The sequence below is a fragment of the Rhinoderma darwinii genome, chromosome 2 (assembly GCF_050947455.1).
Source record: "Rhinoderma darwinii isolate aRhiDar2 chromosome 2, aRhiDar2.hap1, whole genome shotgun sequence".
Taxonomy (NCBI): Eukaryota; Metazoa; Chordata; class Amphibia; order Anura; family Rhinodermatidae; genus Rhinoderma; species Rhinoderma darwinii.
Window position 1 is genome coordinate 447,573,245 of NC_134688.1, and position 72,089 is coordinate 447,645,333.

The 72,089-nt window shown below is 45.0% G+C and overlaps 1 long non-coding RNA gene across 1 annotated transcript; it reads right to left on the reverse strand.

The window, feature by feature from the left end:
- Nucleotides 1-4,989: 4,989 nt before the first annotated feature.
- Nucleotides 4,990-32,635, reverse strand: LOC142741553 (uncharacterized). The gene is made up of 4 exons (XR_012881193.1): nucleotides 32,425-32,635; nucleotides 28,236-28,317; nucleotides 16,956-17,036; nucleotides 4,990-5,218 (listed from the first exon to the last, which is right to left on the reverse strand). It is a non-coding gene; the product is annotated as an uncharacterized LOC142741553 (long non-coding RNA).
- Between the last annotated feature and the right edge of the window lie 39,454 nt (nucleotides 32,636-72,089).

The window sequence follows — 72,089 nt, forward strand, 5'->3', positions numbered from 1 at the left end:
CATTTTTATTCACATACAGGTGATAAAACCCCAAATCCATCCCAATTATAATGGGGATCATCCCAGGTTGTCGAGTCCACAGGTGTTCCCAGGGGTGTAGCAAAAGTAGCAGTCATAACCAGCCCCGGGTACCTGAGTGGGACCAAAGGCCCATTTTCTACATAAAAAGAGGCCAGTTTTTATAAATGGCACATGGTAGATGGAGAACACTGATTTAGCTATAGCATTGGGGATCAAGAGACTTAAAGGGGTTGACCAGTTTCAGTAACTTATTGTTATTTTTTGTATAAATAAAATTTTCCAATATACTTTCTGTATTAATTCCTCACAGTTTTCAAGATCTCTGCTTGTTATTCAGTAGGAACATTCATTGTTTCTTTTCAGTGGATAAAATTCTGTCCTGGTCATGTGATGGACACACAGGTGCACGGCTCGTTACATGGTCATGTGATGGCCACACAAGTGTTGGCTCGCTACAGTATGTGTATCCAGAGCCAGTTTTAGACATAGTGTGGCCCTGGGCAAATTTAAAAGTGGGGCCCCAAATGCTGAATTATTGTATGAATAATGCAGTCAATACAGAAGGCGGTGTGCAGAGAACTGTGCAATCCCAAAAGCATATGTCCCCCCTCTCACACAAAAAATTATCTATATACATATACAGTTATTATGTCATACCACTATATCAGACTAAATATTACCTGCATACTGTTACTGACCAATAATAACACAATATAAGGTCCAAATAATACTGCCGCACCATAACCACATAGTGATTGAATAATACCCCCATACTGTTACTGAAAAATACCTCTACACCATAACCACATAGTGACTGATTAATACCCCCATACTATTACTGAATAATACCCCACACCATAACCACATAGTGACTGATTAATACCCCCATACTATTACTGAATAATACCACCACACCATAACCACATAGTGACTGATTAATACCCCCATACTATTACTGAATAATACCCCACACCATAACCACATAGTGACTGAATAATACCCCCATACAGTTACTGAATAATACCACCACACCATAACTACATAGTGACTGAATAATACCCCCATACAGTTACTGAATAATACCACCACACCATAATCACATAGTGACTGAATAATACCCCCATACAGTTACTGAATAATACCACCACACCATAATCACATAGTGACTGAATAATACCCCCATACTGTTACTGAATAATACCCCACACCATAACCACATAGTGACTGAATAATACCCCCATACTGTTACTGAATAATACCTCCACACCATAACCACATAGTGACTGAATAATACCCCCATACTGTTACTGAATAATACCACCACACCATAATCACATAGTGACTGAATAATACCCCCATACTGTTACTGAATAATACCCCACACCATAACCACATAGTGACTGAATAATACCCCCATACTAATACTTAATAATACCGCCACACCATAACCACATAGTGATTGAATAATACCCCCATACTATTACTGAATAATACCCCCACACCATAACCACATAGTGACTGAATAATACCCCCATACTGTTACTGAATAACAACACCACACCATAACCACATAGTGACTGAATAATACCCCCATACAGTTACTGAATAATACCACCACACCATAATCACATAGTGACTGAATAATACCACCATACTGTTACTGAATAATACCCCACACCATAACCACATAGTGACTGAATAATACCACCATACTGTTACTGAATAATACCCCACACCATAACCACATAGTGACTGAATAATACCAACATACTGTTACTGAATAATACCACCACACCATAACCACATAGTGACTGAATAATACCCCCATACTGTTACTGAATAATACCACCACACCATAACCACATAGTGACTGAATAATACCCCCATACTGCTACTGAATAATACCTCTACACCATAACCACATAGTGACTGAATAATACCCCCACACTCTTACTGAATAAAAAAAAACACTATACAAAAACCAATATTACCACCATATGGTGACCATATAGTGGTAGATGCAAGTTATACACAGGAGCTCTGCAGACCATATAAGTGATTACAGCACATTTATATCCAGTGACTCACAGGTGATGTTTTCTCTGATTAGAGTCGTTCACTTTCCCTTTTTTCTCCATCCGGTCCAGACCACTGTGACGACTTCTTCCATCCACGACTCGTCTCTGCAGAATTTGACACACAGACATGTTGGTTCCTTGCTTTTCCAGCACACTCCCCATCTATAACCCATTCTCTAATAATAATGTGATTCCCTCAGTTCTCGACACAACACAAGTGCCCCATCAGTAACTGAGCCCCCTTTGTGCCCCCACAGTATTAATGCCCACTGTAGATAGCGCCACATCATCCCCTGTAAATAGTACCACACACAGCCCCCCTTGTAAATAGCACCACACACAGCAACCCCTTATAAATAGTGTTACACAGCCCCCCGTTGTAGATAGTGACCAACAGCAACACCCCCTTGTATATAGTGCCACACAGCAACAATCCCTCCATGTATAAAGAACCACACAGCAACAACCTACCCTTGTATATAGTGTGTGTGTGTATATATATATATATATATATATCCTGATACAATTGAATATGGCAGTCTCTAGCATGCCGCTTGGACCATAAATCTTATGTGCCGAGCAGTGTGGGCCCCCTCATGCCACGTGTCCCGTAGCAGTCGCTAAGGCTGCTGTTGTGTGCATGGAGCCCCAAAAGGATGGGTCTTCTAATGTCCCCAGCACCTGTGTGTCCATCACATGACTATGGACAGAATTTTATCCACTGGAAGTAAACTATGAATGTTCCTACTGATTGACAGCAAGCAGAGATCTTGAAAAGGGTGATGAATTAATACATGAAATATATTGAGAAATTGTATAACTTTTCATTATACAAATAATAACATTAGTTTCCCGAAAGAGGACTATCCCTCTAAGTTACGCCCTTGGATGTTCTTGTGAAGGTTAATATACAGAAAAAACTGTATATAGCCATATATGGAAATAAATAAAATAAAAATATTATCACAGGAATAAGAAAAACACTTAAAAAAATTCTAAGGTAAAGAGAAGACTCTATTGATGTTACATGGTATGACAGAAAAACAGACAGCTCATATGAGCTGAATATAACAAGTATACTATGATCACTATAATAAAATTTATAACAAGTGGGTGGTTGTTCATCTAAAAATAGCAAAGCCCTATTCAAAAGTAATGTATTATTTGTTTAAGACTATGTAGTCCCTAAAGTAATAGGGATGTCAAAAAGTAGTTTAAAAAGCAATCTTACCCAGGTCTTAGACACCTGCATACCATGTGCAGAACCCCAACGCGTGTCTTGCGGTGGTGTGCTTCCTCAGGGGGTGCATGCACTATATACTCTGTTTTTTCTGTATAGTATAATTTATGGAGTTGTCCACTCATCAATGATGGGAGGGTGTTTTTTTCGGGACACAACCTAGACTGGTACTATAATACCTTAAGAATTTGTATGTCTATAGTTCCTGTAAAGGTTGTAGTAACGTATGAGATATCAGGGCCAGGAGACATCTGGTTGAGCCACCATGGTGCTTTAGATCTATTGCCCAAATCCTTCCATTTACAGAGGAGTTATATGATTAACAGATGAAATCAAACCCTCTGCATCTGTTCTACCTATTGTCATTGACAGGATACATACAATGTTTTTGACACCTTTGTTTTGTCAGTGAAAAGAAGAGATTACAGTGTTGTTGAAAATGGGGGAATCCAGCTTTCCTCTTCTCCTGCTCTTAAAGGGTATTTCCCCCTTTGTAACCATTTTTTTTTTCTCCAAGGCATCTAAAATTTAAAATAAAGCAACTTAGTAAATAATCTTCATTTAAAATCTCCTACAGGTCCTTTGCATGTGTCTCCATGGCAACAGACTACACCTAAACTTTGTGTAGTCAGATCCTGCAGTGATAATCCTTCCATATGTTACCTACATTTTATTAACATACATTTGGTAGGCTGTAGACTCAAAATAATGGCATATTATAAAGACTATTTATGGTTTCTTACATTTTTATTTTAGATACATTGGCGCAGTAAAAATTGGTTTTGAATGTGAACACATCCTTTAAATTGAGCAATTTGGGTTACACAGTTATTTTATGTAATTGTTTTACTACCTTTGTTTTTTTAGGTGGCATCTTTTACATTACAAATCCAATGATTCAAAGGCTATGTGATGCAAAGATTCCTCGTTGCAACACTAGCTTTTTCCTGACAAAAAAGGCCACGAAAAACCCCCCGTAAAAAGATGCAACACACATTGACATGGAATTGCGTTTTTTTATAGAGGTAAAAAAAAAAATCTATTAAGGTCTATGGGACAAAACGCAACTAAATGGTGCATAATAAACGCCAAAGCCAGGCTTGCTGCAGCTTTGGAAAACTGCCAATGACCCAAAAAACGCAAGTTAGAATACAAAATAAGTCATGTTGATAGGGCGTTTTATATTTCGTCATTGACTAGAAGCTAAGATCTGGCGGCAGCATTTTTTTGCCAAGCAAACTTGGCCAAAGACGCCATAAAAAACGCACCAAATTTACATTCCCTACACTATTCATTTACATTCACTGACAGCAATAATTGCAAGACGTGTACACTGGAGGAAAATATTGCTTTAACTTATACGAACACCAGGTGGCGCCATTCCATTCAATTTATACACTTCTATATACATTATATACATGTGATGTGTTCATATCATAAATTATGTGAAGTAGTCTATGGATACCTCCATAAAAATCATTATTTTCCCATTATTTTTCCATTTATTCTACCTTTTCTGATCTTTATAATAATAGCTGCAGTCATATGACTTTGCTTTCTAAGAAAAGTAATTTTTAGCAACTTTTCCTAAAATATAAGCAGCCAAACTGAATTAACCTTTCTATATCTGGAAGAGGACTCACCCTGAATGAATACCACGATAACAGAGAAATAAAATATCACTCATCAAAACAGAATCATCTGCCAGGAGACCTGAGGCTTCTTCTTCAGCTCCCTCTAAATTCATCTTTATCTTCTATGAACAGTGCCTGCTCCCAACAAAGGCCTCTCTGTGCCGGACAACACGTCCACATAGCAGTGCTGTCAGCGGCATGATTAACTACAAGCCTGGACCTGGTTGGATCCTTTTTGTTTTTGTCTAGGAAAACATACATGCGGTAATTGAGGAAAATGCTATAAAACATGACTAAAATAAAAACGACAAAAAACACTAAGAATCATCTATGAACCTTTAGATCCTTAAGTATAAAACTCTTCTTTATTTGCATGTTGCCTGCATGGGGTTTATAAGGGCAAAGCCACACGTGGCGGAATTGCTCTTGAATTCCGCTGCGGACACTCCGCAGCGTTAATCCGCAGCGGAGCCGTTTCTCCATTGACTTCCACTTCTATTTAGTAGGGTTCGTTTAGACGAAGCGGAAAATTCCGCTGCGGAGCATAGGCTGCGGTGCGGAATTTGGTGTCCGCAGCATGCTCTGTCTGTTGCGGAGCAGTGGTGGACTGGTTGCGGACTCATGGCGGAATTTCTCCATTGACTTCAATGGAGATTCTAATTTCCGCAATGAAGTCCGCAGCTGTCATGCACATGTTATGTGTGCTGCGGATGCGTCTTGCTTTTTTGACATGACATTTCTTCATTCTGGCTGGACCTATGTATTTCTAGGTCTACAGCCAGACTGAGGAAGTCAATGGGGCTCCCGGAATTACGGGAGCGTTGCTAGGAGACGTCAGTAAATAGTCACTGTCCAGGGTGCTGAAAGAGTTAAGCGATCGGCAGTAACTGTTTCTGCACCCGGGACAGTGACTACCGATCCCAATATACAGCAACCTGTAAAAAAAATAGAAGTTCATACTTACCGAGAACTCCCTCCTTCTGTCTCCAGTCCGGCTTCCCAGGATGACGTTTCAGTCTAAGTGACGGCTGCAGCCAATCACAGGCTGCATCGGTCACATGGACTGCCGCGTCATCCAGGGAGGTCGGGCTGGATGCCGAAAGAGGGACGCGTCACCAAGACAACAGCCGGTAAGTATGAAATTCTTTTACTTTCACTAGGGAAAGTGCTGGCCCTTCTCTCTATCCTGCACTGATAGAGAGAAGGGAAGCACTTTTACCGCAGTCCGCAGCAGCTAGTCCGCATCAATTTACTGCACATTTTGGGCAGATCCGCCGCAGAATCTGTAACGCAGATTCTGTGCGGCATTGATGCGGACAGCTGCGGAGGAAAGCCGTCACGTGTGGGCATGCCCTAACTGAAAGGTAAGTATGAAATTCTTTTACTTTCACTAGGGAAAGTGCTGTCCCTTCTCTCTATCCTGCACTGATAGAGAGAAGGGAAGCACTTTTACCGCAGTCCGCAGCAGCTAGTCTGCATCAATTTACTGCACATTTTGGGCAGATCCGCCGCAGAATCTGTAACGCAGATTCTGTGCGGCATTGATGCGGACAGCTGCGGAGGAAATCCGCCACGTGTGGGCATGCCCTAACTGAAAGGCACTCTCAGAAGTGTCACTTAAAGCCGGGCCCCAATAGAAAAATCTGTACATGGCCCCCAACTAGGACACATCATTTATAATACTGGTGAATTTATATGTGGCAGGGAGCCTTTAAGCGACTGCTACCCAGAATTGTCAACCTCCTCAATTATTATTTTTGACAACTTAAATGAAGGACTGGCCAAAATGTACAGACAATGCCCCATGTCATGCCCTCAAAATGCCTTTGAATCATTAACACCCAAAAATTTAAGGGATTGTACAGGAGCAAAAAAAAGTGGATGAGCATTTTTTGGTATTACATACTGTACATGAGTGCTTCATTTATACACATTTTTATTTAGGGAAAAATACGGGGGGGAAAAAGAATTCTGCTACATTTTGTTTTCACCCCAATTATGTGCTAAATGTATTGTACAGGTTGTTGTAGTCATCAAAATATCAAAAAATTATATTTTATTTTATGTCTTGGGACTTATATTTACTATAATTTATTTGTTATTTTTTTATCTGCATCTGGACTGTAAAGATATATACAAAGTCCAGCAGCACCAGCAGCGTGTGGGTGCAAGCTCGGAGGGACAGACCAAGTCCCAGATATACAGAAATCCAAAAATGAGCAGCAACTCCAATATAAAGGGTGAAAAAAGTGGGTACTTTATTGCCTGTGCAACGTTTCAGCTCCGTTCACTGGAGCCTTTCTCAAGCCTTAAGAAAGGCTTGAGAAAGGCTCCAGTGAACGGAGCTGAAACGTTGCACGGGCAATAAAGTACCCACTTTTTTCACCCTTTATATTGGAGTTGCTGCTCATTTTTGGATTTATATATATATATATAAATATATATACATATATATATATATATATATATATATATATATATATTGTAAAGGGAAGTGTTTTATATATTTCTATCTATATACATGTGAGTGTAGAAATATATAGATTTGTCCCTCCAGAAAGGTGTATACCCATCCCCCTATTAGATAATGGTATTCCATGTGGCCCAGGCCCCTCCCTTTCACGTGCATGAGCCTGTGAGGTCACACAGGAGTGCACGGGGAGGTTTAAAAGGACAATCTTTCCCAAAGCTCACTCTCTTGTTCCTGCTCCCCAACTCCACTAAGGGTCTCCTCTTCCCTCCTGGCATGCTCATGGCCCTTGCTGAGAGACCACACCAACTTGTACCACATGGACTGCTAAGTATCCACGTGTAGCAGCAGCTACACGTTATGTTCTCCCCCTAACCCTTTATCCTCCTGCTGTCCCTGGTAACCCTTGCTATTAACCCTTAGAGTATAGGGAAAGCTATATTAGGAGGGAGTGATACAGAAATAGTGAGCGTGTATTGGATTGTAACGTAACTGTATTCATGTGTATGTTTAGGTATGTGGGTGGAGGCATAACTTAGGATATCGTGTTTATACTGTACTACGTATAGTGTGAGTATACTCAATATATATTAACGTGTTATGTGTATTGGGGTATACTGATACTATACGGTGATCGGTTAATGTGTTCTGTTTAGTTTGGTGTATTTTATATGCAAGTGTGATTATTGTTAGTAATAAATATTACCCTTTATTTACTATACAATTGTATTTATTGTACGGTCCTATTCCCTTGAGTAGCCGCTAAAGCAATTAGATCAACGTTAGTATAAGGAAAAGGTAGGGGAACTAGGCATAACCCTAGTGACCCTGATTATAAAGGCGGTAGTAATAGTGGGCGACCAAGTAGGTGAAACCCAGCTATTATACCAGACCTTGTACACACGTGAGTGTGTAGTAAGGAAGTGTGCATATATATATATATATATATATATATTATATTTATATGTATATAGAGCCCTTTTACATATATATATATATATATATATATACACACACACTACCGTTCAAAAGTTTAGGGTCACTTAGAAATTTCCTTATTTTTGAAAGAAAAGCACAGTTTTTTTCAATGAAGATAACAATAAATTAATTAGAAATACACTCTATACATTGTTAATGTGCTAAATGACTATTCTAGCTGCAAACGTCTGGTTTTTAATGCAATATCTACATAGGTGTATAGAGGCCCATTTCCAGCAACCATCACTCCAGTGTTCTAATGGTACATTGTGTTTGCTAACTGTGTTAGAAGGCTAATGGATGATTAGAAAGCACTTGAAAACCCTTGTGAAATTATGTTAGCACCGCTGTAAACAGTTTTGCTGTTTAGAGGAGCTATAAAACTGACCTTCCTTTGAGCTAGTTGAGAATCTGGCGCATTACATTTGTGGGTTCGATTAAACTCTCAAAATGGCTAGAAAAAGAGAGCTTTCATGTGAAACTCGACAGTCTATTCTTGTTCTTAGAAATGAAGGCGAGAAATTGCCAAGAAACTGAAGATTTCCTACAACGGTGTGTACTACTCCCTTCAGGGGACAGCACAAACAGGCTCTAACCAGAGTAGAAAGAGAAGTGGGAGGCTCCGCTGCACAACTGAGCAACAAGACAAGTACATTAGAGTCTCTAGTTTGAGAAATAGACGCCTCACAGGTCCTCAACTGGCAGCTTCATTAAATAGTACCCGCAAAACGCCAGTGTCAACGTCTACAGTGAAGAGGCGACTCCGGGATGCTGGCCTTCAGGGCAGAGTGGCAAAGAAAAAGCCATATCTGAGACTGGCTAATAAAAGGAAAAGATTAATATGGGCAAAAGCACACAGACATTGGACAGAGGAAGATTTCAAAAAAGTGTTATGGACAGACGAATCGAAGTTTGAGGTGTTTGGATCACACAGAAGAACATTTGTGAGACACAGAACAACTGAAAAGATGCTGGAAGAGTGCCTGACGCCATCTGTCAAGCATGGTGGAGGTAATGTGATGGTCTGGGGTTGCTTTGGTGCTGGTAAAGTGGGAGATTTGTACAAGGTAAAAGGGATTTTGAATAAGGAAGGCTATCACTCCATTTTGCAACGCCATGCCATACCCTGTGGACAGCGCTTGATTGGAGCCAATTTCATCCTACAACAGGACAATGACCCAAAGCACACCTCCAAATTATGCAAGAACTATTTAGGGAAGAAGCAGGCAGCTGGTATTCTATCTGTAATGGAGTGGCCAGCGCAGTCACCAGATCTCAACCCCATAGAGCTGTTGTGGGAGCAGCTTGACCGTATAGTACGCAAGAAATGCCCATCAAGCCAATCCAACTTGTGGGAGGGTCTTCTGGAAGCATGGGGTGAAATTTCTCCCGATTACCTCAGCAAATTAACAGCTAGAATGCCAAAGGTCTGCAATGCTGGAATTGCTGCAAATGGAGCATTCTTTGACTAAAGCAAAGTTTGAAGGAGAAAATTATTATTTCAAATAAAAATCATTATTTCTAACCTTGTCAATGTCTTGACTATATTTTCTAGTCATTTTGCAACTCATTTGATAAATATAAGTGTGAGTTTTCATGGAAAACACAAAATTGTCTGCGTGACCCCAAACTTTTGAACGGTAGTGTATATCCCAAAGTGGACACTATCCAAACGGGGCCGCCTCAGTCTCTCCCTTTTGTATGCTCCAGTTAGCATTGATCCTGATCTTGCGGGCACAGTAGCAGTGCCCACGCAATAAGCATGATGAACATACTCGGCATATGTATTGCAAGTTTAACTGCTGCAAAAAGTAATCAAAATACTATGGTGGGTGGTAAGAGCCCCCTGACCCCAACTTTCCCAGGTGCCCAGACCATTGTCTCTTACATACAAATGAAAACTTTTTTTTAGATTTTGCATTCCCCTAAATTAAAAGCCATATTGACAATCCCCTATCTTATGCCTCTAAATTAGTTGTCACCCCTGCATGTTTTTTCTTCACCTAACTCTCTATGAAGGGGTTTTGGAGCTCTATTTCAGAAAACAGGTACTCCGACCGCTATAAAGATATGTTTCGAATTTAAGCCGCATAGAAGTTAATTTGTTGTTCATCTTTACCCAAACATATAAAACAAGAGAAATATTTGCAACTTTCCTTTTTTCCCAAAAATTCACAATGCCCATAGATGTCATTCCTACATGTGACAATAGAATTATCTTGTATAATAAATGAATGCCCCAAATACAGGCCACAAGATAATTGTATCATTCTAGAGGCGCATTCTGAAAAATGAAGGACATTAATTACACTCATAACATAATAGATGACTGATTGAGGATTACAATAAATTTCCGAAATTTAAACAAAATATGGTAATCTCATTCAATAGGACTATTGTGCAATCACAGAAAATGATTTATCAGAAGCGGAATGAGCCGTCCAGCTGAGAGTAGAAAAAAATGTGAAGTACAAATAATTTTAAGGAACAGGAGGATGAATAGTCATGTTCAATACCTTATCATAAAATTACTAGACTACAACTAGAAAAAAAAAATTACTTGTTATAGTCATTTAAGTGGGCAAGCGAATCTGTTGCAAACAAAAATCTGCTGATTTTATCTTTATAATTCTCTATTCATATCTGGTTTTGGCCGATGTCAGATGTAAATTATAACGTACCCATTGGCTTCTATTGTACAGATCTATACCAAAAGTGTGTTCTTTTGTCGTATGTTTGACAAGATTTCATTAAAGGGGTTGTCTAGGTTAGAAAACACATATTCAAACACCCTATTAGGCCCCCTGAGACGGAAATGCTGCAGATTTTTAGTGCGGTTTTGAAAAAATGGTATTCACATATTGCAAAATATTTTGGTCATGAAAATAAGAGGGTTCTGCAAATTTTAAAATTTGTTGAACTTTTCATCAATCAGCTTAGCAAGTGGTTCAGGAGAGGATTTCACTGTGAACGGCATTCTGCAGACTGCTCGGTGCTGGAATACATGCGGGCTGCAGAAGCCGAACAGAGCACAATTTTTAATAACAACCAATTGTAAAAAAATATTTAGCACACAATACAGCCAATGCAATAAAAAAAAAATGGCCTCAAAGCTGTCCATAGCATTAACCAAATTGAACTGGCCGCAATACAATATATGTTGTACCGTACATCTGTAACGTCCAGAGAGGCAGGCAATGAGGAGGGTGGGTTTGACTGTACCACACAAAGGAATGGCGCAGCAAGATTCATGGACATACATGCTGCTGAGGCAACACAATTTTACACATGAAGAGGTAAAAACTTGATGGTAACGATTATTAACACATTTCTCTGCATCACATGATCTTGGTGGTTTCAAGAACACAACTTTAGCAATGGCCCATAGACACGGTGACGGCATCTATCAGCGTCCTTAGGGGAATGTTTGTTCACACCGCAATCGTGCAGTATTTCAGCTGTGCCCGCGATACGCAGTACAGCAAACATTAAGGGTATGTTCACACGGCCTATTTTCGGACATTTTTCGGGCCGTAAACGGACGAAAAACAGACGAAAAATCGGAAGCAGAACGCGTAAAAAAACGGCCGGGAAAAAGAAGTGCAGGACACTTCTTGGGACGTTTTTGGAGCCGTTTTCCATAGACTCTATTGAAAAAAGCTCCAAAAACGGCCGTAAAAAACGCAAGTGGCACAAAAAACGTCTGAAAATCAGGAGCTGTTTTCCCTTTAAAACAGCTCCGTATTTTGAGACGTTTTTGACTCTGCATGTGAACATACCCTAAGGGCATGACCAGACGTGGCGGAATTGCTCTGGAATTCCGCTGCGGACAGTCCGCAGCGGAAATCCGCAGCGTACACGTTTCTCCATTGCTTTCCACAGCTTTTTAGTGGGATTTGTTTACACGTTGCGGACAATTCCGCTGCGGAGCATAGGCTGCGGTGTGGAATTTGGTGTCCGCAGAATGCACTGACTGTTGCGGACGTGTAGCGGACTTGTTGCGGACTCATTGCGGGATTTCTCCATTGACTTCAATTGAGGGTCAAGATTCCGCAATGAAGTCCGCAGATGTTATGTAGATGTTATGTGTGCTGCGGAGCGTATTGGTTTTACTAACATGATAGTTCTTCATTCTGGCTGGACCTATGTATTTCTAGGTCTACAGCCAGACTGAGGAAGTCAATGGGGCTCCCGTAATTACGGGAGCGTTGCTAGGCGACGTCAGTAAATAGTCACTGTCCAGGGTGCTGAAAGAGTTAAACGATCGGCAGTAACTGTTTCAGCACCCTGGACAGTGACTACCGATCACAATATACATCAACCTGTAAAAAAAATAGAAGTTCATACTTACCGAGAACTCCCTGCTTCTTCCTCCAGTCCGGCCTCCCAGGATGACGTTTCAGTCCAAGTGACGGCTGCAGCCAATCACAGGCCAATCACAGGCTGCAGCAGTCACATGGACTGCCGCGTCATCCAGGGAGGTCGGGCTGGATGGCGAAAGAGGGACGCGTCACCAAGGCAACGGCCTGGTAAGTAAGAATTTATTTTACTTTTACTAGGGAAAGGGCTGTCCCTTCTCTCTATCCTGCACTGATAGAGAGAAGAGAAGCCCTCTTCACCTGAATACGCAGCGGCTAGTCCGCATCAATTTAATGCCCATTTTAGGCAGAGCCGCAACAGAATCTGCAACCCAGATTCTGTGCGGCATTGATGCGGACAGTGTATGCAGAACTCTGCCACGTCTGGTCATACCCTAAGGGTATGTTCACACAGCTTATTTTCAGCCTCCAAACATCTGCGCATTGATTTCAATAGGAAAAGTGACGTTTCGTTCCGACAAGGCCTTTATTATGCGGCCGTTTGAAAAAACGCCCCATATAAAGAAGTGCATGTCATGTGCATGATCCGTTTTTGAAGCCGTCTTTCATTGGGTCAAAAGAAAAACAGCTCCAAAACCGACCGCAAAATACGTCTCAAAAAACGTTTGTGGTTTCAAACACGGCTAAAAATCAGAGTCTGTTTTCCCTTGAAAACAGCTCCGTATTTTACAGCCGTTTTTCGTTTTGCATTCCCTACACATCCACGTGACCGCCACAGCCAATCACAGGCCTCAGCGGTGATGTGGTCTACATGCTGGCATCACTGAGTCTATTGATTGGCTGCAGCGGTCATGTGTATGCACGTCATCGCGGATGGCAAAGTAAGCAAAGACCGGTAGGGACCACCAGAGCATCGGCACCAGCGGCGGCAGATTTAACAGGCGAGTATTGTTTCATTTTTAGCTATCACTAGGGCGTTCCCATCTTTGTAAAGATTTAAATGAGCCTTAGATTTTCTGTATCTGTCCTTTGTGTAATATCCATTGAATTCTCCACTCACGGACAATGACGATATTAATAAATGATGAAGTCGATGTTTGCAGCCTGTGTGTGGAATGAATAAGTAATGCATCTAAATCACGGTGAAATTGAACGGATATTATCTTTGGTTTACAAATTGCAGCTTTATCTGCTAAAATCAGACATTTCTAGCTGTGATCCATGAATATTGAACACAGTGAAGAACCGAATAGTCAGAGACATTAATATTTACAGGTTTCATACAGGCGCCCGCTTCTTGCCCCACAGATGTATTCATGTCATTCAATGAAACTTGTACCTGTGGATCTGTCATCATACTACGCTCTATTGTTAAAGGGCAGCATAGTATGTGACTAGTGTATTGGTGTAGTGTAGTGGTATAATAGTGAGGGCAGTGCTATACATACAGTATTAGAGGCTTTAATAAACTGCCAGTGTAGACTGTAATCATTCCAGAGCTTGGGCCAAAAAAAGATATATCTGCCAAATCTTAAACAGAATACAGGCTGTGATAAGGGACTGTATGACATTGCCTCTCTGCCCTGTCCATTCACAATACTGGCTGTTAGAAATTACACTTGCACTTTGATCATTTTGTCTGCACAGAACAGGTGAGGATTTTTATTTCCCCATGCCTGCCCTGTTTATAAAGAACCTAGCAGTAATTTGGGTAATAGAAAATATATATTGGGGAATAAAAGGCACAAATAATAGACAACCAGGCAACAGAAATGGTGGTAATTTATCAACTTTTCCACGCTATTTTTCGAGCATAGAAAAGTCGCAAAAGGGCCCAAAATCTGCAATTTGCAGGGCAAATTGCGACTTTTTGGCCTTTTTCCTCCATCCTTGCCACTTTTTTTGGAAAGGGGGCGTGATCACCGCTGCCGGACAAATTAATTACAATTTACGACAGAAAACTGGCATAAATTAGATAAGAAATCTGTGCAAGTTCCAAGATGACGGTGATTTCACTATATGGGGCATAGCAAGGTAGAGGTCTGCACTGGCCCCCTACCTTGCCAGCCCCCGACCAGACTATCCCCCCGCCCCTTAAATTAGACAGTAAAGAAAATTAATAATTATACTTGCTTCTCTGCTCCTCCGGCTCCCTCATCACTCCAGTATTGCTCATACCAGGACCTGACATTGTGCAGCAGCAGGACGTTGTATGTGAGGCAGCACTGATGACGTTTAGGTGCTCTGTCGCATATAAGGGCGGCGTCTCGTCCTTGTATGAGTGGCGCTAGATGAATGAAGAAGCCGGAGGAGTTAAAAGGCACAATGATGTGAGTATGTGTCGGTTTTTTTGGGCCGGAGGGGGGATGTTTGACGCACGACCGTGATCATTGTGGCGCATGAACCGGCCAAATTATGCGACATATTTATTAAGAGGCTTTTGCCTTTTAAGAAATGTGTCAGAGTTTACTCCGACTTTTCAGTCTATTAGGACTGACGTATGAAACGTCAGTCTTAATAAATCCCCCCCCCCATCATAAATTCTTTATATTCTTGTTTCTCCATAGTGTTGCATAATAGCTCTCCAGATGAAGTCAATGAACGTCCATGTTGAAAATGTTTTCAATCAGCATTTCCTCCAGGCCTTTCGGTACCAAGAAGGGTTAATAGAGGGGTTTCTGAGCGGAGGCCCACTCTAATAATAATAATAATAATATATATATATATATATATATATATATATATATATATATATATATATATATAACAAGGGGTTGTCTGTAAGCAGCTCTATAGGTTTTCTAGTTGTTTGAGACAGCGGAGTCTGCTGAGAGTTCCTTACAAACCATTGAATATGAAACCAGTTTCCTAAAATAAGTCTCACTAATGACCACTAGAGGGCGCTTTGTCTCCTTTTATTGTGTGGCACAGAACCCCAGCATAAGCAGCTGTTACTTTGTGTTTGTTTCTCAAGGACAACACTGAGGAGTTTACTTACTAAACCACAAGTGCACACAGTAAAGCAAGCGTTGTTTTTACAATGTTGCATTTTAAAAAATCCTTTCCGCATCATATTACTCTGTGACAAGCAGAATCTTTAACCCTGTCACTACAGCAACAATTTTCACACTTTTGACATAAACTAAATTCTGAATTATAAAATATAAAAAATACTATATCCCCAATAAATTATATTTTATTAAAGCAGACACACTACACATTGTAAAACTGCCACCCGTCACATTATACTCACAGGCACCTACATACAATTTTGCATCCAAGCGTAACATTGTTTAAAAACTGCATAAAAAGTTATGTTTGTGGTTAAAAATCTTACCCAAGCAGTGCCTGAGACACAAAACCCCTCCTAAAAATAAAAGTTCAAGATGTGCAGAGGTCCTACATATCACTTATGTCTACATGCACATGTCTTTACAAAATCACAAGACCTGAAGAGACCAAAAAGCTCTGCGATCCAGATGCCAGTAAACATCTGAGCCACGGATTCGACAAATGGTCTGAATAGGTGTAGAGGACGATTAGATCTTCGTACTCTTGTAGTAGGAGAAAAAAGAAAACCTTTAAGGCTGGATTCACACGAGCATGTTCGGTCCGTAAAGGACGGAAGTCACGGAACGTATTTCGGCCGCAAGTCCCGGACCGAACACACTGCAGGGAGCCGGGCTCCTAGCATCATAGTTATGTACGACGCTAGGAGTCCCTGCCTCGCTGCGGGACAACTGTCCCGTACTGTAATCATGTCTTCAGTACGGGACAGTTGTCCTGCAGCGAGGCAGAGACCCCTAGCGTCGTACATAACTATGATGCTAGGAGCCCGGCTCCCGGCAGTGTGTTCGGTCCGGGACTTGCGGCTGAAATACGTTCCGTCCTTTACGGACCGAACATGCTCGTGTGAATCCAGCCTAAATATGACAGAGCACATATCTCCCTTATTGGTAAGGCGGGTGATAACATGAAGAAAGGTTTACGGATCTCCCCATGGGGGTCACTGGAGGCTGTATATGGGGACAGGTGGCAGTCACAGGGGGTGATCTTTCTGCTTGCTGTCACTTGCAGCTTTGAGCCTGGTATCATTAGAAATCTATGATTCTGGGCTTTAATATGATACCTAGGTCCCCATCATTGACAACTTCCCCTTTACCCTAGTGGTAAACAAGATTATCCTTTCTGATCTAGATAAATGAAATTCCTTACATTTCCCTGGGTTCCAGTGTCACAGACAGGTCACAGTTTATCATTGCAGGCTGAGGTGTAATGAGCGCCTCCTAGTGGTGGCTGCAGGCAAAAAAATAAAAAATACTATGTAACTGACCCCTGTATAAAATTTTGGATTTATATAAATCAAGTAAAATTACATTATAGGTACACTTTCCTGCCCTAAATCACCTCCACTAACCCCTGCACCATTCCAATCCACCAGAAATGTAAGGGCTGAGCAGGGTTACCATTTGTGTGTAAATTCCTGGACAGTCTGTATGATAGGAAGAGGGCATTTTATCATCTCCACTGTGGGCACCAGCATGCTTGGTAACCCCCTTTATAAATCCTGCATCTGCCCCTGAAATAAATAGGCAAAGATGCTAAGGGTTTGTGCTCCAGATATGGAGGGACCATATGGAACAAGATTTTTCAAGATTTAGACTGGTGGAGGTTCATCATAAAGGTCTCCTTAATGGTATATGTATAGGGGTGCAGAGGTTGCCCCTAACCCTGGCTCCTTAGGGCAACAAAAAGTCCCTTTGCCTCTTAAGAGGACAGCAGCATAAAACATGATAAGTTATCGTTGGTTGCCCTGATCACTTTAATTTGGGATCTGATCATCCAGAAAGTCTGATGATCCAGCACTTGCCTCTAGCATAGAACTGCAATATAATGTGAAATTTCACAAGACCATAAGCAGAAGACTGAGCAGAAATAATCAATTTGAAAACTCCTTTGACGCACATATATAGTAGCAGATTTTTAATGAACATTTTATTTTGGGCTTTCTTTCTGAAGTAAATGATATACATTTCCATGATAGTCCAATATTCCAGAATATCTGATAATCCGGCACCAATCAGGTTCTTATTGATGCCAGGTTAAAGCATTTTTACTGTGTATGCCAAATACTTAAAGGGGTTTTTCCCATCATAGACATTTATGACATATCCACAGGATATGTCATAAATGTCAGATAGATGCGGGTCCCACCTCTGGGACCTGCACCTATCTCTAGAACGGGGCCCCCTAAACCACGATTCAGCCACAACACAGAGAGGTAGAACGGGGGTTTAAGGGGCCCCGTTTTAGAGATAGGTGCGAGTCCCAGAGGTGGACCCGCATCTATCTGATGTTTATGACATATCCTGTGGATATGTCATATATGTCCCTGATGGGAAAACCCCTTTAATGTTACAATTTAAACTTGAACCACAAGGATTCGTACACTGTACATTATAGAAACAATACTTTACCTAGAAATTATAGTCCACATCACTTAGTGAATATTCAGCAAGAAAAGATCATTTACTGATCTCCCTTAAATACAGGTGGTTTACGGAAGAAAAAGCTGATAATCATTATTTTTGCATTGCGTCTGCTATTTCAGACCACAGCATGTCTGCAGCAATCCTCAATGCCTGCCCTGTTCTTTGTGCTGTGTGTTGTGTATTCTGTTTCCTTATTAACCCCTTAAGGATACAGCCTGTTTTCACCTAATGGACTAGGCCATTTTTTCAATTGTGACATGTGTCACTTTATGTGATAATAACTTTGGAATGCTTTATTTTTTTCAAGTGTTTCTGAGATTGTTTTCTCGTGAAACATTGTTCTTTAAGTTAGTGGTAAAATTTGGTGGATACATTCAGTGTTTACCAAAATTTTGAGAAAATGTGCAAAAACTCGCTTTTTTCTAGATTTAAGTGTATCTACTTGTAAAACAGATAGTAATACCACACAAAATAGTTACTAGTTCACATATCCAATATGTCTACTTTATATTTGCATTGTTTTCTGAACATTCTTTTATATATCTAGGACGTTACAAGGCTTAGATCTTTAGCAGCAATTTCTCAAATTTTCAAGAAAATTTCAAAAGGCTATTTTTTCAGGGACCAGTTCAGTTCTGAAGTGGCTTTGAGGGCCTTATATATTATAAAGCCCCAATAAAAACCCCTGATTTAAAAACTGCTCCCCTCGAAGTATTCGGAACAGCATTTAGAACGTTTCTTAACCCTTTTGGTGTTTGACAGGAATTAAAGCAAAGTAGAGGTGAAATTTACTAATTTCAATTTTTTTTTGCAGAAAATCTGTTTTAATTCATTTTTTTCCATAACACAGAAGGTTTCACCAGAGAAACGCAACTCCATATGCATTGCCCAGATCCTGCCGTTTTTAAAAATATCCCACCTGTGGCCCTAGTGTGCTAATGGACTGAAGCACCGACCTCAGAAGCAAAGGAGTAGCTAGTGGATTTTAGGGCCTCCATTTTATTAGAATATTATTTAAGGGACCATGTCTGGTTTGAAGAGGTCTTGTGGTGTCAATACAGTGTAACACCCCCCCCCCCCCAAAAAGACACCATTTGTCTATCTACACTCCTCAAGGAATTTATCAAGGGGTATAGTGAGCATTTTAACCCAGCAGGTTCTTTGCTGAATTTAGTGGAATTAGGATGTAAAAATGAAAATCTACATTATGAAAATCTACACTGCTGTTTGGACCTACGGCAGGGCTCAGAAGGGAAAGAGCACCATTTGGCTTTTGGAGTTCAAATTTAGCTGGAATGGTTTTCGGGTGCCATGTAATATTTGCAAAGGCCCTGAGGAGACAAAACAGTGGAAACCACCCAAAAGTTACCCCATTTGGGAAACTAAACCACTGAAGGAATTTATCGAGTGGTATAGTGAGCATTTTGACACCACAGTTTTTTTGGTGAATTTAGTGGAATTATGCTGTGAAATTAAAAATTACTTTTCATCTGATAAAACGTGGAAATTTTAAATTTTTACAAGGAGTAAAGGATTTAAATATAAAGACTCAGCAGGTAAAATTACAAGCTAGGTGCCACTGACAAGTGTCCAGGCACCTCTAATATATAATTATACTGTAGCAAGCTTCATTGCATCATTGAAAAACTCTAAGAAACGGAAGCCATTGCGCCACACAAAAGTTTTAGAATATAATTGCAAATTTTATTAGGACATACAACATAAAATGACACATATATATATATAAAATTTAAAGGGATCTAAAAGAAACAGTGTGGTAGCTATACATAGGTTAGGTCCAGAGTTTCCTACATAAAGGGTTCCCAAACAGCTGTGCAAGCCCTACAAAGACCACCGATAGATGTCCAGATAATATGGCATAAGCATATACACAAATTATTGGTGAAGATGAGAAATGCAATGTAGAAGGAAACAACAGGTTAGAGCATATAACCATGTGTTCCTAATGGTCCAACCACAAATGGTTGAGTTAACACATATGCCGTGGGCAATTGGTCTAGAAAGGGAAAGTCAGAGTTAGGCAGGCACAGCGACGAAGGAGTAGAACATGAACAACGTTCATGAAAATAACGGGGCGCTACCGTGTCAGGCTGCAGTTTGGGGCTATCTTTACTTCTCATCTCCATGGGTAAGCCTGCTTCAATGCCTAATGTGTTCTAACAGTTTCCCTCTATTTTCATGAACGTTGTTCATGTTCTACTCCTTCGTCGCTGTGCCTGCCTAACTCTGACTTTCCCTCTCTAGACCAATTGCCCACGGCATATGTGTTAACTCAACCCTTTGTGGTTGGACCATTAGGAACACATGGTTATATGCTCTAACCTGTTGTTTCCTTCTACATTGCATTTCTCATCTTCACCAATAATTTGTGTATATGCTTATGCCATATTATCTGGACATCTATCGGTGGTCTTTGTAGGGCTTGCACAGCTGTTTGGGAACCCTTTATGTAGGAAACTCTGGACCTAACCTATGTATAGCTACCACACTGTTTCTTTTAGATCCCTTTAAATTTTATATATATATATGTGTCATTTTATGTTGAATGTCCTAATAAAATGTGCAATTATATTCTAAAACTTTTGTGTGGCGCAATGGCTTCCGTTTCTTAGAGTTTTTCAAGGAGTAAAGGAGAAAAAGCACCCCAACATTTGAAAAGAAATTTCTCCCGATTACGGCAATACCTCATATGGGGTATAAACTGCTGTTTGGACTTGGACACACGGCAGGGCTCAGAAAGGCAGAAGCGCTATTTGGCATGCAGATTTTGCTGGCTTGGTTTTTGGGTGCCATGTTGCATTTGCAAAACCCTAAGGTACCAGAGTACAGTGGTAGCCCCCAAGAAGTGACCCCATTTTAGAAACGACACCACTCAAGGCATTTATCATTTGCCTGGACATTTGACAGGGCTCAGAAGTGAAGAGCACCATGCGCATTTGAGGTCTATTTTGGTGATTTTCACACCATTGGCCCACAATTGCAGGGCTCTGTGGTCAAATAGTAAAACAAACCCCCAAGTAGTGACCTCTGTTTTGGAAACTACACCCCTTAAGGAATTTTAAGGGGTGTAGTGAGCATTTTGACCCCACAGGTGTTTTTTCATGAGAAATTAATGCACAACAGATAATGTGGGGGTATATGTAATCTTTGCTGAGTATATTAGGGCATAATAAGAGGGTATAATAATGGGGTAAATAAATTATAATTCACAGATATGTGGCCAGTGTCGCACTGATAAATGGTGTCCAATCTTATCCGCTTTTGGAACCCTCTGCACATTTTGCGTCGCCATAGAGCCAGAACTTTTTAATTTTTTTCTCCACCGGAGCTGTGTGAGGGCTTATTTGTTGCGGGACAATCTGTAGTTTTCATTGGTACCATTCTGGGGTACACGTGATTTTTTTTTATCACTTTTTATTCAATTTTTTGGGCAATCGAGGTGACCAAAAACCAGCAATTCTGACAATGTTTTTTATTCTTTTTCTTTACAGCGTTCACCGTGCGCTATAAATGACAATTTTACTTTATTCTGGGGGTCGATACGATTATGGCGACATCATATGTATATTGTTTTTTTACGTTTTGCAGCGTTTGCGCAATAAAATCACTTTTTTTTTATTTTATTTATTTTTTGTGTCCCCATATTCTGAGAGCCATAACTTTTTATTTTTCAGTCAAAAAAGCTGTGTAAGGACTTGTTTTTTGTGGGACGGGTTGTAGTTTTTATTGGTACTGTTTTGGGGTACATGCGACTTTTTGATCACTTCTTATTCTATACTTTGGGAGGGGTGGTGACCAAAAAATAGTGATTCTTAGTGCAGTAAAAATAATATTATAGTTTTATAGTTTGGATCGTTACGGACGCGTCAATACCAAATTTGTGTACGTTTTTTAACGTGTTCATATTTTTCCTATAATAAAAGACTTATTATAGGAAAAAATACTTTTTTTTTTTGTCCCACTAGGGGACCAGAAGACCTGCACCTCTGATCTTTACTCTATTGCATTGCGCTACCCACGTAGTGCACTGCATTAGAGCTGTCGTCATTCACTGACAGCAAGCTTATTAGGTCCCGTCTCTGGGCGGGGCCTAATAGGCTATCGTACGTGGCAGACCAGGAGGTCATTGTTAGGCCTCCAATTGCCATAGTAACGATCTGCAGCTTCACAATCAAATCGTGTCGATGTTGATCGCTACAAACCACTAAGATGCCGCGATCGCTTTTGATCGCGGCATCTAAGGGGTTAATGGCAGGGATTGAAGCTGGCTCCGTACCCTGCCATTATAGCACGGTGTCAGCTATAACATACAGCTGACACCAGCGGCTGATGTCGCAGGCTCAGCTTCTGAGCCAGTGCCATCTTTCTTTTGCGGCCGGAAGCCATTTAGACCCCGCCTCTGGGTGGGACCAGCAGGCTTCCATACTTGGCAGACAGGAGGCCATAGTTATGCCTCCAATCTGCCAGAACAGCCATCGGAACCCCACGTTTTGCATTGCGGGGTTCTGATCTGCTAGAAAACACCATCTAAGGGGATAATCGGCCGGATCGGAGGCTAGCTCTGGTACTGGCCATGCAGCAGGGCATCAGCTGTAATATACACCTGACACCCGCTGGAGATGGAGCGGGCTCAGCTTCTGAGCCCGCGCCATCATCATCGTGGACTATTACGTTGGATGTCGTTAAAGGGAAGGTGTCATGATTTTGTTTTTTTTTTTATTATATTGCTTTTAATATAATATTAACAAAAATTTTATCTAATTGTGTTCTCATTTTTTACTTTTTAATGTATTTTTACTTTTACGTCTCTATGGGGGCTGCCATTTTTTTTTCATCTCTGTATGTGTCGATTAACGAGATGGAATACAGCTGTTCCATTCTTAGAAGCGTGCGACCAAAATGAAGCTTGTTCGTAGAGCGAAATCTGGCGCCATTTTCATGTGGACCGGAAGCCGCTGCCGGACTGTAAGATGACATCTTCCTGCCACGGCTTTCGGCCATATGTTCAACGAAGCGAAGGTGCAAGGAATAGGAGCGTAAACCAGCGGAGGCGGCAGGAGCAGGTAATTTATGTTTGTGTATGTGATTTGTGTATTATGTTTGTGTATGTTCGTGTTATACTGTCTGCTGAGCCCTGTATCTAATCCTCCTACACTGTGCAGTCGCTCAGAAAATGGCGGCACACAGTGTAGGAGGTTTGAAGATATTGAAACCCTTCCTTCTCCTGGCACTAGCCAGAAGATGGGATGGGGGATTGTGTGAGGACACTAGAGGAGAGTGTGTCCACCCCAAATTTGCAGCATAAATCAATGAGGTTGCTTTACTACAGTGACCATGCTGCAATTTTGGGAACTGCTCCCTCTAGTGGCCAGCACATGGAAATGTTATAAATTAGAATCTAATTTATAATATTTCCTGACTTGTGAAAAAATAAAAAAAATTAAAACAATGTGTAATCACTTAAATGCTAATTGTTTAACTGAAAAAAAAATTCTAGCGACACATTCCCTTTAAGGGGTTAAAACTGTCAAGTATTCTTATTTAAACTAGACTACAATAAAATAAATACAATAACCAAAAATCCTTAAAGGGGTTTTACTATTAGGGACATTTATGACATACGGTATCCAATCCATAGGATATGTCATAAATGTCAGATAGATGCGGGTCCCACCTATGGGACCTACGCCTATCTTTAGAACGGGGCCCCCTAAACCTCGTTTTATCACTCTGTGTTCCCGTTGAAGCGTGTGATTTCCGACCATGTTAGAGGAAAACAGCGTAGCTCGCTGAGTTCCGTAACTCCCATTCACTACTATGGGAGTTACGGAAGCAGCGGAGCTCATCGAGCTACGCTGTTTTCATCTAACATGGTCGAAAATCACACGCTTCAACGGGAACACAGAGTGATAGAACGAGGTTTAGGGGGCCCCGTTCTAGAGATAGGTGCAGGTCCCATAGGCGGGACCCGCATCTATCTAACATTTATGACATATTCTGTGGATATGTCATAAATGCCCCTGATGGGAAAACCCCTTTAACTAAATACTAATTATTGATCATTATGTTCATTTAAAGGACAAAACAGATATGGTGAACGCTACGTTATATTTTTAGATAATCTCCTTAAATGTCTGATATATTTGCTATTATTCACCAAAATAAATTTGTGTCACAAAAGTAGCCTGTGAAACCACTATAAGGGCATGACCAGACGTGGCGTATTTATTCCGCCACTGTCCGCATCAATGCCGCACATAATCTGCGTTGCAGATTCTGTTGCGGCTTTGCCTAAAATGGGCATTAAATTGATGCGGACTAGCCGTTGCGTATTCAGGTGAAAGTACTTCCCTTCTCTCTGTCAGTGCAGGATAGAGAAAAGGGATAGCCCTTTCCCTAGTCAAAGTAAAAGAAATTCATACTTACCCGGCCAATGCCTTGGTGACGCGTCCCTCTCTTGACATCCAGCCCGACCTCCCTGGATGACGCGGCAGTCCATGTGACTGCTGCAGCCTGTGATTGGCCTGTGATTGACTGCAGCCGTCACTTGGACTGAAATGTCTTCCCGGGAGGCCGGACTGGAGGAAGAAGCAGGAAGTTATCGGTAAGTATGAACGTCTTTTTTTTTTTTTTTACAGCTTTATCTATATTGTGATCGGCAGTCACTGTCCCTGGTGCTGAAAGAGTTACTGCCGATAGTTTAAATCTTTCAGCACCCTGGACAGTGACTATACACTGACATCGCCTAGCAACGCTCCCGTAATTACGGGTGCACACACGTAGTGACCCGTAATTACGGGAGCCCCATAGACTTCTATGGGCCTGCACGTGCCGTAATTACGGCCTGAAATAGGACATGTTCTATATTTTTCAACGGCACGGGCACCTTCCCGTAAGCATACGGGGAGGTACCCGTGGCCAATAGAAGTCTAAAATGTATGATATGGAAAGGTGTCCGTGGCAATAGGACTGAATGGGTCAGTAATACTGCAGACCGTGTTACAGGGTCTAAGGCTGGGTTCACACGACCTATTTTCAGGCGTAAACGAGGCGTATTATGCCTCGATTTACGCCTGAAAATACGGCTCCAATACGTCGGCAAACATCTGCCCATTCATTTGAATGGGTTTGCCAACGTACTGTGCCGACAACCTGTCATTTACGCGTCGTCGTTTGACAGCTGTCAAACGACGACGCGTAAAATGACTGCCTCGTCAAAGAAGTGCAGGACACTTCTTTGGACGTTTTTGGAGCCGTTTTCTCATAGACTCCAATGAAAACTCCAAAAACGGACGTAAAAAACGCTGCGAAAAACGCAGCGAAAAACGCGAGTTGCTCAAAAAACGTCTGAAAATCAGGGGCTGTTTTCCCTTGAAAACAGCTCCGTATTTTCAGACGTAATTGCAGTTATCGTGTGCACATACCCTACGGGTATGTTCACACGGCAGCGTCCGTTACGGCTGAAATTTTGGGGCTGTTTTCAGGAGAAAACAGCACCGTAATTTCAGCCGTAATGGCATGTGGAGGCGCTTTTTCGCTGGGTCAATTACGGACGTAAATTGAGCTGTTTTTCCATGGAGTCAATGGAAAACGGCTCCATTTAATGTCTGAAGAAATGACAGGCACTTCTTTAACACGGGCGTCTATTTACGCCCCGCCTTTTGACAGCGGTGCGTAAAAAAAATGACTGTCGGAACAGAACATCGTAAGACCCATTCAAATGAATGGGCAGATGTTTGCCGACGCTATCGAGCCATATTTTCAGACGTAAATCGAGGCGGAAAACGCCCGAATTACGTCCGTAAATAAGCCGTGTGAACATACCCTACCAGTGTAGATCACTGTTATAGGTGTTTGGTAGATTTTTTAATTATTTTTTTTTTTTTGCTGCAGTCGGATAACCCCTTTAATGCCTACTTCCTTGGTGGTCTAGGGTAGAGGAGGGGTTATGAGGAATAACAGAGGAACGGCACAACACAGAGTCTAAGTAAATATGTTCTAGAATTGTAATTTCATGGCGAATACAAGTTTTAACTAAAATAGACATGTCAGGAGAGGTTATCTCTTTAAAACAATACACTACAGGAAGTTTCTGTTTTATAAATTCTGCCATGGCACAAGTTGTGGCGCAGATATCACCTGAGCTTGATTGTTGTATAGCCCAGTGGCGTAACTACGGCCGTAGCAGCCGTAGCGGGGGGCCCGTGTCGCCCGCCGGCACGGGCCCCCACCATGGCCGGAGGCTCCGCTAGCAGCCGCTATGGCTGCTACAGCGGGATGCCACTGAACACTACGGCAGAGCAGGGAGGTATCTCCCCGCTCTGTCATTAAACAAAAGACATGTATCCCCTATCCACAGGATAGGAGATACATGTGTGATCGCTGGCATTGATAGGGAGAACGGGGGACCGAAAGTCCCCTGAAGTTCTCCATTACAAACCTCGGACTTCCGGGGTCTGTGTCGGCAGCTCCGTAGAAATGAATGGAGCGCCGGTCGCGCTTGTGCGCATGCGTGACCAGCGCTCCTTTCATTTTTATTGAGCTGCGCAGGGGATACGTGGATAGGGGATACATGTCTTTTGTAGGACACACTGTAGGTCTCATTTTTTTGGGAGGGGGGACGCTGTATGGCGTTCCTTACAGGGGGTGGCTGTATAGCGTTCCCTACAGGGGGGGCTGTATGGCGTTTCCTACAGGGGGGCTGTATGGCGTTCCCTACGAGGGGGCTGTATGGCGTTCCCTACAGGGGGGATGTATGGCGTTCTCTACAGGGGGGGCTGTATGGCGTTATCTACAGGGGTGCTGTATGGCGTTCTTTACAGGGAGGGGCTGTATGGCGTTCTCTACAGGGGGAGCTGTATGGCGTTCTCTACGGGGGGCTGTATGGCATTAGCACCATACAGCCCCCTCTGTAGATAACGCCATAGAGCCCCCCCTGTAGAGAACGCCATACAGCACCCCTGTAGATAACGCCATACAGCCCCCCCTGTAGATAACGCCATATAGCCCCCTCTGTAGATAACGCCATACAGCCCCCACTGTAGAGAACGCCATACAGAGTCCCCACTGTAGAGAACGCCATACAGCCCCCTTTGTAGATAACGCCATAGAGCCCCCCCTGTAGAGAACGCCATACAGCACCCCTGTAGATAACGCCATACAGCCCCCCCTGTAGATAACGCCATACAGCCCCCCCTGTAGGGAACGCCATACAGCCCCCCCTGTAGGGAACGGCATACAGCCCCACCTGTAGGGAACGCCATACAGCCTCCCCCTGTAGGGAACGCCATACAGCCCCCCGTGTAGGGAACGCCATACAGCCCCCCCCTGTAGGGAACGCCATACAGCCCCCCCCCTCTTTAGATAACGCCATATAGCCCCCTCTGTAGATAACGCCATACAGCCCCCTCTGTAGATAACCCCATACAGCCCCCCCTGTAGATAACGCCATACAGAGCCCCCCCTGTAGATAACGCCATACAGAGCCCCCTGTAGATAACGTCATACAGCCCCCTCTGTAGATAACGCCATACAGCCCCCACTGTAGAGAACGCCATACAGAGTCCCCACTGTAGAGAACGCCATACAGCCCCCTTTGTAGATAACGCCATACAGCCCCCTCTGTAGATATCTACAGAGGGGGCTGTATGGCGTTATCTACAGGGTGGGCTGTAAAAAAGCCACTATCTACAAGGGGGGGTTGTGTGACACCCAGGGGAGGGGGGCCCCAGTCAAAAGTTTGCTATGGGGCCCAGTCTTTCCTAGTTACGCCCCTGGTATAGGCCTATAATTTACTATTACTTGGGACTGATATAAAGACCACAACAATTCTGCACTGTGTGCTCCTGTACCACCCACGTTATAATGAACTAAGGTTCAGTGCACTGACAGCAGAGCAGGTTCTGTAGCTATTGCTTCACTGAACCTACAAAGTCTCCAGGGCTAACCTCTACTGAACATACACTATACGTCTTCTATTTACCAGTCATGCAGCAGGCCGTGTATTCCTGTATTTCTGATCTGTTACCAGTGTTTGGTTCCTCAGTGTTCTCCTCAGTATATTGCTATGAATAAAAACAATACCTAAATGTGTTAATAAAAATAAATATATACTTCATTGATCAATAAAACTAATAGTTAATACATTTTCAGAAATATTTATTTATGTTCCTACAGTTCTCTCTTAGTGTTTTCTTTGGACGGCTTTAGTTCAGGTTATGTAGCAACCACTTGACTTCCTGAATGGGTGACCACCATTTCAGTACATAAAGCTACAAGTTAGGCCCCATGCACATGACCGTGCCCGCAATCACGGCCCGCGATTGCAGGCACGGCTGGCCGCCGACTGCCACCCGCATTTTCAGGCCGTGCTCCCATACAAAGTATGGGAGCACGGCCGGCAAAATGCAAAAGAACGGACATGTTCCATAATTTTTGGAACATTTCTACGGCATGGACACACATCCGTAGCACTACGGAAAGGTGTCCGTGTTCAATGAAAGTGAATGGGTCCATTTTTGCGGACCGCAATTGCAGTCCGCAAAAACTGAGGGTTTTTTTACGGTCGTGTGCATGGGGCCTTATGAATTGGACACAGACAGGTCAATAGACCGACTCTCTGTGCTGCACAGGGTTGTTTTAATTCTCAGAGATAAAAAAACAAAAAAACATACAGCTTCAGAATACAAAATAAGGAAGACATGGAAATGATTGCACTGGAAACTTGGGGTAGCACCTGGAGACCTCCTGGTAGAAGTGACTGTTGGGTGTGTCTGGTGTAGAATATTGGATAGGGGTGTAATGGTGATACTGAAAGCTGGAAGTGTAGGGTGAGAGCCATTGGGAGACACGGGGCCCAAGAATTCTAGGGCCGGAATGTAGAGAGAGAGAGAGAGAGAGAGAGAGAGTGCTCAGAGGATGCGAAAAGGAAGAGAAGGATGTCTGGCAAAAAGGCAGGAAAGCTGTGAAATAATTGTGGCTGTGTGGAGTAACAGTCTGGATGTGGTCTCTAGAAGACATGTAGAGACCTGCAACAGGGAATAACTTTGATAAAGTATTTATCTGGTTAGACATTTGAGTAATATTCAAGAGACTGTGTCACTTTAAGTGTTGTAACCATTAAGCTTGATGTGCCTCATGAAAAGAGAGTAACCATATACTGGTGTGCCACTGTAATACCAGTTGTGTTCAGTAAAGATGGCTAGTTTAACATTCATTTGGTCTGCGAATGAGTTTTATTAAAGGAAAACCACTCCGGTAACCCTATGTTACACTGCCACCTACTATGTGCTCTTCATAATACTGGTGTCTTCTAGCATCGCAGAGAGGTCATCAGACCTCCTGAGGTACCAGGAGCCAGGTGTAACTGCTACTTCTGCACCCCCTAAAGTTACACCCCTTCTTGTCCTATAAATCACAGCAGTGCATGAGCTGGATTGGATTGGGTTGGTGGTTCCAGAACTCATAAGAGCTATTTTGGATCAGAGATTTGAGGCAATATGAACTCTGGGTCATAAATATGGAAGAAGAAGACAATAGAGCTTAGCAATAAGTTTTTCCGGCCTTTGAGCTCCTCGGTCTGACTCCTATGCTAGGATTTTGTTTCTTTATTTGACTCATACTGCACTTTCCTGTCCCTTATAGTCATAGTTCGGTCATGCTGTGTGCAACAAGGAAATGCTGCCGGCAGCGCACTGTATGGTTATAGACTCAGAAAGAATAAGATAAAGATATATCCTTACTATGTTTATTTATATGGCACGTACAATAGTTTGCTGCTGTAGTAAAGCAGAGTGGATTATTGTAATTCTGTAATATTCCAGTGATGATTGCGTACATGTGCACAAGGCAGGATGCGGAAAGTATCCCAAAAAGTCAGTCAGCTGCTTATGGAATAAAATAACAAATCTGCACCTACTCCATATTTAAATCCCTATTGCTCCAGCATTGACAGTCCAATGGATTCCCATCAGTCTCTGCAGCAAACCACGTGCCACAGCGATAATTTCAATAAGTACGGCACTTGACCACTGCAGCCAGTGATAAAACAACACGGCAAGACACCGCGATGTAAAGAGACACCAGTGGGGGACCACAGGTACGTCGGTGCTGGAGATGTGGGGAATTCAAAGTAAATACTTATATTCCCCATGAAATAACAATTATGGAGCATCTTTTCTTATAACTCTGCATTGTGCCACTCCTCTGTTATTTCGCCAGGAAATGTATGAATAAATTGACATTTGGGCGTTACCATTCCTGAAGAAATTGGAACTAGTAACGATTAAAGGAAACCTGTCAGTAGGTTTGGAGCCACCAAAAACCACTAGCATGCCGATATGAATATGCAACTGGGGTTTAGTATTCCAGACCTGCTTACATCAAAAACAGGCGTTTATGGAATAGCTAGTAACGTAAATTACAACTTACTGAAATGAGACCGGGAGCGGCATCAGGCGCATGTGAATTGCACACATAAAGCCGAGGACAGAACACTGTGCATGCGCCTGATCCCGCCAGACTCCTTACCTGTACTCCATTCCGTAAATTGTAATCTACTTTACTAACTATTCCCTAAACCGTTTTTAATGTGGACAAGTTTGGAACACTGAACCCCAGCTTCATATAGACATGCTGGTGGTTTCGTGGCTCCAAACCTACTGACAGGTTCCCTTTAAAGTCGATCTCTAGTTATCTTCTCAGATTGTCTTTTTCAGCACTTAAGTCTCCAAATGTCTGCGTATGGCTGCAACTTTCTGTCCCCATTGACAATAGGCAGAGCAAAACTGAAGCATAAACTGCCTATACAATGGCATACGTCGTAACCTTCTGTCGGAGGTAAATACTCATGACATAAACCTCTGACGGAAAGAAAAAAAAAAAGAGTGAACGGAGCCTTAAAGAGGCTCTGTCACCAGATTTTGCAACCCCTATCTGCTATTGCAGCAGATAGGCGCTGCAATGTAGATTACAGTAACGTTTTTATTTAAAAAAAACGAGCATTTTTGGCCAAGTTATGACCATTTTTGTATTTATGCAAATGAGGCTTGCAAAAGTCCAACTGGGCGTGTTGAAAAGTAAAAGTACAACTGGGCGTGTATTATGTGCGTACATCGGGGCGTGTTTACTACTTTTACTAGCTGGGTGTTCTGATGAGAAGTATCATCCACTTCTCTTCAGAACGCCCAGCTTCTCACAGGTCCTGCATCGTGACGGCCACATCGGCACCAGAGGCTACAGTTGATTCTGCAGCAGCATCGGCGTTTGCAGGTAAGTAGCTACATCGATTTACCTGCAAACGCCGATGCTGCTGCAGAATCATCTGTAGCCTCTGGTGCCGATGTGTCCTCGCTCGTCTGACACGATGCAGGACATGGGGAAGTGACGTCACAGCGTGATCTCTCGAGAACACGGCTGTGTCTGCACTGCCAGAAGCTGGGCGTTCTGAAGAGAAGTGGATGATACTTCTTGTCAGAGCGCCCAGCTAGTAAAAGTAGTAAAAACGCCCCGATGTACGCACATAATACACGCCCACTTGGACTTTTACTTTTCAACACGCCCAGTTGTACTTTTGCAAGCCTCATTTGCATAAATACAAAAATGGTCATAACTTGGGCAAAAATGCTTGTAGAGCGGCAATAAGGAGACAATTGCTTTCTTTCGTATTTTATTAATGGGAATTAGAGTAGTAATACGCTAAGTGGTCAACTCGAGGCCGGGGACCTCGACTGAACGCAGGAGTCCCACCCTGTACCGGTTGTGTCTAATATTCGTGTCCGACCGGTCGGTCGTTGTTCCTACTGCGCCTCCGTAGGTCACTGCGGGAACCACCCCACTACCTCACGGCCTACTCCAAGAGTAAGGGAGGAGCCCTCTGCTCTTGGTTGCGCCACGAAATTAGAGAACGTCGCTGCTACGCCACTGCGGGTCCTAGTGGCGGTTAACCACTACCTTTCACAGTATCACCGGTAACACACTCGAGCGGTTGCTTGCAAACTCACAAGCAACCCAATTTACTCTGCCGACAGGGAAATGGTGCCACAGCATTAGTTCATAGTCCACAATTCAATTTGCAGGCTACCGTCCCTTTAAGACCAACTCGCCATTAAACAGCAGCTTTGCAGATAACAACACACTCCGCTTCACCAGAACTCTACAATGTAACACTTAACTTGTCTTGCAGGGTCTGCTGGGTGCCAATAGGAGAGTCTGAGGGTCCTGTAGCTTTCAGCAGACTTCTTCACCATATCAGAGCTGCTCCATTCAGAGAATCAGTCATACAGTGGACTCTTCTGCTGTTCCTGGATAACAAGGATGCAATTCAGCCTCCATTCACTGCTTCAGACTGAGGAAAACCACAACTATTCCTCACAGGCTGCAGCCTCTCTCTCTCTCTCTGTCTCTCTCTCTCTCTCTCTCTCCCCCGAGTCACATGGCTCCCACTGACTTCCACTTCCTGTCACACAGATCTGTCTCAGTCACTCGTCCTGCAGTGACACCTTGTGGCTGCTAATAATATGACAGGCATACACAGGATAATACATAGTAGGTACAGATAACACAGAATAAAAGTACCCCTAAACATGAAAGATGCACAGGGAAGACAGTTCACTTTAGAAGGGCAGTATCACCCCCTTACATGCTCGTTTTTTAAAAAATAAAAACGTTACTGTAATCTACATTGCAGCGCCGATCTGCTGCAATAGCAGATAGGGGTTGCAAAATCTGGTGACAGAGCCTCTTTAAACAGACGCTGTGCAGAGCTGTTTTTACCATTGTATGAAATGGATTGATATTATCTGTAGCTGGTAAAGTAGGTACATGCGGGGTGGATGGAGGAGGTAGTAGCAGGCGGGTAGCTGGCCTCATTTGCCCCATTGCTTCCCCGGTAATTTATCCTATGCTTCTCTATATAGGCTCTGGAGAGCGCTTTACGAATCAGAATCGATTTGTTCATGTTGAGTGTGAGCTGAAGAGGAAACATCATATTAATTGAGGCATGAATCCCCTAACGGCTCATGTAACAGAGCTGAAATGTGATAAAGGTTTTCTCTTCTGCTTCACATGACACTGCAGGAAGGTTTAATCGTTCTCCAATTCCTCACCATTAAATGGCCGTGAGTTATATCTGCTGGGAATCCTCAAAATTATAAGGGTATGTTCACACGGCTTAATTACGGACGTAATTCGGCCGTTTTACGCCTCGAATTACGTCCGAAAATGCGCCTCGATAGCGTTGGCCAACATCTGCCCATTGAAAGCAATGGGCTGACGTTTGTCTGTTCACACGAGGCGTATATTTACGCGTCGCTGTCAAAAGACAATAGACGCCCGCGCCAAAGAAGTGTCATGTCACTCCATGGAAAACCAGCTCCAGTTACGTCCGTAAGGGACGCGGCGTTCAAGCGCCTGCACATTCCGTTACGGCTGAAATGACGGGGCTGTTTTCTCCTGAAAACAGCCCCGTAATTTCGGCCGTTACGGATGCTGCCATGTGAACATACCCTTACATGTAGTAGAAGCGTATACGCCCAGGAAAGGTCACTGGAAACGGACTGATAAGTGGGATAGGTTTGTCTGAAAGAAAGGGAACATGCCAAATAACCTTGCTCTTGGCCAGTACAAGATGTTATATTTGTTATTGCTAACCAGAGGCGTAGCTAGGTTCTCCAGCACCCGGGGCAAAGATTCAGTATGGCGCCCCCCCCCAACCTCTTTCCCGACATCTCCTTCCCCCTCGCCGTGTTTGTTTTCTCTACCAATCGACGTGTCATTTATTTTTATGTAACGCGAGCATAAAAACATTTGTACATTTTACAAGCAATATAGTTCTATACACAACACCAGAACCAAGCTCGATACATATATACAGCCCAGAACAAATACAGCTCAATTTAGTGCAACCCCTGCCGTATAGGTGTGTACGGCGTAAAACTACAGCTCCCAGCATGGCCCGAACAATGGTAAGGATATGCTGGGAGATGTATTTTCACAAAAAATAAATCATATTATAATCACACCACCCATCGTCTCGCTGCAGATCATACAGTGACTACATTACTGATTAGAGGCAGAGTAAACATTTACATTGAGTGACGTCTCAGATTCTAGTTATTTTTCTCCATCCGGTCCAGACCTCTATGACGACTTCTCCCGGGGACAGACCATTTCTGCAGTTTGCCGCTCACATGTCTTCAGCTTCTCACATTACCAACATTTCTGCACCTATATATATATAAAGTTCTCATTATACCACACACTACGCCCCTAAATATAATAGCGCCATACACTGCACCTCTAATTATAATAGCACCATACACCGTGTCCCACACACACACACTGTGCCCCCTGTAGATAGTGCCTGACATAGAGCCCCCTGTAGATAGTGCCCCCATATAGCCCACCCCTGTATATAGTGCCCCACAAATAACTCCCCCTATAGTGCTCTACAGATAGCCCACCCCTGTATATAGACCCCCTGTAGATATAGCCTACCCCTGTATATAGTGCTCCACATATAGTCCACCCCTGTATATAGTGTTTCACAGATAGCCCACCCCTGTATATAGCCCCCTTGTACATATAGTCCACCCCTGTATATAGTGCTCCACTAGATTATACAGGAGTGGGCTATCTTTGGAGCACTATATACAGGGGTGGACTATATGTACAAGGGGGCTATATACAGGGGTGAGCTTTCTGTGGAGCACTATAGGGGAAGCTATTTGTGGGATACTATATACAGGGGTGGGCTATATCTACAGGGGGACTATATACAGGGGTGGGCTATATCTACAGGGGGACCATATCTACAGGGGGACCATATCTACAGGGGTGGGCTATATACAGGGCTGGGCTATATACAGGGCTGGGCTATATACAGGGCTGGGCTATATCTACAGGGGGGCTATATCTACAGGGGTGGGCTATATCTACAGGGGGACTATATACAGGGGTGGGCTATATCTACAGGGGGACCATATCTATAGGGGGACCATATCTACAGGGGTGGGCTATATACAGGGCTGGGCTATATACAGGGCTGGGCTATATCTACAGGGGGCTATATCTACAGGGGTGGGCTATATACAGGGCTGGGCTATATACAGGGGGACTATATACAGGGGGGCTATATCCACAGGGGGGGGCTATCTATGGAGCACCATATACAGGGGGGGCTATATACTATATAGCCCCCACTGTAGCTATAGCCCACCCCTGTATATGGTGCTCCATAGATAGCCCACCCCAGTATATAGCCCCCCCTGTAGATATAGCCCCCCTGTAGATATAGCCCCCCTGTAGCTATAGCCCCCTGTAGATATAGCCCCCCTGTAGATATAGCCCCCCTGTAGATATAGTCCCCCTATAGATATAGTCCCCCTGTAGATATAGTCCCCCTGTATATAGCCCACCTCCTGTAGATATAGCCCCCCTGTATATAGCCCACCCCCTGTAGATATAGTCCCCCTGTATATAGCCCACCCCCTGTAGATATAGTCCCCCTGTATATAGCCCACCCCCTGTAGATATAGTCCCCCTGTATATAGCCCACCCCCTGTAGATATAGTCCCCCTGTATATAGCCCACCCCATGTAGATATAGTCCCCCTGTATATAGCCCACCCCCTGTAGATATAGTCCCCCTGTAGATAAAGCCCCCCGCGAGTAGACAAAGTCCCCCCCCCACAGATACAGCCACACTTTTATTACAATTAAAAAAATAAAACTATTCAAACTCACCTTATTCCCGCTCCCACGCCGTCCAGCAGCCATGGAGACCTGCTCTCTTCTGCGCAGGTCTCCAGGGGGTTGAACGCAGCGTCTATGAAAGGCGCTGATTGGCTGGGCAGGATGACTTTCCCTGTCAGTCAGCGCCTTTCATCGACGGAAGCGTCACTGGTACAAAAGGTACCAGTCGCTTCATTCGTGGAAAGGCGCTGAATGGCCGGGCACGGAACATGCCCGGTCATTCATTGCTTCTAATTATACCTGTGTCCTTGCGACACAGGTACAATTATAGTGCAGGAGGAGGGGGCGCTGGCGCCCCCCTCTAAGCTGCGCCCGGGGCACATGCCCCGCCTGCCCCCTGGGCACATGCCCCGCCTGCCACCCCCCCCCTAGCTACGCCCCTGTTGCTAACGTTTTGTTTTTTTAATATTTTTATGAAAACAATGTCAGCAACACAGTCAGACAGTGTACAAAGCTAATATATTTAGAGGGGTATTCAATAACTGTCTGACATGTGGGGGTCCCCAAGACAACCATTCCGCCAGGTGAGGTGCCCCTTTCCGTAACTTTCATAGCTGCCTCTCCATTCTGTCCTTGGCCAGCTCCGACCACCTGGCCTGGTAGAGCGGGGTTCGATTATTGACCCTTGGAATTCAGTAATATAATGCTATTATTAAAAATTGTCAATAATAATATGTGGGCCTGTCAGGAATTAAAATATCCAGTTAAATGCCTGCTGTTTTATGGCAGTCTGTAGTTTATATATCCCATAAAAACCCCTTTAGGCTGGATACAAACACAGCATTTTGCTGTGTTTTTGTGTGTTTTTGCTGCGATTTTAATGGCGATTTGAACAACTTTTTTTTATTGTGCTGCAACTTTCAAATCCGTAGCTTGTCAATCTATGTTGCGGGTTCTGTGCGGAGATGCCATGTGTTTGGGCCATAAACTTCAATAAAGGGCATAAATTCTGCACTAAAAGTCGCAAGTTAAGTTGAGTTGCCATTCGTACAGTGATTCAGCAGCGGAATAACCGCAGAAAATCCACAGGTGCACATAAAGCTTGTAATAATCCATGCCTCGCACTAAATCTGCAGGTAAAACCAATGCCGAAAATTATATGGCATTTTTAGTGGCGTATGTGGTGGCGTTTTCCCATTTTGTACTAGTGTGTTAAAAGTCCTATAGAGAAGCCTATTGGAAAAACAGCTGAAAAACACCATACCCACAGCATGCTGCAATTGTAAAAAAAAACGCCTCTGAGCACAAAATTGCCTAGAAAATGCGACAAACCAAAACACAGTTGTACGTAGTGCATTTATTTTATATTTTACTATTAACTTAATGTAACATCTGGCCACAGTAAAATACGCAACAAAAAAACGTCATTAAAAATGCAACGAAAAATGCACAAAAATGCAGCAAAATGCTGTGTGTGAATCCAGCCTTATAGAAATGATCAAGCAGCTGTTAGGAAATAACTATGGTGTTGATTTTTCTGTGCATTTATGTTACAGTTCTCATCAGTGGCGGATTAAGTAGACCATAGGCCCTGGGCTGTTCCACAAACTTGGGCCCCGCTTCCCCTCCGCCGCTCTGCCGTGTCTATAGTGAACACCACCTTTTTGTGCAAGCTTTCACAAATGAGTGTTATGATTCCCCTTGTCAAAGGGCTGTGTCCCTACATACTGACAGTCTCCAACCATCGCTGACAGTATCACACTTCCTCTTGACAATGGGAATGGTAACACACATTTGTCTATTAGTCCTGGGTACACAAAGATATGTAGAATACAAGGATTTCCTACAATAGACATGTCAGGATCCCTTATAGATCCAGTGACTCACAGGTGATGTCTTCTCTGATGGGAATCGTTTTCTTTTCTCCTCCATCTGACACTGACCGTTATGGCAACTTCTCCTGATGAGTCATCTTTGCCCATCACTTCTGTAGCCATTTCCAGCCTCTATAGAAACACACAAATTTAGACACCAAGGCCCAGAACCATACATTAAAGGGGTTGTCCGGGCACAGACCTTTTTTTATACTGATGACCTATCGATGTGCCTGGACAACCCCTTTTACTCAGACTAATAAATTTGGACCCCAGTCTAGATCCTAGAATACATACAGACCCAGAACTTCTAAACTATTGCAGTCCCCAGACCAGACCCCCCCAAAACAAATACAGACCCCAGAACAAGCACCACTAATAATGACCCCAGACCTGACTCCCTTAAGTAATACAGACCCCAGACCAGACCCCTAAATACAGACCCCTAAATAAAGACCCCTAAACTAATACAGACAATAGACCAGGCCCCCTAAATACAGACTGTAGACACCTAAATACAGACCCCCTAAATACAGACCCCCAGACCTAAAACTAATACACACCCCCTAAATACAGACCCCAGACCTGACCCCCTACACTAATAATGAACCCAGACCTGACTCCCTTAAAGGGAACCTGTCACCAGCATTTCACCTATTAAACCAGCAATACTTGGTGGTAGTGGGTGAATAATCATTTCAATATATCCTATAATTGTCTTCTTAGTCGGCTCTGTAGCTTTAGTATTCCCTTTTTTAGTGTTCCCACACCGTATGCTAATGAGCATAAAAGAGCCAAAACTTCGTTTGAAAAAGTGTCAAATCTTCGTTTGAAAAGAGTCATATCCTCATTCTTCAAGTCTTTCCGAGTTTACCCTGCCTCCTTACTTTTGGTTGACAGCTCCTCGCCTTCCCCCAGCACACAATATCCCGCGCTTGTGCATTGATGTCTTATTCTGGTGTGTGCACAAAGGGACACCGGATTATTACGTTAAAAAGTGCAAAATGCTTGCAGACCGTTATTTACAGTTTAGGAGAGGGGATAACGGCAATGAACTTTTTATAGCAGCGGCCAGTGAGGGATAAGTAAAGTTCAATAGGTGAAGTGCTGGTGACAGGTTCCCTTTAAGTAATACAGACCCCAGACAAGACCCCCTAATCTAACACAGACCCCAGACCAGATGCCTAAATACAGACCCCTAAATAAAGACCCCTAAACTAATACAGACTCTAGACAAAGCCCCCTAAATACAGACCCCAGACCCCTTAAACTAACACAGACCCCTAAATATACAGACCCTAAACCCCTTAAACTGATACAGACCTCAGCCCTCCTAAATACAGACCTCAGACCCCTTAAACTAACACAGACCCCTAAATATACAGACCCTAGAACTCCTTAAACTGATACAGACCCCAGACCCCTTAAACTAATACAGACACCAAACTTCCTAAATAAAGACCAGACCCACTAAATACAGTCCCCAAACCAGACCCCCTAAATACAGTCCCCACACCAGACCCCCTAAATACAGACCCCTTAAACAAATCCATCCCCTTATACTCACCTCAGTCTTCTCTGTGGAGTCTTGCTGCTGCTGCTGCTGCTGCTGCTGCTCAAGGTCCTGCGGTCATGTGACCAGTAGGTCTCTAAACAGTAGTAAGAACTTCAGAGATGAGGTCATGTGATCTTATGTCTAAAGGTCCTTTTGCAGGACATATACAATGCTGTTTCGTCGCGGTTTTTGCCGAGATTCGTGGGAAAAACTACATTGTACTTTGGGCGGCCATGGGCCCCCATGGGACCATCGGGCCCCGGGCGGCCACCCAAAACGCACTATGATGATCCGCCATTGGTTCTCATTACGAAATGGATCAGTTAAACACAATCGGTTTGATCTTGGCTAAACTGAGGTGCGGAGTCTAAAGGCCCTTTTACACGGACCAATAATCGGGAAACGATCGTTCATAGAACGCTCGTTGACGATAATTGCCCTGTGTAAACAAGGCAGCGATAAGCAGATGAACAAGCAAACGTTTGTTCATCGGCTGACCGTATAGTTTTAGAACTAAAATTTTATCGTTGTCGGCAGCACATCTCCCTGTGTAAACAGGGAGACGCGCTATCGACATGAAAATAATGTATAGGGACGAGAGATCGGAGTAACGAGCACTCTTCCCCATACATAGCTACTTGTGAAAGGATCAAACGAGTGCCTATCAACGAGCTGTCTCATTGATCGGCGCTCGTTGCACCAGCCAAAATTGTCCGGTGTAAGAGGACCTTAAGGAGTCTCATCATTTTTCACCCTAGAAACCCCACAAGGGGGTATGGTCTTTCCCGGTTGGATTCCCAGGTCATGGTCCCCAGAGTAGTCACCAATTGGCACTAGGTGCACAGTAGAGATATAGGAGTGATACACAAATAGTGTCAAAGTGAAGCCAGGGGTTGTCTCCAGTAGAGTGGTCATGATGCGGCAAACCAGAGGAGAAGGCAAAGACGTAACCAAAAGATGGACCAGCAATCGAAACCAGGTAGTCGAAGTACAAGAACTAATCGGCAAATCCAAAGGATCAAGACAAAGGCAAAATCCAGAGGCAAGGCTGAGGTCAGGGTCAAAATACTTTGCAAAGGCAAGGGTATCCAGGCGAATCTTCTTTTAAAAGCCTCTGCGTGATCTTGACAGAGCAGGCTGATAATCATGGAAACCCAAAGCGGCTGAGTGCAGAGAGTTGGTGACCACGAGTAGAAGAGCAGCGCTGGATCATGGTGAGGTGATGATTAACACTGGTCAATTATCATTACGATCATTCAGAAAATAATGAACTGTAACAATAATTTCCCAGTGTAAACAGGTTTTATGTTATTACTTCCTGGACCCGGCTACAGAAGATAAGAAGAGAATATAAGCATAACTAACTGACCTAAGGAGAATCAGATTTTTTTTTTTCAGCAAAGATGTGATTTAAAAATGTAAAAGGGTTTTCTGCATTGGACAATTCCTTTTTGCTAGAAGGTTCCCCCGACGATAAGCTGATTTTAGGATGTTACTCTACTGGGACCCCCAGCAATCTGCTGTAATGTGTTAGGGAAGCCGGATGCAAGTGTCCAATTCCCCCGAAGGGCCACCACAGGAGAAATGTCACACTGCATGGTGCCCATTGAAATCAGTGGGCTGTCCGTCTAATATACAGTCATGCTGGATCCTTTTCCTTCTGCTCTCTACTCTGGGTAATAGATGATGGTCCTTAATGGGGTTCTGAGCTTTGGACAATCCCTACTTGTTAGAAAGGTCCCTTGACAAAAAGCAGATCACAAAGTATTCCCCTCCTGGGACCCCGAGAGATCAACAGTAATCTGTGGGGAAACCTGGCAGTAAGTGTTACATTTCTCTGCAGCACCACCACAGGGGAAATTAAGCATTACACATTAACCATTTAAATGAATGGGTTGTGTATGTAATCCAGAACAAGACTGGTCCTCCAGAGTGAGAGATGCTCTTTGTAACTGCTCTCCGCTCTGGCAAAGAGATGAGGAGCCTGAATAGACAACCTTCCTCTATTATCTCAGAATTCCCTAACAGGATATATAAAAATGGGTTCTCTAAACTGGACAATCCTTTTAAGATGGAAATCTTTACTGCCGCATAAAAGATTTAATCACCTGACAAACGAGTATTGAGAGGTGGGCCCTTTTACACGGGCCGATGCTTGGGAAAGAGTGTTCTAGGTAACTGAGAATAAATATGACACTTTATTAGCAATCTAGATTAGTCAGAGGTGAGGTTTCATAAAAGAAGCATTTCAATTTAAAGACTTCCAGCAGCAAAGCCCAGAATTTTCTGGGAGAAACCAAGACACATTCAAGTGAAACAATACCTGCTGTGTACAGTGGATTACCTGCTCCGCACTCTCCCCAGGATCATCCTCCAACCAACAGAAGAATTTATTCATAATTTTCTGTCTTTTATGTTTTTGATCTCTGACTCAAACACAAAAGTGTAAAGCATTGTTCAGCATGTTTTGTGTTATTGTATAATTGGAGCAATAACGTCCGATATTCATTATGTGAGATCAAGAAAGCCATGGGATGGGTCTGGAGCGCTGCCAACATAGACACGGGTGTTGAAAAACCGTCAAAAGGGAGTGATAGGATAAACACATATTTCATTCATAGACTAAAAATAACAAAGAAATGGTGACAACTGGTGAGAATAGGATTTAAAACCTCGTAGTAGGCATTTCACCACATTCCTGACTTTCCAGGGAGCCTCAGACGTCCAACACCACACTGGGCTAGTCTAGGAAGCATTATCCGTATCAGATTTCTACACATTGGCTGGGTTCATTTTAACAACTGGTATTACTTTCACCGGTAGAAAAGTGTTATTACAAATCAGATGAGTAAATAAATACATACCCTCCACACCCCAGTAAATAACACCCCATAGTTTAGTTTCCTAGACCCCTATGAGTACGGCGTGATGAGGATGAAACATCTTGGTTACCTGCAGGCACTCTTGTATTTATAGGATTTGAGCAGTTAGACCCCATGCACATGGCCCATAGAAAAAAAATTGTGGCTTGCTGTACGACAGACATAAGATAGGGTCCCAGTAGGTGAGTGGGCATATGAGAGGGAACTTCAAACTTTATATACAGCAATTCTCGAATATACTTTATTATCGGAATCATTGCCTTTATCAGGCAAGAGTGATAATTAAGCAAGAAAATTGTGTTTTGTGACAGCCTGTGCCCACATTTATATTTATGGGCAGAATACCCTGTTGAATTTTCAGGGTAATCGTGACCAATTTTATTTTTCTGCTGTTGTGTTACTCTGTTCTTATCTATGAGCAGTGCCGCATCTGCCATGAGGCCAGGTGAGCCGACGGCCTCAGGCGGCACCACCTACCCAAATGGGGAGGGCGGCATTTTCAGCCCAGGACGGACTGGACCGGGGAGAGACGTGCCGAACGTCTGTAATACTCCTCCTCCTCTCTGACGCTGCACACAGCACATGCAGGCAGAGAGAGAGGAGCAAGTCTGCAGGAGGAGCGACGAGCAGCAGAGGTAAGTTCCTGCCTTGCTGGGACCGGGACCCGTGACGTGAGTATACTGCAAGGGGGGGTCTGGGCATTTTACCGACAGCAGAGGGCTCTATGGGGCTGGAATAATCCACCCCATAGAGCCCTCACATCACTATAATGCAACGATTAGTGTGGGTGGGGGAGGGTCTGACTTACTGCAGAGAGCTCTATAGGGGGGGCTTCTGCCCCCCCCCCCTTTAGAGCAGTCAGTCAGATGCTCAGACCCCCCTAACCTTTCAGTATAGTAACTAGTCAGGGCTCTATGGTGGGGGGATAATTCCCCCCTATAGAGCCCTCTGCTGTCAGTAAACCCCCCCCCCCTGCAGTATACTCCTGGCTTTGTAGCTTTCCTGTTCTTAATTAGCGTGGGAAAGCTACAAATAGGGCTGTGACTGGTGAGTCTCACAGTCACTCACAGTGCACACTGAATGGGGCAGCTGCGGCAGCCAGTCTGACTGAGTCTCTGACCAGTCACCACCCACACGCAGCAGACAGACAGGAGAGACTAAGGCCTCATTCACACGGCAGGGTTTCCCGGCCGGGTGCCGGCCGTTCATAAATCGGCCGGCACCCGGCTGCATTAGGAATAATAGACCCCTAATGGGGCTATTCACACGACCGATTTTTTGACGGCCGGGAAAACTGTCCGTCAAAAATAGGACATGCTCTATCTTCGCCCGGGTACCCGGCCGCCCGGCTCCCATAGAAGTCTATGGGGCCGGGTAATACACGGCCATCACCGGGATGTGTCCCGAGTGATGGCCGGGTTTTCCAGAGCTTGCGCTCTATCTCCTCCTCCTCACAGCGCAGAGTGCATGTGAGGAGGAGGAGTTGATGCCATTCGGACGAATGGCATCGCTGTACACTGTGTGGCAGGGCCGGGGTGTACAGCAGGTGGAAGGGAGCGCTGCGCTGGCTCCCTTCCCCTGCTTGTTTTAAAAGCAGGAAATTCACTGAAGTGACATTTGAGTAAAAAATACCTTTTATTATAGTAACTCGCTAAAAACAGGGGTAACACACCACTGTGAAAAAAGCCCCACCGTGTATATTAAAAAATGTATTAAACAGTAAACACTGAATCATTTAGATAAGTATATCTCAGTGTTTATAACGATATTCACCGGAATCAGCATTTAACCTGGGCACAACAATAGTACGAGCCCCAAGAACACACCAGGGTCCGTGATCAACACCGGAATCTCCTAGCGCTGGGTCCACCACAATGCTACGGTCCCCTATGCAACAATCCCATATACAAAAACGACCCTACGCGTTTCAAATATTCATCCTCAGGGGTCTGTATCTTGGTCACTCTGGCCTGATTACCAGCGATAAAAATATTCGACAGCAGATATTCTGCTGCGCATCACGGAAGGATGCTCGCGTCGATGTCAGCGGCAACTGTTTGTTTTAAAAGCACCCTGGCCCGGCGACACCTTCCATGGCGCCGCTAGCAGCTGCTGCTGCTGCGGCTGCTACTACTGTAGGTATCTCCCCGCTCTGCTATGTGCTAGCCGCTAGCCGCACTTTAGCTCCTTGAAGGAGCGGAATCCCCGTGTTTTCGGGGATTCCGCTCCTGGACAGAGCGCTTGATGTCTCTGTCCATATCTGGGCAGTGACATCAGGGGAAACTCCTGAAGCGGAATCCCCGAACACATGGGGATTCCCCTTCAGGAGTTGCCGCTGATGTCACTGTCCGGATCTGCCCGGCCCGGCACGGATGCAAAACTTAATGCAAATCGGCCGGGCAAAATGGCCGATTTTACCGGCCGACACTCGGGCTCGGGAACGACCCGGTTGTGTGAATCCCGCCTAATAGTATACCCTCAACTACTACAGTTTCACAGGGATTGTCTATGACAGATTCTATAGTGTAGTGGTTAGCTTGTCTGCCTTACACATGGAAGGTTGCTGGTTCAAATCCCTGCTGGGGTTTTTTTTGTTTTTTTTTAAATATTAATATCTTGTATTGGGCTTTGTTCACACTAGCATTAATATACGTTTACCTCTCTTCCGTCAGAGGAAGAGAGGATTGATACGTTAAACGGAAAGCAACGGTTCCATTAGAATTACCATTGCTTTCAATGGTAATTATTTTGTATCAGTTGCTTTCCGTTTGTCTCCGTTCTTTTGAACGGAAATAAAAGTTCTGCAGACTGCACTTTTATTTCCTTTAAAAAAAACGGAAACTTAGCGAACGGAGACAAACGGAAAGCAACTGATACAAAAGAATTACCATTGAAAGCAATGGTAATTCTAATGGAACCGTTGCTTTCCGTTTAACGTATTGATCCTCTCGTCCTCTGACGGAAGAGCGGTAAACGTATATTAATGCTAGTGTGAAAGAAGCCTTAGGGCCTGTTCACATCAGCGTTGGCTTTCCGTTCTGGGGTTCCGTTGGAGGTAACCCCGCAACGGAAAGTCAAACTGAAACCACAGCTTCCGTTTCCGTCACCATTAGCGCAGTTGACTGCGCTATTGATTCCGTCACAAAAACGGAAACCTGCCGGAATGGTGACGAACGGAAACCATTAGCAATGTTTCCGTCACCATTGATTTCAATGGTGACTGAAACGGAAGCTGTGGTTTCAGTTTGACTTTCCGTTGCGGGGTTCACCCGACGGAAACCTCCCACGGAACCCCGGAACGGAATGCCAACGCTGATGTGAACAGGCCCTAATCCTTCCCCATAAACCTGCCCCCGCTAATTAAAATAAATATATTATATAATGTATATAGCGCTGTATCCTGTATCCGTCAGGTCAGCGGGTCCTGCAGGATCGAGCTGTTACCAATCACATCTAAGTTCATAAGTTAGATGTGATCGGTAATAGGCGACCTAATGGATTCAGGTCTCAGCGCTATATACAGCTGCTCTGTATACAGGATACAAAGCAGCTGTATCTCAAAAAGTACAAATCATTTTCAATAAAAAGTAATTAAAACTTGCACCAATCGCAGTAATAGATATCTTTATATATCATAGTGACATGTCCGAAGTTTTCATCGGTGGGGGACCGAGCACTGAGGCCCCCACCGATCGCTAAAACGAAGCAGCAGAAGTGCTCGGGTGAGCGCTGTGCCGCTTCATTTATGATCGACTTTCAGCCGAGTGAGCGGTGTACGGACTCCTAGACTTTCTATTGAGCCCGTACACTGCTCCAAGGAAAGCCAAACAGAATTGAAGCGGCACACTGCTCACCCGAGCACTTCTGTTGCTTCATTTTAGCGACTAGTGGGGGGTCTCAGTGTTCGGACCCCACTGATCAAAACTTCTGACATGTCAAAAGTTTTTAAAAAAGTTGTTACACTTTAAGGCCTCATTTACACGAGCGTGTGCGTTTTGCGCGCGCAAAAAACGCTGCGTTTTGCGCGCGCAAAAGGCACTTGGCAGCTCCGTGTGTCATCCGTGTATGATGCGCGGCTGCGTGATTTTTGCGCAGCCGCCATCATAGAGATGAGGCTAGTCGACGCCCGTCACTGTCCAAGGTGCTGAAAGAGCTAACTGATCGGCAGTAACTCTTTCAGCACCCTCGACAGTGAATGCCGAACACAATATACACCAACCTGTGAATATAAAAAGACTTTCATACTTACCAAGAACTTCCTGCTTCCCCCAGTCCGGGCTCCCGGCCGTTGCCTTGGTGACGCGTCCCTCTCTTGTCATCCGGCCCCACCTCCCAGGATGACGCCGCAGTCCATGAGACCGCTGCAGCCTGTGCTTGGCCTGTGATTGGCTGCAGCTGTCATTTGGACTGAACTGTCATCCCGGGAGGTCGGACCGGAGTTATCGGTAAGTCAGAACGTCTTTTTTTTTTTACAGGTTCATGGATTTTCGGAGCGGAAGTCACTGTCCATGGTGCTGAACCAGTTTAACGCTTTCAGCACCGTGGACAGTGACTGTCTCCTGACGTCGCGTACCCGAACATTTTTTACCGGTTTCGGTCAAAACGAGTTTGGCCGAACCCGCTGAAGTTCGGTGCGCTCATCTCGAATTTGACACTCCGTTTGGATGTTTGTAAACAGAAAAGCACGTGGTGCTTTTCTGTTTACATTCAGGAGTTTGACAGCTCTTGCGCGAATCACGCAGTTCGCACGGAAGTGCTTCCGTGCGGCATGCGTGGTTTTCACGCACCCATTGACTTCAATGGGTGCGTGAGTGCGCGAAAAACGCACGATTATAGAACATGTCGTGAGTTTTTTTCTGCGCACACGCGCTGAGCGCAATTCACGCATCGTGTAAACTGCCCCATTGACTAATATAGGTGCGTACGACATGCGTGCAAAGCACGCGCGTCGCACGCGCGTATATTACGTTCGTGTAAATGAGGCCTAAAGAGAATCTTTCACCTGCCCACAGATTTGCATTTGAGTGCAGCATGTAATGGTCAGGGCTGCACAAACTCTGGGGCACTTTACATTTTTTTTCCTACCCTCTTTCCTTACTTAGATATCGGTGCCGTAATGTTTGGCGCCGATATTTAAATAACCCCATGAACTGCCAATGGGGCGGTAATTGGCAAGGGGGCGTGTAACATCGCTGTGACACTGTCCAATCAGCTACAAACAATGTCAACAGCAAGAGCTGAAGAGAGGAGAGCATGTGCGCGCGCACGCTCTCACTCTTCAGCTCTCGGCAGGCAAGTACAAGACTGTGATCTCAGGTGAGAGATCAGTCTTGTCGTCCTTGTCTGCCGAGAGCTAAAGAGTGAGAGCGTGCGTGCGCGCACAGCTCCGATGCCATGAAACAGAAGAAGAAGAATTCACACTCTTCTTCTGTTCCTTAGTGGTGGCGGAGCTGCGCGCTCACGCGCACGCGCTCTCTGTCCAGCTCTTGCTCTGAAACTGTCTGTAGCTGATTGGACAGTGTCACAGCGATGTTACACGCCCCCTTGCCAATTACCTCCCCATTGACAGTTCAGGGGGTTATTTAAATATCGGGCACCAAATATTACAGCACCGATATCTAAATAACGAAGGAGGCTAGGAAAAATATGTAAAGTGCCCCAGAGTTTGTGCGGCCCTCCCCATTACATGCTGCACTCAGCTGAACATGTATGGGGAGATGAAAGATTCTCTTTAAAAGAAAGGTGTTATAATTTTTTTTTTTTTATTTGATATGTTTTATTTTATGGGCCTAATTTTTCTTATTATTTTAATATGTTCCCGAAGGTAGCTATTTATTCATATGTTTGTACGTCTGTAGGGGCAGCCAACTTTATTTTTATTTTTCATACTGCTAATTTTTGTTTTGTAGGTTCCCGCTGGGCCATTTGGACTACGTCGTAGATTCGTTGGACTACTTCGTTGATGTAAGCTTTTTTTCTTTTTTTTTTTAATAAAATGGTTAAAGTGGATTGTGTGGAAGAGTTGTCATTTCAATAAAATAAATTACTTTATGTCTCTGTTTTTTAATACTTCATTACCGCCTTAGTAATGGCTGCTGTCTGATCGAGAGCGTCCATTACTAAGAAGGGGCTTAGTGTTAGCCAGTAATAAGGCTATCACTAACCCCTATTATTACCCCGGTACCCACCGCCACCAGGAGTACCGGGAAGAGCTGGGTACGATCCAGCACCCGACTGTCTGAAGAGAAGGGCACTTGGGTGGCCGCAGGCTGGTACTATCAGGCTAGGAAGGGACAAAAACCATGGCTCTTCCCACCCTGGTGATGCTAGGCTGCTGCTGCTGCTTTATTGTATCTGGCTAGCTATGAAAAATGGAGGGGATCTCACGTAATTTTTTTTTCAATTTATTTTTAAAAAATGACGAGGGGTTTCCCCAATTTTTCATAGCCAGCCAGATACAATAAAGCAGCTGCAGCCTAGCATCCCCAGGGTGGGAAGGGCCACTTTTTTGGCCCTTCCCAGCCTGATAATACCAGCCTGCGGCCTAACAGTCGTTTCAGATGGCCAGGTACTGAATCGTAGTCGACTCTTCCCGGTATCCCTGGCGGCAGTGGGAACCGGGGTAATAATAGGGGTCAGTAATAGCCTTTTTACTGGCTAATGCTAAGCCCCAGCCTTAGTAATTGAACGCTGTCAATCAGACAGCTGCCATTACTAAGGCCATAATAAAGTATTAAAAAAAAAGACATAAGATTTTTTTTTTATTGAAATCAAAACTCCCCCATGCAACCCTCTTTCACAATTTTTTATTTTTTTTTAAAGTAGATCATTGAAGTAGTCCAATGAATCTACGACGTAGTCCAAACGGTCCAGCGGAACCTACCAAAAAAAAGTTAGCAGTATAAAATGTAAAAAAAAAAATAATTTGCCACAATAGAAACCCCTGCTCCGCCGTTTGCTCTTGTAGGCCACAGCCTGGTTTAGGCCTGAGGCCTACAAGAGATCGGGAGCACGCTGATGACGTCAACTGCCCGGCACGATGACGTCACTGCATCATGCCGACCACACCGGGCCACTGAACTCGGTTAAAAATCATAAGTCAATTAGGTAATAAAAAGGGGGCATAGAAGATGTTAAACCATTTTCAGTGTTAATGCTGCGTTGCTGATCTATGATACTAAAGTAATACAGTAAAAAGAGTTCTTTAAATCTTCTCTATACATTAAACAGCACTTTACAAATAAACAACAAATGTTTTCCTATTTATTTATTTTTTATATATTGCGTGTTTGATGTGTAAAGGTAGTAATGAGAATACTCCGATAGATTGGGGGGGGGCGCCTTTTTATAGTTCGCCTCAGGCAGCAGAGGGGCTAGGTTCACCCCTGTCTATGAGACTCATAAAAGGTGCAATCCGATAATAGAAATATAGTAGGAAATAACTATTAGAATCTATGTGCAACACTGTATAACTATATATCACCTTAGGTTCACAAAAGTTGATATTACACCATGCTTAGACTATGTAGTATGACAAGGTGAGACATTGACTAATATGCAGAGGTCTAATTTGAATCTCCTGTGCCCCAATACAAAAGTTGCAGCAGGGTCCCCCAACTAAGGCCTCATGCACACGACCGTAAAAACACCCGTTATTACGGGTCGTAATTACGACCCGTAATAACGGGCTCATAGACTTCTATTGGCCACGGGTACCTTCCCGTTTTTTTACGGGAAGGTCCAGTGCCGTTGAAAAAGATAGAACATGTCCTATTTCAGGCCGTAATAACGGCACGGGCAGCCCATAGGAAGTCTATGGAGCTCCCGTAATGACGGGTGGCTACGTGTGTGCACCCTTCATTACGGCAGCGTTGCTAGGCGACGTCGGTAAATAGTCACTGTCCAGGGTGCTGAAAGAGTTAATTGATCGGCAGTGACTCAGCACCCTGGACAGTGAATTCTGATCAGAATATAGAGCAACCTGTAAAAAAAAAAGACGTTCATACTTACCGAGAACTCCCTGCTTCCTCCAGTCCGGTCTCCCGGCCGTTGCCTTGGTGACGCGTCCCTCTCGACATCCGGCCGACTTCCCTGGATTACGTTTCAGCCCATGTGACCGCTGCAGCCAATCACAGGCCAATCACAGGCTGCAGCGGTCACATGGACTGCCGCGTCATCCATGGATGTCGGGCTGGATGTGAAGAGAGGGACGTGTCACCAAGACAACGGCCGGTAAGTATGAATTTCTTTAACTTTTATTACAGAAAGGGCTGTCCCTTCTCTCTATCCTGCACTGATAGAGAGAAGGGCTGCCGATTAGTGCAGTGCTATTTTGCAGCCAAAAACGTGTGGAATACGGGTGACACCGGACCCATATTTACGGGCACGGGTCCGTAAATACTGGTGCAAAACGGGTCGAATACGTGTGACACCGGACCTGTATTTACGCCAGTATTTACGGGTGGGAAAAAATATGGTCGTGTGCATGAGGCCTAACACATTCCACTTATAGTACTGGTCTTTTTATATGGGGCAGAGTGTCCAGTTGGACAACCTCTGCACCCCCTATAGTTACGCCCCTGCTTTCCTGGCACCCAGTCATGCAGCTGTACATGCTGCTGTGTAGCCTAAACATTGTGACCCTGCCAGGGTTAGGCCTCATGCATACCTCCCAACCGTCTCGAACTAAGCAGGACAGTCCAGAATTCGGGGCGGTGTCCCGCTGTCCCGGACCGCCGGGGGTATGTCCCGCAGTCAATTGTGTTGAACCAAATGCTGAAGCAAGGAACCGTCAGCTCCCTGCTTCAGAATTATTTCAGAGCAGAGGGAACTCCTACGCTCGCCGAGGACTCCCTGGGCACAGCGCTACTTTTTCCTTTGTCCTTATAGCAGACAAAGCTCCAAATCCCCTGCATAGACACACTACATATACACAGTTAAATTGGCTTTAGGTTACAATGTTTGCCACTTACATGGGTCACTGGTGAAATGTATGTGAATCAAAACAAAAAAAAATAAATATGAGTTTAAAGAGGCTCTTTCACCACATTATAAGTGCCCTATCACCTAAATAAGGAGATCGGTGCTATAAAGAAACAGCCGGACACATCAAGAAGTGATTGGGGGAGGCAGACATGACCAGGGTTGCAGGGGAGAAGGAATGAGGTGAAAAGTTCAAATGGAGGAGGGGGAGGAAGGTGGAGAAAGGGGGCGAGGTTAACAGAGGGCATATAGGAAGGGTGAGGGACAGGTTCGCTCTATTCACGCCCAGGAAAACAGTTTAGATCTTGTACTGACCTGAGGCGTGATGCAGGCCCTGATGGAGCAAGTGCGGCAGGCTGTGGCGGAACGGGGCATGGCCTGGCTCGAGGAGGAGCTCGGGAGGACGGGTCCGGTGGCATCGGTGCCGGAGTTGTCGGCAGGGCTGGAGGAGGCAGCAGGTACGAGTGCGGCCGGGACGCAGGCAGCGGCAGAGGTGATGACATCCCCCCTCCGGCGGTCGCGGCGGGTGCGGTTGCCAGAGCGCCTTAGCCCGGACGATGTGCCTAGGGCTCGACGCAGGCTCGGGAGCCCCTCGAGGGACTCTCCGGGCCGGGTTTCCGCTTCCACCGCTAGGGGGCGGAGGTCCCGGTCCGGGAGGAATCCCGGTCGCCGGTCGGGCCCTCCGGAGAGTGGAGGGCAGGGTCCCAGGTCAGAGGGACAGCTTCCCGTCTCCAGGTCAGCACCTCGTGGATTTGCGGCGGGCTGATCTGGCGATGCACCAGTCGGGCGGCCCGCCTGTCAGCAGGATGATGTCCCCGAACGGTCACGCAGGCCACAATCGGTGGTGCTGCAGAGACGGAGGGAGGGGGCAGCGGTGGAGGGAGAGCGGAGGCCGGAACGGCCCCTGACGTCAGGCGATACCTATGAGGTCCAGGATGGTGCATACGGCTGCAGAGCCTGCGGCGCGGCTTCAGGCCCCAGATGTCCGGAGGCGGGTGAAAACGGAGGTGTGCCGATGGAGGATGGTCGACGTGGAGGTCCCGTCGCCCCGGCTGGTGGGAACTCAGCGCCCATGCAGTCTGGTGAGTCAATATCACCATTACATACATTTCCAGCGATATTTAGATCCCCAGGGATTGGGGAGGGTTCCCAATGGGAGGCAGTTAGGAATGTTGAAAATAGTGGGTTGTTGTCTACTGTTAGAGGGGGGGGAGATGTTCAGGAATTGCTTGGCTGTGTAAAGGCGTTGCTAGCGCGTTGTGAGGGGGGTAGGTTGCCTGCTGCATCCCCGGTAGCGGCGTGGGTTCCGGCAGCGGGGGGGGGCGGCGAATCGATGCAACCCCCGAGGACGGTCCCCGAGGTGGAGGTCGGGGGGGTGACGGTTGCGGTTCAGACTGATAAAGATAAGGATGTGGATAGGGTGAGGTTAGATGATAAAGCTAAAGGCGAAGTGTACGTTTGTTTTGAGGGGTTGTTGGGGTCACATTTGAAGACCGAAGTGAAAGAAAAAATTTGGAGGGATGAGTACGTGGAAATCTTCTCGCTTCTTCCTCTGGAAAAATTTAATTTAGACAAGGGTAAAAGGTGGGAAAGTAAAAAGGAGGAGGAGGAGAAGCGTCGATATCGTTTAATCCCGCAGACGTTTGTGAATTGGTTGCAGGCGTTTGCCATTCTGGCCAGTGTTATAGGGGAAAAGGCGCCGGAGAATTGTTCCGCCCTTTTCGGGTACATGGATGCGATTGGTGAGGCGCATCGGTCATATGGGGGTCAGACTTGGCTGCGGTATGACGAACAGTTTCGTCAGAGGAAAGCGGTTCGTCCCAACATTAGATGGGATAATAAAGACATTGGGCTCTGGTTAAAAGTAATGGCCCCGGCTAAGTTCGGGCAGTCCTTTCAAGGGGGGGGCTGGGGTTGCCAGCCCCTCAGGACAATCGGGGCAATCGGGGGGTGGGACAGGAGGAAGGGCGGGCTTGTGCTGGCAGTTTAATGACGGCCAATGCAAGTTCGGGGCGGGATGTAAGTTTAAGCACTCTTGCTCCTCTTGCGGCGGGACTTCGCACGGGTCCGCTAAGTGTTTCAAAAAAGGAAAAGGGGGAAGTGGTGGGGGTCATGGGGCTGACTCCGGTGAGGTGGGAAGAGATGGAGCCGTACCTAAATAGGTTCCCGGATAGGGAGAAAGGCGAGTTATTGTTGCCTGGTTTTCAGTTTGGTTTTGTGATCCCTTCCCCGGTTCATGCGGTCCCCCTTTCCCTACGGAATTTAAAGTCGGCAATGGAGTATCCGGAGGTAGTGTCAGACAAGTTGCGTAAAGAGGTGGGGTTAGGGCGCATGGCGGGGCCGTTCCCGGTTCGGCCCGTTCAGGACATGGTTGTGTCACCGTTAGGGGTTGTTCCAAAAAAGGAGCCAAATAAATTCCGGCTTATCCATCATTTGTCGCATCCGCGGGGGTTGTCTGTAAATGATGGCATTGCTCCTGAGCTATGCTCGGTGGTATATACGTCGTTTGACGCAGCAGTTGAGTTGGTTCCATCGGTACGGGGCGGGGGCCCTTATGGCAAAGACCGATGTGGAACCGGCATTCCGGCTTCTCCCGGTTCATCCGGACAGCCAGCGGCTGTTAGGGTGTTACTGGGAGGGGGCTTATTATATGGATCGGTGTCTCCCGATGGGTTGTTCGGTGTCTTGCGCGTACTTCGAGGCGTTCAGTTCGTTCCTAGAGTGGGTAATCCGTGAAGTGGCAGGGTTAGAGTCGGTCATACATTATCTAGATGATTTCCTGTGTGTGGGCCCAGCGGGTTCGGAGGTGTGCGCCAATTTGCTGGGGGTAATACAGTGGGTCGCTCAGCGGTTTGGGGTTCCGTTATCCCCGGAGAAGACTGTTGGTCCCAGTACTTGTATAGTTTTTCTTGGCATTACCCTGGATTCGGTGTCGACTTCCTGGGGACAAGCTGGATGCGCTGCGATTAGAAGTGAGCAGGACGGGTCGGCTTCATAAGATTCAGCTGTGGGATTTGCAGTCGTTGTTAGGAAAACTTAATTTTGCTTGTCGGATAATGCCCATGGGCAGAGTTTTTTGCAGGAGGTTGGCGTCAGCAACGGCGGGGGTTAGAGCCCCACACCATTTTGTGCGGTTGACACGGGAGCATCGGGATGACTTGGCAGTATGGAGAGAGTTTTTAATTTGTATAATGGGAAATCGTTACTGATCTCGCCGATGGTGGATAATGTGCGATGGGAATTGTTTACGGATGCTGCAGGTAGTGTGGGTTTCGGTATTTATTGTAAAGGACAGTGGTGCGTGGGGCAGTGGCCGGAGGAATGGGTGTCTTTGGGACTGGTTCGTAATCTTGTACTTCTGGAACTCTTCCCGATTGTGGTGGCGGTGGAGATTTGGGGGGAGCGTTTTCGTAACAGCAAGGTGCGGTTCCACTGTGATAATATGGGGGTGGTGTTGGCAATCAATAATGTAACAGCTTCTTCCCCCCCCGGTGGTGAGGTTGTTACGGCGTCTGGTGTTGCGTTGTTTGTCACTCAATGCGTGGATTGTTGCGGTTCACGTCCCGGGGGTACAGAATGACATCGCGGATTCTCTCTCTCGCCTACAGTGGGAGCGGTTTCGGCTGTTGGCACCGGAGGCGGATCTGGAAGGGGTCACGTTCCCGGGATGGCTTTGGGACGTGGTTTGCGAGCAGCAGGAGATTTGATCAAGTCCTCTCTAGCGCCTGGTACATGGTTGGCGTACGACGCGGCGTGGAGGGACTGGGTGTCGTGGTTAACAGGTTCGCCCGAAGTCGGGTCGATGGAGGAACAGGTGGTAGCCTTGCTGGGGTTTTTAGGATGGGTATCGGTGGAAGGCTGGTCGGTGTCTAAAGTGAATCGTTTCGTGTCAGCTTTGGCCTTTGGTTTTAAACTAAGGGGGTTGGGGGACGTGACTAAGGATTTCTTGATTGTCCAGGCGTTGAAGGGGTTTCGAAAATAGGGGGCGGGGCGGCCGGATGGCCGTCGCCCGGTTTCTTTCGCGCTTTTAGATCAGTTAGGTGAAGTATTTGGGAGGGTGTGTTTCTCGGGCTATGAGGTGGCATTGTTTCAGTTGGCCTTTTCATGGGCGTTTTTTGGAGCTTTAAGAGTGGGTGAGTTAATTTCCCCTAGCAAGAAGAGAGCGGGGGGTTTGCAAGCGGAAGATGTAACAGGAGTGGGTGAGAGAGTGGAATTCTGGGTAAGGCGGTCAAAATTGGATCAAAGTGGAAAAGGTAAACGGGTGGTTCTGGGGGCGGTGGCGAGGGCGGGGATGTGCCCTATAAGATGCTACGAGCGATACGCCGCGCTACGAGGGTGTAGTGGGGGGCCGCTGTTATGTCATAAGTATGGTGCCTTTTTGTCAAGATGCCAGTTTACAGCTGTCTTCCGTAGGTGTTTGATGGTGTTGGGTTTGGATAAGGGTATTTATTCACCACACTCCTTTCGTATTGGGGCAGCCACGGAGGCTGCGTCATGGGGTTTGGGGCCTGATGTGGTGAAGCGCATAGGTCGTTGGGATTCTGGGAGGTATAAGTCCTACGTGCGTCTCCACTTCATGTGATTTGTTTTTCTCGTCTCAGCATGCGGTTTTCGGTTGGTGTCATCGTTGTTATTCTTCTATTTCAGATGGTTCACCTGCACTGGTGTGGATTCTTGGGCACTCATATGTGCACTGGGGGGCGTTAAGGGCTGATGTGCGGCCAGATGGGCGGCAACTGGGGTTCCAAAGTTCGTCGGTGGTGATACGGTGGCTGGGCACGCGCGGCATGGTGTGGAGTCGAGTTTTGCCGGATTTCCATCGGTATGCGCAGTTGGATCGGGTTCCTGATTTGTTGGTCCTTCATGTGGGGGGGAACGACTTAGGTACTCGTCCGTTTAGGGAATTAATTTGGGATGTTAAGTATGACCTTCTCCGGCTTTGGTCCTGTTTTCCGAAGGTGAAGGTGATTTGGTCGGAAATCGTGCCGCGGAGTGTATAGCGAAATGCGCGTTCGGTAGAGCGCGTAAACAAGGCCCGGGTGAAAGTTAATCGGGCGGTTTCCAGCTTTGTGGTGAAAAACGGGGGTTTTTTTGTGCGGCACTACGATTTCGAGGATGGCCAAGGGAAGTATTGGCTAGGTGATGGAGTGCATCTGAATGCGGTGGGCATTGAGCTTTGGGCTTTGCGGATTCAGGAGGGAATCGAGCGGGCAATGATGGATGGTGGGAGCTTGCATACTTAAAGGTGGTCTAAGTATGCTCGTGTGGCGGATTGGGGGGTCCTTGGAGTTGGTGGTAATTTGAAGTGGGGGATTCATCAGAGGTATGGTCCCTAACAAATACATAATTGCTCATGGAGATGGGCGTATTTTGGACTCCTGCTGGGTGGTGTCCCGGGGAGTGGTTTTACATACTTGGCAAGCCAACTGCGGAGCAGAAAGGTGCCTCTGAGCCTGTAGGGAGACGGCTGGGGGTAAGTAGCTATACAGGGGGCAGTTAGGCGCCAAAGTTTTGGAGCTCCAAGGACTTCCCCTTTCCTAGTAATGTTATTTATAAAGTTATGTTTTATGTTCATGTAAATTTGTTAATAAAATGGCTGCTGTGGCCGAAATTTTCCAACCCACTGTCTCGTGTGTCTCACTTGGGATGGGAGAGTGACATGGGAGGAGGAAAAAGGCCTGGAAGCAAGAAAGGGGGTGGACGGTATGAAGGGAAGGGTAAGCAAAAGGGTTCGAAATGGGGCGAGCTCTGTAATCCCATGGTTAAGAAACAGCCGGACACATCAAGAAGTGATTGGGGGAGGCAGACATGACCAGGGTTGCAGGGGAGAAGGAATGAGGTGAAAAGTTAAAATGGAGGAGGGGGAGGAAGGTGGAGGAGAAAGGGGGCGAGGTTAACAGAGGGCATATAGGAAGGGTGAGGGACAGGTTCGCGCCATTCACGCCCAGGAAAACAGTTTAGATCTTGTCCCGCCCGCCCTCCCTTAAGGACAGGTGTTATGTTTTGTTTAGCGATGTGGATTCTTTGTTGCTGCTGGTGTTTTTTTCTTTTACAGGAGTCGGCTGGTGGTGACTGGTAGGAGCGGAGTCACGGTGGCTTGTTGGCGGATTGGGGGGTCCTTGGAGTTGGTGGTAATTTGAAGTGGGGGATTCATCAGAGGTATGGTCCCTAACAAATACATAATTGCTCATGGAGATGGGCGTATTTTGGACTCCTGCTGGGTGGTGTCTCGGGGAGCAGAAAGGTGCCTCTGAGCCTGTAGGGAGACGGCTGGGGGTAAGTAGCTATACAGGGGGCAGTTAGGCGCCAAAGTTTTGGAGCTCCAAGGACTTCCCCTTTCCTAGTAATGTTATTTATAAAGTTATGTTTTATGTTCATGTAAACTTGTTAATAAAATGGCTGCTGTGGCCGAAATTTTCCAACCCACTGAGCCTCATAAGTAGGGGGCAGGAAAAGTAGATGGAAAAAAGCAGAATATGGTGGAACACTGAAAGGCCAAGGAATGGAGGAAAAGACCCAAGAGACAGGGCAATGACCATGATAATCTTTCGATTTCTTGAACACACTCCTAAGGGTGGTCATTGTGGTGGGGCCCCCTTCCAAGTTCTCCTACGAGGGCCTAGATGTTAACACATACACTACATGGCCAAAAATATGTAGATTCCTGTCCCAATTATTGAGTTAAGGTGATTCAGCCACACCCATTGCAAACAGGTACATAAAATCAAGCACACAGCCAAGCAATCTCCATAGACAAACATTGTTAGTAGTATGGATCGTACTGAAGAGCTCAGTGACTTTAAACATGGCACTGTCATAGGATTCCACCTCTACTACAAGTCAGTTTGTGGGATTTCTGATCTGCTAGATCTCCCCCTGGTCACCTGTAAGTCAAAATGCTATTATTGTAAAGTGGTTGTCTAGCAGGGACAACCGCTCCGCCATGAAGCAGTAGACCACACAAATTCATAGTGGGGCTGCCGAGTGCAGATGCATATTGTGCTTAAAAATCTATTATCTGTTGTATCATTTACTACATAGATCCACACTGCCTCTGGAAGTGACATCAGCACAAGAACTATGATATGAGTTTCCATGGTCCAGTAGCTGAACACATGCCTAAGATCACCATGCACAATGCCAAGGTCAGCTGGAGGGATGTAAAGCACATTGCCACTGAATCTGGGTTTGATGGATGCATGGAGAACGCTACCTGACAGATTGCATAGTGCCTATCCAACACCAGTGCCTGACCTCACAAGTGCTCTTTTGGCTGAATGGGCACAAATTCCTACAGACACACTCCAAAAACTTGTGGAAAAACTTCCCAGAATAGTGGAGGCTGTTGTAGCCATAAAAGGGGGGCAACTCCATATTAACACCCATGGCTTTGAAATAGAATGTCCAATAAACTCATAAGTGTGATGGTCAGGTGTCCACATACTTTTGGCCAGATAGTATATTTGCCCATAATATTTCATAGGTTTGAAGACGACTATGATAAGAAATTAGGACAATCCTTCAACAACTTTCTGCATGTGTTTCCCAACTACTGCACTGAAATAAATAATGTAATTCCTTTGAAGCAGCCGTCTTAGCAGTCTGAGTGCATTCACACTGCATCTGCGGAATCAATAGTGGGAGAATGACAACCAAATATATGTAAGAGACTGATCAACATCCTAATGGATAGACGTTTGTCATGGCCGTCCATGCGGACATGGGCTTATGATTGACTGTATTCAGAATTCTGCATCGGCTGTCATAATCTATCCCAGTTTTCATGTTATTCTTTATGTTTTTCTGCAATCAGCCAAAAGGTCAACTCAGCCACAGCAATATACGTGGTAAACAAGCTATATGCGTAAAAGCCGTCCAAAACTGACCTTTTACTGCATAATTCTAAATTTAAAGGGAATGTATCATTAGAAAATGAGATATTTTTTAAACCAGGTTTTTGTTTTAAATCATGTTTATGTGACTATCCATAAAAAAAAACCTTGAAATATTCCAGTTTTCACACTGACCAATAGAGCACACTGTAGCTCACTTTTCAGCTTTGGTGTGTAGACAGGGACAGACTCAGCAGAGTCAACTCATTATCATTAATGCACAGGGAAGTTAATGACAACTCTATTGTACTGCTGGAGCCCTAGATACGGTAGGATAGAAATATAAGAGGTGGACTTTTGTGTTTGTTGTTACTGTTCCTTTAAGTAACATGTTGGTTATTTCCTACAGGATCGGTGTTGTAGTTGTTGCCAAGGACTCCCCTGTAAACACAGTAAAAGAGCAAAAGTCAAGTTTTGTGCTGTTTTGCTGTTTGATTTGGTGTGTTCCCAATTTTTGCAGGTTGCAAAGTAACATGATATATATTAATGTGAATATTATAGAATGTTCTGTACTGCGAATTCCATTGATGGAGATATTTTACCGACTGTGGGCGGACCATCCATGCCCTGTGCCGCAGGCTGGACAAGGCCCTATTACAGTGCCATCTTGAACTGTAACCATCAAGAATTGTGCCTCTGTATGGGGTACCCTTACGCATGTTGAATTATTCTCTGTAATCGTAATGCACTGCACCCATTGGGGAACCCTCACGAGTTGTGCTTCAAGAGAGTAAACATTGAATTATTGACAGTTACAACAGACCGGCAGTTTTTTCCTTATCCATTTGTGCAAATACTCTGTGGTCCGGGTGATTGTATGCATCCCCTCTGTCACTCTCTTATCTCTGGGGTGGGGGCTGTACTACATCACTTCCTGGAGACTGTGATAAAGGGACACTAAACCTCAAGAACATCACTGCTGAAACTGGAAGTTCATGGAAAAGGGGCGGGACTTAATCCCCATTGACTATAATGGACGCACTTAGCTGTACTATGATGAAGGATCTGAGGCTCCAATGCAGGAATTACACCTGGAGTAGATGAGCTGCATATGTTTGTTGTTTTTAGGTTTGTACTTTGTTGTGGAGGGCAACTGTGGTATAGACTTTTTCCAGCTTTTTAAGGAAAAAAATTTTGCTGCCATTTTTACAAGAAACACAACAAAATCTGCAGAGGAAATGCTTCTTGTGAACATACTCTTACATTGTGCAAGTTAGCTATAGCATGATTTGTAAGCAAGAAGGGAGATTTATTTAGGTAGATATAACATTTAGTAGCGCCTATTACAGCTCCACATGGTTTGTTACCAAGCTTTCCCAGGACCCTTAGCCCGATAGTGACTGCCAATACTCCTTTTCACAGTGGCCACTACTGGACTTTATTTTGATTCATACACCTTTTCACGGCGCTGCATCAGAATAAAGCAACGCTGCCGAGAGCAGTAAAATCTCCGTGCTCTTAGCTACTCCCGGTTGCTGAGGGTTTGGAGCAGCGCCGCTCGAGCGGGCGGATCGAAATCCACCCGTTTAACCCCTCAATAGCGGGCGCTGCATATAAGTGTTTTTGGAGTGGGCTCCGTCTCGCAGCCAACTGGCATCCCGCGATGCGATCATAGGATGCCGATGGTTTCTATGGCAGCCTGCGGCCTAACAAATGCCTCCTAGTCTGCCTCTAGTTAATGCCTGTTAGGCAATAATACACTGCAATACAGAAGTATTGCAGTGTATTATAAAAGCAATCTAATGATCGCATAGTAAAGTACTCTAGTGGCACTAAAAAAAAGTTTAATAACGTTTAGAATAAATAAATAAAAATCCCAAGTAAAAGAAATGAAAAACCCACTTTTCCCCTTACAAAATGCTTTATTATGAAAAAAAAAATAAAAAAAATTTACACGTATTTTGTATCAATGCGTCCGTAATGACCACAACTATAAAGCTATTACGTTATTTAACCCACACGGTGAACGCCGTAAAAAAATAAAATAAAAAACAATGCCAGAATTGTTGTTTTCTGTTCATCCTGCCTTAAAAAAATTGTCAAAGTATACTCCATAATAGTACCAATAAAAACTAGAAGTCGTCCCACAAAAAAAAGTCCTCATACAGCTATGTCAGCAAAAAATAAAAAAGTTATAGCTCTTCAAATACGGAGACACAAAAACAAATAATCTTGAAAAAAAAGTGTTTATAAGTGTAAAAGTTGTAAAACATAAAAAAACAATGTCAATTTGGTATCGTCGCAATCGTAACGACCCATCAAATAAAGTTATTGTGTTATTTATACCACACGGTAAACGGCATAAATAAAGGATGAAAAAAAGAGTGGCAAATATTTTTTTTCTATACCCCACCCACAAAAAGTTAAGAAAAGTTAATCAATAAATTATATGTACCCCAAAATTGTGCTATACAAAAATACAACTTGTCCCGCAAAAAGCAAGACCTTATACAGCTATGTCGATGCCAAAATAAAAAAAAGTTATAGGCTTTTTGAATTCGACGATGGAAAAACATAAAAAATGGCTTGGTCATTAGGGCCTAAAAAAGGCTGGTAACTAAGGAGTTAAAGGCAGATCTGCCTAGCCATAGCACAATTTGGGAGTGAGCAGGAGGATGTATTTAGGTAGATTTACTATTTAGCGGTCTCTGTCAGGGCACGTTCAGACGTGGCGGAATTGCAGTGGAATTTTCCAGCGGCCGTTTTTTACATTTGTTTCAATACATTTTTAGGCAACTTAGTTCAAACGTTGCGGAAAACTCCGCTGCGGACCATAGGCTGTGGTGCGGAATTTTCCCTCCATGTCTGTTGCGGAGAAGAAGCGGAATTTCTCTGCGTATTTCAGCCTTTGCAATGCAAAAACTGAAATCTGTGGCAAGTCCGCTGTGATATCTGCAACGTCTGAATTACCTGTCAAATATGCAAATGTTGGTGCAGATTCGTTGCGTATTTGCCCCAAATCTGCACCAACATTTTCAGCGGAAAAACTCTGCCACGTCTGAACGTGCCCTCACACAGGGCTGCCATCAGGGGGGTATTAGGGGTACTTCTGTAAGGGGCCCGGCCAACCCTAATTGAAAGGGGGGCCCGGCCACTGCCACGACTTGCATTTGGTAGAAAAAACAGGCCCCTGCAATGGGGTCTGTTCTTTTCACCAAAGTAATGTCGTGAGCTGCGGGCCCCCCTCTCGTCGTGGGGGTCGTCAAACACCGCCCGCTTGCGCGTGCGCCCGCCCGCTCGTGCGTGCCCGCGCACGTAACCGCGAGCGCCGGAGCGCACACCCGCGAACGAGACACCGACGGGCACACAAGGACAGCGACGCAGAGACAGCTTACCTGGGCCGCCTCCTCCTCCTAAGCCTCGTCCTAAGCCTCGCCCTCCTCCTAAGCCTCGTCGTCCTCCTCCTAAGCCTCGTCCTCTTTCGGCCTCCTCCTCCTCTGCCTCCTAAGCCTCCTCCTCTGCCTCCTCCTCCTCCTAAGCCTCCTCCTCGTCCTCCTCCACATCCTAAGCCTCGTCCTCCTCCGCCTCCTACTTCTGCTAAGCCTCGTCCTCCTCCACCGCCTCGGCCTCCTCTGCCTCCTCCGCCTAGGCCTCCTCCACCTCCTCTGCCGCCTCGTCCTCCTCCGCCTCCTAAGCCTCGTCCTCCTCCGCCTCCTAAGCCTCGTCCTCCACCGCCTCCTAAGCCTCGTCCTCCACCGCCTCCTCCTCCTCCGCCTCCTAAGCCTCGTCCTCCACAGCCTCGTCCTCCTAAGCCTCGTCCTCCTAAGCCTCGTCCTCCGCCTCCTAAGCCTCTGAGTCGTCCTCCGCCTCCTAAGCCTCGTCCTCCTCCTCCTAAGCCTCGTCCTAAGCCTCGTCCTCCTCCTCCTCCTAACGCTCGTCCTCCTCCTCCTCCTAAGCCTCGACCTCTTTCGTCGTCCTCGTCCTCCTCCTCCTCGTCGTCCTCTTTCGTCGTCGTCCTCCTTCTAAGCCTCCTCCTCCTAAGCTTCCTCCTAAGCCTCGGCCTCCTCCTCCTCCTCGGCCTCCTCCGCCGCCTCGTCCTCCTCCGCCTCCTAAGCCTCGTCCTACTCCGCCTCCTAAGCCTCGTCCTCCTCCGCCTCGTCCTCCTAAGCCTCCTCCTCCGCCTCCTAAGCCTCGTCCTCCTCCGCCTCCTCCTCCTCCACCTCCTATGCCTCGTCCTCCTCCGCCTCCTAAGCCTCATCCTCCTCCTCCGCCTCGTCGTCCTCCTCCTCCTCCGCCTCGTCCTCCTCCGCCTCCTAAGCCTCATCCTCCTCCGCCTCCTAAGCCTCGTCCTCCTCCGCCTCGTCCTCCTAAGCCTCCTCCGCCGCCTTGTCCTCCTCGTCCGCCTCGTCCTCCTCCGCCTCGTCCTCCTCCGCCTCGTCCTCCTCCGCCTCCTAAGCCGCCTCCTCCGCCTCGTCTTCCTCCGCCTCGTCCTCCTCCTCCGCCTCCTCCGCGTAGCTGCGTAAGGAGAGGGGGAGGAGTCCAAATGTAGTGCGGCGGCAGGCGTTCTACAATCCATGCCATTTTCTGGAGCCTCGCTGACAGTGAAGGACTGGACGTCTGGACCGAAGACATCGCCTGGAAGACATCGCCTGACAACGAGGACTGGAGTGGGAGCCAGCAGCTCTTCTGACACAGTGAGTAAAGTGTCTCAAAGTGCTGATTATGTATGGCCCTGTTCACACAGTGTATTTTGCAGGCAGAAAAAATCTGTCTCAATATTCCTTAAAGAATTTTGAGGCAGATTTTGACCTGCAGTGTGTTTTTTTAACCCCTTCCCGCTCCTTGACGTACTATTACGTCATGGCAGCTGTATCGTTCGCGCTCCATGCCGTAATAGTACGTCTCGGGAGTAACGGCCGTTTCGGCCGTCCTCCCGACACATACAGGAGCTGTGACGCTGCTGTCTTGTTCAGCAGCTGTCACAGCTCCTACAGCGGGGACCGATCGCTGTGTCCCCGCTGATTAACCCCTTAAAAGCCGCGTTCTATAGAGATCGCGGCTTTTTAGGGGTTAAGCTGCCATCGCCGGCCTGCTACGCGATAGCCGCCGGCGATGGTGACTATGGCAACCGGACACCAAACAATGGCGTCCGGCTATGCCATAGACGGAAGCCTAGTGGGTCCTGACAACGTCAGGACCCACTATGCTTGCCGTCAGTGAGTAGCTGACAGTTCTAATACACTGCACTACGCATGTAGTGCAGTGTATTAGAATAGCGATCAGGGCCTCCTGCCCTCATGTCCCCTAGTGGGACAAAGTAATAAAGTAAAAAAAAAGTTAAAAAAAGATGTGTAAAAATAAGAAAATAAAAGATTTAAAAGTAATAAAAGTAAAAATCCCCCCTTTTCCCTTATCAGTCCTTTATTATTAATAAAAATATATAAACAAACAAATAAACTATACATAATTGGTATCGCCGCGTCCGTAACGGCCTGAACTACAAAATTATTTCATTATTTATACCGCACGGTGAACGCCGTAAAATAAAATAATAATAAACCGTACCACAATCACAATTGTTTGGTCACTTCACCTCCCAAAAAATGGAATAAAAAGAGATCAAAAAGTCGCATGTACCTAAAAATGGTACTGATCGAAACTACAGTTCGTTACGCAAAAAATAAGTCCTCGCACGGCTTGATTGATTGAAAAATAAAAACGTTATGGCTCTTAGAATAAGGTAAAACAAAAAGTGAATGATTGTTTACAAAACGTATTTTATTGTGCAAACGCCATAAGACATAAAAAAAAACTATAAACATCTGGTATCGCCGTAATCGTATCGCCCCGCAGAATAAAGTGAATATGTCATTTATAGCGCACGGTGAACGCTGTAAAAAAAAACGAAAAAAAAAACAATAGTACAATTGCTGTTTTTTAGTCACCACGCCACCTTAAAATAGAATAAAAACTGATCAAAATGCCGCATGCACCCCAAGAAAACTGCAATGGATTCCTCAAGGGGTCTAGTTTCCAAATTGGGGTCACTTTTGGGGGGTTCCCAATGTTTTGGCACCACAAGACCTCTTCAAACCGGACATGGTGCCTAAAAAAAAGAGGCCTCAAAATCCTCTAGGTGCTCCTTTGCTTCGGAGGCCGGTGCTTCAGTCCATTACCGCACTAGGGCCACATGTGGGATATTTCTCAAAACTGCAGAATCTGGGCAATAAGTATTAAGTTGCGTTTCACTGATAAATCCTTTTGTGTTATAAAAAAAATGGTATAAAGAGGATTTTTATGACAAAAAAAAAATGTAAATTTCACCTCTACTTTGCTCTAAATTTTTGTGAAACACCTAAAGGGTTCATAAACTTTCTAAATGCTGTTGTGAATACTTTGAGGGGTCTAGTTTCTAAAATGGGGTATTTGATAGGGGTTTCTAATATATGGGCCCCTCAAAGCAACTTCAGAACTGAACTGGAACCTAAAAAAATAAATAAATGAGGCAATACTTCGCTTCTTACATTATACTGATAATGAGCCGTGCCCACCCCGATATGACCCCAGTTTTGACCGTTTGTATAAACGGAGACCCCTATTAGACCGTTCCAATGCCCGGTTTTCCCAAGCATTCACCCCCGAGAAGTGTATTTCTATTGATGAGTCCCTGGTACATTTTAAAGGGAGGGTTCAATTCCGCGAGTACCTGCCGGGTAAGAGGGCAAGGTATGGCGTGAAGATGTATGAGCTGTGCGAGAGTGCATCAGGGTATACCTACAGGTTTAGGATATATGAAGGAAAGGCCACCCCCAAACCAGACTGCATCCTGGACTACAATAGGTACATGGGAGGGATGGACTTGTAAGATCAAGCCCTGAAGCCCTACAGCGCCATGCGGTGTGGTATAAGAAGCTGGCCGGGCACATCATACAGATGGCATTGTACAATGCGTACATGCTACGTCGATGTGCAGGCCAGACGGGAACTTTCCTGGAATTTCAAGAGGTGATTATCAAGAACCTAATCTTTAGGGACCAAGAAGGGGGGGCACCCAGTACTTCTGGATGTGGGGCCACACGCATCGTACCAGGGCAACACTTTCCAGGAGAAGTTCCCCAAACTGGCAAGAAGGGAAAAAGTCAAAAGAGGTGCAAAGTCTGCTATAAGAGGGGGATAAGGGAGGACACAATATATCAATGTGACACGTGTCCCGAATAACCAGAGCTCTGTATGAAAGTGTTTTAAAATTTATCATACATCCCTTGGTTTATAATTTACCCCAATTTTACTTACCCTGATGCACTCCGCACAGCTTATCCCCCCTCGTCTTTCCCCTCTGGGCCCTGCTGTGTGTCCAGGCAGCTGATAACAGCCACATGTAGGGTATTGCCATACCCGGGAGAACCCACATTACAGTTTATGGGGTGTAGGTCTCCGGTCAAAATGCTCACTACACCTCTAGATGAATGCCTTAAGGGTGTAGTTTTTAAAACGGGGTCACTTCTTGCGGGTTTCAACTGTACTGGTACCTCAGGGGCTTCTGCATACATGACTTCGCAGTAGAAAATCCCGAGTAGGCCAAATGGTGGTCCTTTCCTTCTGAGCCCTCCCATGGGCCCAAACGGCAGTTTATCACAACAAATGGGGTATTGCGGCACTCAGAACAAATTGCGCAACAGAATGGGGTATTTTGTTTCTTGTGAAAATAAGAAATTTTAAGCCAAAACTACATATTATTTGACAAAAATAATTTTGTTTTCATTCCCAGCCCAATTCAAATAAGTTCTGTGAAAAAACTATGGGGTCAAAATGGTCACAACACCCATAAATGAATTCCTTGAGGGGTGTAGTTTCCAAAATGGGGTCATTTGTGGTGGGTTTCTATTGCTTTGATACCTCTGGGGCTCTGCAAATGCGACATGGCACCCGAAAACCAATCCAGCTAAATCTGTACTCCAAAGAACACACAGCGCTCCTTTCCTTCTGAGCCCTCCCATGGGCCCAAACAGCAGTTTATCACCACAAATGGGGTATTTCCGCACTCATGACAAATTGGGCAACAAAATTGAGTATTTTGTTTCTTGTGAAAATAAGAATTTTTTAGCTAAAACGACATATTATTGTAAAAAATATATTTTTATTTTAATTCCCAGCCCAATTCAAATAAGTTCTGTGAAAAAACTATGGGGTCTAAATGGTCACATTACCCATAAATGAATTCCTTGAGGGGTGTAGTTTCCAAATTGGGGTCACTTTTGGTGGGTTTCCATTGCTTTGATACCTCTGAGGCTCTGCAAATGCGACATGGCACCCGAAAACCAATCCAACAAAATCTGGACTCCAACAAACATATAGCGCTCCTTTCCTTCTGAGCCCTCCCATGGGCCCAAACGGCAGTTTATCACCACAAATGGGGTATTGCCACACTAAGGACAAATTGGGCAACAAAATGGGGTATTTTGTTCCCTGTGAAAATAATAAATTTTGATCACAAATGACATTTTATTGGAAAAAATGACATTTTTTTCATTTCAGAGCCCAATTCAAATACGTGCTGTGAAAAAACTGTGCGATCAAAATGGTAACAACAACCCTAAATGAATTCCTTGAGGGGTGTAGTTTCCAAAATGGGGTCACTATTGGGGGATTCCTACTGTTTTGGCACCTCAACACCTCTTCAAACCTGGCATGCTGCCTAAAATATATTCTAATAAAAAAGAGGACTCAAAATGCACTAGGTGCTTCTTTGCTTCTAGGGCTTGTGTTTTAGTCCACGAGCGCAATAGGGCCACATGTGGGACATTTCTAAAAACTGCAGAATCTGGACAATACATATTTAGTAGTGTTTCTCTGGTAAAACCTTCTGTGTTACAGAAAAAAAAATTAATAAAATTGAAATTCAGCAAGAAAAATGAAATTTGCAAATTTCACCTCCACTTTGCTTTAATTCCTGTGAAATGCCTGAAGGGTTAAAAAACTTTATAACTGCTGTTTTGAATACTTTGAGGGGTCTAGTTTTTAAAATGGGGTGTTTTATCAGGGTTTCTAATACATAGGCCCCACAAAGCCACTTCAGAACTCAAGAGGTACCTTAAAAAAAAGGCTTTTGAAATTTTCTTAAAAATATGAGAAATTGCTGTTTATGTTCTAAGCCTTGTAACGTCCAAGAAAAATAAAAGAATGTTCAAAAAACGATGCCAATCTAAAGTAGACATATGGGAAATGTGAACTAGTAACTATTTTGGGTGGTATAACCGTCTGTTTTACAAGCAGATGCATTTAAATTCTGAAAAATGCAATTTTTTCAAAATTTTCTCTACATTTTGCAATTTTTCACCAATAAACACTGAATATATCGACCAAATTTTACCATGAACATGAAGCCCAATGTGTCACGAGAACAATCTCAGAATCGCTTGGGTAGGTTTAAGCATTCTGACGTTATTACCACATAAAGTGAAATATGTCAGATTTGAAAAATGGGCTCTGAGCCTTAAGGCCAAAACTAGGCTGCGTCCTTAAGGGGTTAAGCCACAGCATGTCAATTTATGCTGCAGAATCGCTGCTCCTCTGTTGCGGAAATGCTGCGGTTCTGCCACAAAAATCACAAATAAGAAAAAAAAGGTATTTTTTTTAATTTATAAAAAAGTTTAGACTTACCCCGGCCGTAGTTTAGGTGACACGATCCTCTATTCTTAGCGCAGCCCGGCCTCCTGTCATGACGTTTCATCCCATGTGACTGCTGCAGCGGTCACATGGTCTACAGTGTCATCCCAGGAGGCGGGGCTTTGTTCAGAAGAGAGAGACGCGTCGCCTAAACTACGGCCGGGGCAAGTCTAAACTTTTTTTTCCCTGCAGGATTCCCGCAGCGGACATGCCTCACGAAACCTGCGCCACTGTTTGGTGCGGTTTTGCTGGCGGAATTCCCTGCGGCTACCGGGGCGGATAAGCTGTGTCGTTTTACTCAGCATATCCGCCTAGTGTGTTCCTACCCTTATGATGTGCTTCTGGAGCTGCTGCCGGTCTCTAAAAAGGCAGTTGGTTCAGTAGAATTTGCAATTATTTTTTTCTGTGAACCAGCTTAAAAAAATACAAAACTTGAGGATGCTGGATTCACACGAGCATGTTCGGTCCGTAAAGGACGGAACATATTTCGGCCGCCAGTCCCGGATCGAACACAGTGCAGGGAGCCGGGCTCCTAGCATCATAGTTATGTACGACGCTAGGAGTCCCTGCCTCTCCGTGGAACTACTGTCCCGTACTGAAAACATGACTACAGTACGGGACAGTTGTCCTGCAGTGAGGCAGGGACTCCTAGCGTCGTACATAACTATGATGCTAGGAGCCCGGCTCCCTGCACTGTGTTCGGTCCGGGACTTGCGGCCGAAATACGTTCGTGTGGCGCAGCACAATGTAGTTACATCCTCAGGATAGGCCATCAATAGCTGATGGGTCGGTCCGAGCGCTGCTTCCTCTTCATTTCTACTTGCTCACTGTGAATCGTCGTCACGGATGTAGCGCCGATTCACAGTATTGCAGCCTTCTCACAATGAAGTGAATGTGAGGAGGCTGCAATACTCTGAATTGCACTACATCTGTGTCGACGATTCTCAGAGAGCAAGTAGAAATGAAGGGGTAGCATGATATAGTGCTGGACGGAGTACCGTTAACAGGCGGTGCCACGGTAGGGGGGCCCAGAAAATTTAGCTGTATGGGGCCCTGAAATTGCTGATGGCGGCCCTGGCCTCACAATCTACATGATGTATTACCCAGTTTTCCCAGGACCATGAATGGGAAATCTGCCCAGCTATGCTACGCTGGGATATGATCATTGCAATAAATACGTAATCACTACGTTCAATCATCAAAACAAGACTTTTCCATATTCTGTGATATTTCTACTTCATGACCCTATGAAATGTGTTGCAGGACCTTTTATCCACTGACGTCTCCAGACATTTCCTGAGCATATCAGTTGGTTGTATTACGTTGAGCAAAACAAAATTAGGCTCTGTTCACATCTGTGTCGGAGCCACCATCACAGATGCCATCATATTCGACAGGAAGAATAGCGTTATTCTTTCCATTGATATAACGGACACCGCACAACCCAACAGACCCCATTGTAAGTTAATGGGCTCCGTCGGAAGCAAATGGGGAGAGAGCCAAAGGACAAATATAAAAAAAAAAAACACAAGTGAGTAATGGAGGCTTCTGACAAACATAAGCACTTGTGGTCATACAAAAGAGCAGGAATTGCTGCTATCGATCACTTCTAAGTTCATAACTTAAATATGATCGATAACAGGTAGATACTGCATGGACCCGGAGTCACTGAAACCGTCAGTCCCGCTAACCTGACGGATTCAGGTCTCAGCGCACGATACAGCTGCTCTGTATACAGGATACAAAGCAGTTGTATCTCAAAAAGTGAAAATAATTTTTAATAAAAAGTATTTTGAAAGTAGCACCAAACACACTTATAGACATTTGTTTTTAGTTTTTTAAAAACAAAACATTTTTAAGGCGTACATAGCCATTAATAAATCTCCCTACTTTATTAGATCACATACAAGGACAAGGGGCTATGCTGATTCCTATCAAAGTCTCACAATTATATGTTGATCCATACACCAGCGAGCACAGGGGCGGATATACAGTATAGCCTGTGCACAAGGCCAATTCTAGCTTTTCTGCTGCCTGAGGGGAAAATTAAAATTGTCGCCCCCCCAGATTTCGATTGACATCCAGCTGTTCTACATCACTATCAGCCTCCTCCGACTCTTTTGGATGCGACGTTGCCTTGTAAACCCCTAGCATGCGCGGTGCAGCCGGGCATAGTATACCTTACTGCACGGTGTGTGCCCAAGGAGTACAAGGCAATTGCACATCCGAGAAAGTTGGAGGAGACTGGTAGTGATGTATAACAGAAAGGGGGATGTCAATCACGAATGGAAAGGTGGGTTTGGAGGCAGGACTATGTGACTCTTCAGGATTGCGGCACCGCCCCATGACCCTTTAATGAGTAATTAGCATATAGTGTGCACCGTTTTAAAACATACAGGGGAATGTTTGGAAATTTTGTCAGGTCATGTATTACCGCATGGTGGCGGTTCAAGGGGTTAAAACGACTTGACAGGTTCTCATTAAATATACAATGAATTGAAAACAATTCCATCTGCCCTGCAATTTTATTATTATAAATATATCTTATATAATTACAGCACCAGAACCAAGCTCTGACATATATAGGTTACAAGAACCAAGCTCAGTACATAAATACAGCACTAGAACAAAGCTCATACATATATACAGCACCAGAACCAAGCTCAGTACATATATACAGGGCCATAAGGAATTTCCGGGCCCCATACAGCCAAGATGTCTGGGCCCCCTCCATTACCGGGGGTGGGCAACGGAAAGTGTGGCGCTCACGTTTGTACGCTAAATGCAAGTGACCGGGTTAATGCCCTGGATTTTGATCTATTTAGCCAAAACGTATCCCACTGTATGGCATAAAGTGGGATACGTCGCCCAGGGAATAGCGTTGGGGAAAATCCTGAAGTCACTGTCCATAAATGGACAGTGTTGTCAGGTTTCCCACGGCTGGAGTCCCCAAGCAGAGCTTCTACTAGCGCTCTGCCCAGGGACTCTGGCGCTGTTCCTGATGTCCATGTACGTAAAGTGACGTCAGCAGCATTGCAACGCCTGAGTACACTGAGTACGCTCTGGTCAAGAATTCAAGCCCTCACATCACTTTACATATATGGACAGTAACATCAGGAGGCAGAGCACTTGTGATGCTCTGGGACTCCGGCATTGGGAAGCTCTTGACATCACTGTGCACATAGTAATGACAGGAGCAGTATACATTTTTTTGGGGGAATCTCTCAGGATGGAATAGCAAAGTCTACTACGCTATTCCATCCTTCAAATAAAGGTATACCGACGTCTACCAACCCGATGTAGGCTAAAAGGACATAATGGAGCCCGGTGAATTATCGCCTACGTTTTTTTATAG